This window comes from Cinclus cinclus, chromosome 1, assembly GCF_963662255.1.
Source record: "Cinclus cinclus chromosome 1, bCinCin1.1, whole genome shotgun sequence".
Lineage (NCBI taxonomy): Eukaryota > Metazoa > Chordata > Aves > Passeriformes > Cinclidae > Cinclus > Cinclus cinclus.
The window spans coordinates 49,060,254-49,132,342 of NC_085046.1; the positions used below are offsets into that span (position 1 = coordinate 49,060,254).

General features: G+C 39.9%; 1 protein-coding gene across 3 annotated transcripts; it reads right to left on the reverse strand.

Moving 5' to 3' along the window:
- Positions 1–22,728: 22,728 nt before the first annotated feature.
- On the reverse strand, positions 22,729–53,984 carry PDCD6IP (programmed cell death 6 interacting protein). Of its 3 annotated transcripts, none has more exons than XM_062509850.1 (18): positions 53,710–53,984; positions 47,649–47,703; positions 45,806–45,875; positions 41,833–41,960; positions 41,094–41,247; positions 37,831–37,931; positions 36,004–36,120; positions 34,963–35,185; positions 34,095–34,218; positions 33,260–33,437; positions 32,753–32,864; positions 31,493–31,662; positions 30,473–30,721; positions 29,042–29,176; positions 28,072–28,166; positions 26,655–26,787; positions 26,089–26,294; positions 22,729–25,247 (listed from the first exon to the last, which is right to left on the reverse strand). In XM_062509850.1, exons 1-18 carry the CDS (start codon positions 53,913–53,915, stop codon positions 25,079–25,081), a joined length of 2,625 nt encoding a protein of 874 aa, XP_062365834.1. In that variant the 5' UTR covers positions 53,916–53,984; the 3' UTR covers positions 22,729–25,078. The 3 variants fall into 3 exon arrangements, with proteins under 3 accessions (XP_062365834.1, XP_062365830.1, XP_062365841.1); XM_062509846.1 differs by having other exon boundaries at positions 36,004–36,135; XM_062509857.1 differs by having other exon boundaries at positions 36,004–36,135; positions 41,833–42,018; positions 53,710–53,785.
- Positions 53,985–72,089: the final 18,105 nt, after the last annotated feature.

Genomic DNA, 72,089 nt, shown 5'->3' on the forward strand with positions numbered 1-72,089 from the left:
GGCCCTGCCTCTAGCCAGGGAGAGGCACGGGAAAACCGGGTCTTTTGGACGTTGTGGATCCGATGGCCTGGCACATCAGAGCCACATAAACATAAGGCATTAGTTGACACTGCTTCACAGTGCACCCTAATACCATCAGAACATGTGGGGGAAGAGCCTGTTTCTATTGCTGGGGTGACAGGGGGATCACAGGAATTGACTTTGCTGGAGGCTGAGGTGAGCCTGACTGGGAAGGAGTGGCAGAAGCATCCAATTGTGACTGGCCCAGAGGCACCGTGTATTCTAGGCATAGACTTCCTCAGGAATGGCTATGACAAAGACCCAAAGGGACTCAGGTGGGCTTTTGGAATAGCTGCTGTAGAGGCAGAAAACATTAAGCAATTGAACACCTTGCTTGGACTGTCAGAGAACCCATCTGTAGTGGGACTCCTGAAGGTGAAGGAGCAGCAAGTGCCAATTGCCACCTCCACAGTACACCACCAGCAGTACAGGACAAATCGAGATGCCGTGATCCCCATCCACAAGATGATCCGTGAGCTGGAGGGCCAAGGGGTGGTCAGCAAAACCCACTCACCCTTCAACAGCCCCATCTGGCCTGTGCGCAAGTCTGACAGAGAATGGAGATTGACTGTGGACTATCGTGCATTGAATGAAGTGACTCCACCGCTGAGCACTGCCGTGCGGGACATGCTGGAATTCCAGTACAAGCTGGAGTCCAAGGCAGCAAAGTGGTACGCCACCATTGATATCACCAATGCCTTTTTCTCCATTCCTCTGGCAGCAGAGTGCAGGCCTCAGTTTGCTTTCACCTGGAGGGGCGTGCAATACACCTGGAACCAACTGCACCAAGAGTGAAAACACAGCCCCACCATCTGCCATGGACTAATCCAGGCTGCACTGGAAAAGGGTGAAGCTCCAAAACATCTGCAACACATCAATTACATCATTGTGTGAGGAAACACGGCAATGGAAGTATTTAAGAAAAGAGAGAAGATCATCCAGATTGTGCTGGGAGCTGGTTTTGCCATCAAGAGGAGTAAAGTCAAAAGTCCTGCCCGAGAGATCCAGTTCCTGGGAGTAAAGTAGCAAGACGGGCGGCGCCAAATCCCCACTGAGGTCATCAATAAGATCACCGCAATGTCTCCACAACCAACAAGATGGAAACACAAGCTTTCCTAGGTGCCATAGGCTTTTGGAGAATGTACATTCCGGAGTACAGCCAGATCGTGAGCCCTCTCTACCTGCTCATCCAGAAGAAGAACGAATTCCACTGGGGCCCTGAGCAGCAGCAAGACTTTGCCCAGATCAAGCAGGAGATCACTCATGCTGTAGCCCTTGGTCCAGTCAGGACGGGACCAGAGGTGAAGAATGTGCTCTACTCTGCAGCCGGGAACAAGGGCTTGTCCTGGAGCCTTTGGCAGAAGGTACCTGGTGAGACCCGAGGCCGACCTCTGGGATTCTGGAGCCGAAGTTACAAAGGGTCTGAAGCCACCTACACCCCAAGAGAGAAGGAGATCTTGGCTGCTTATGAAAAAGTTCAAGCTGCCTCAGAGGTGATTGGCACAGAAGCACAGCTCCTCCTGGCACCCCGACTACAAGTGCTGGGGTGGATGTTTAAAGGGAAGGTCCCCTCCACCCACCACACCACTGATGCCACATGGAGCAAGTGGATCCCCCTCATCACACAGCGCGCCCGTATCGGAAACCCAAATTGCCCTGGGATTTTGGAAATAATCACAAACTGGCCAGAAGGTAGAAATTTTGCTCTTGCCGATGAAGAGGGGCAAGAACAAGTGACCCGGGCTGATGAAGCCCCACCATACAACCAACTGCCAGCAGACGAAACTCGCTAAACTCTTTTCACTGATGGTTCCTGTCGCATCGTGGGGATGAACCGGAAGTGGAAAGCAGCCGTTTGGAGCCCCACACGACAGGTTGCACAAGGTACTGAAGGAGAAGGTGGATCAAGTCAACTTGCTGAACTCAAAGCCGTTCAGCTGGCCCTGGACATTGCTGAAAGAGAGAAGTGGCCAAAGCTTTACCTTTACACTGATTCATGGATGGTAGCCAATGCTCTGTGGGGCTGGCTGGAAAGATGGAAAAAAGCTAACTGACAACACAGGGGAAAACCAATCTGGGCTGCTGATGAGTGGAAAAACATTGCCACTTTTGTAGAGAAGCTACCCGTAAAAGTCTGTCATGTAGATGCCCATGTCCCCAAGAGTCGGGCTAATGAGGAGCACCAACACAATGAGCAAGTAGATCAGGCTGCAAGGATAGAGGTGTCACAGATAGACTTAGACTGGCAACACAAGGAAGAATTGCTCCTGGCTTGATGGGCCCATGATGCCTCAAGTCATCAAGGCAGAGATGCTACCTATAAGTGGGCATGAGACCGAGGGGTGGATCTCACCATGGACAGTATTTCCCAGGTTATCCATGACTGTGAGATGTGTGCTGCCATCAAGCAAGCCAAGCGAGTGAAGCCCCTCTGGTATGGGGGGCGGTGGTCCAAATATAAGTATGGGGAGGCCTGGCAGATTGACTACATCACACTGCCTCAGACACGCCAAGGCAAGCACTATGTGCTAACCATGGTAGAAGCCACCACTGGATGGTTGGAAACCTACCCTGTGCCTCACGCCACTGCTCACAACACCATCCTGGGCCTGGAAAAACAAGTCCTTTGGAGACATGGTACCCCTGAGAGAATTGAGTCAGACAATGCGACTCATTTCAAGAGCAGCCTCATAAACACCTGGGCCAGAGAACACGGCATCAAGTGGGTGTACCACATTCCTTATCATGCACCAACGGCTGGGAAAGTGGAATGCTGCAATGGACTGCTTAAAACCACCTTGAAGGCACTGGGTGGGGGGACTTTCAAGAACTGGGAGATTAATCTACCAAAGGCCACATGGTTAGTGAACACCCGAGGTTCCACTAATCAAGCAGGCCCTGCCCAGTCTGAGCCCTTGAGAACACCAGATGGGGACAAGGTTCCAATGGTGCACATGAGAGGTATGCTCGGAAAAACTGTTTGGGTGAACTCTGCCTCCAGCAAAGACAATCCAATTCGTGGGGTGGTTTTCGCTCAAGGGCCAGGTTGTACCTGGTAGGTGATGCAAAGGGATGGAAAGACCCGATGCATACCCCAAGGAGACCTTGTTTTAGGGTCAACTACCTATGATACTGTGCCTGTATCTGTAACTGTATGGATGTCTATAATTTTAAGATTTTAATTTGATGTAGCATGATGGTATGGGAAAATTCAGGGTGCATAATGCTGAAGGTCAGTTCTTTCCCTTTTTCCCTCTGTAGAATTTTCCCCATTGTCATGCTAAAATACCTGTTGACTAGGCCCTGGTGGCAAGGGGGAGGGGAGGGAAGAGGGAACCCCACGAGATTCAAACAGCCAGAAGAGGAAACGGAAGGCTCTGTCTCGGCCCATTTCACCCACGGATTTCAGACGAGAAAAACGATCGCTGCCTCTGCACCAATTCCTACCATCCCAGCGCCAGGAGCCGTCCTCACTGCTGTTGGACCCTGCACTGCTGCCTTTTTGCTTTTACCTGCCATCATCCAGCACTCTGCTAACCACTGTGACTGACACCGTGAGCGGAGGGCTCTCTCCATCTCTCTCTCCCCCTGGGACAGTGCTGCCATCACCCCCAGCCCTCCTGCAGCTCTGCTGGACCTGCCTGTCCCCAGCACTGGGAACTGCAGCTCAGGGAAAAGGTGCCTGCAGCCAAAAAGGACTGGGACTGAGTTACTGTTCTGTTTGTGGCTAATTTCATAGCTGTTGTTGTTCTTGTTTGTCTTGTTAGCTGTATTAGTAAAGAACTGTTATTCCTATCCCCATATCTTTGCCTAAAAGCTCCCTTAATTTCAAAATCATAATTATCTATAGAAAGGAAGGATCTCATTTTTCAGTTCAAAGGGAGGCTTCTGCTTTCCTTAACAAACACCTGTTTTTCAAACAAAGACAGGGTTACAATGTTGCAGAGCTGGCACAAGCAACAGAAAGACAAAACAAATACACTAACTTTCCTTGATTTCATTCACGATTCTAAAGTCTTTGGGAGAATCATTGAAGAAAGAACACCAGCAACTTCTCCATTAAAATCATAACCATATTAAAAAGCTATGAGTTGTATTTGATTTTTAGCCTTCTTTATGGAGAGATTTTTGAAGTAGCACTGTAAAAACATAGTGAGGAATTTTAAAAAGTAGCAATTTGCATTATTAACATGAATGAATTTTAAAACACCGGATTTACTTTTAACTTCCATGCTCTTCCATTATTAACTTTGCTGTACGCTGCACTTGACATAGCCCTATGTAGAAATATGCTGAAATAATGTAATATGAAGATGCAAAAGGCTTGGATGGTTTGGACAAGTTCACATCCATCTGTAGAAATAATCTTCTTGCAATCCTTTTGACCGCTAGGAATGAAAGAATGTCATGGTGTCTGTTCCTATCTGAAGATCTCAGAGCAAGTGAGGATCTAGCAATGTTCAAGAAGGACCACTTAGTCAGAGGAGCTCAGAACAGTATAATCCATCCACTTAGGTGCAGCCAGACCCACCCTTACTCAGAGCAAAGCACACCAGCCAGGTTTGAAAAATGTGTGTCTGTATGTGAAAAATGTTAGATAGGAAAAGCACCATGTCTGGGGTCATCTGGGACCACTCAATAGTTGCCTGCACTTGCTTCCAAATTGGCTCTGATTCCAGGTGCCCTCTGCTAGTAGGAGGTGGCAGTCTGGCACCCTCCAGAAGCTGGCAGATTACATCGCAAGCCCTTCAGCGAATCAGCCTGGGCACTATGCTATCAGAGCCTACTTCTTCCAGCTCAGAAGCTGCCCTCAGCTTTTGGAGCAGGGTCAGCTGCTGGGAGGTTGGAGCTTCCCACATGCATGGTACAGACAGGCACAGAGAGAGAGAGACGGCAGACATCCCACAGGGTGCAAATGAGGGAGACCTTCTGTAACTCAGAAAAATAAAGCTCCACTGCACCATGCTGCTGAGGCTCAGCAGTGGTGAGGCTGCAACAAGCTGTGTGTGTGTCTAGGGATGAAAGGGGTTTTATTTTGTGGTGAAAAAGGGAGGAAATGCTCAATTTACTAAATCTTACTTTTAAAACTACTTCTCATTTAGAAGCAGAATATTTAGTGAGTTAAGATGTGGCTTTGTTGAGACAGCATGGCCAAGAGCAGGCTGAATTTCTCTGCAGCAGACAGGCATTAGGTAAGAAAAGGTTAGAAAAGTTTTCATGTGGACACAGGAAGGTTTTGTTGCATTTAGAGAATTAGCATGGAGGAGAACTCTGTGGTTCGGGATATTTCTAGGACAGACTGCAGCAGAACTGCAGGGAAAAAAAAGAAAAAGGAAAAAACAAAAACATAAAAAATATATGTAGTTAAGCTACCAAAACAGTGAAAAACAAAACTACTCAGAAGGTATGAAGCTCTTCACAATGCAATAGCTTGGAGAAAAAAAAAAAAAAACACACTTTAAAAGAGATTTTATATTGCCATGCCAAAATAGAGCCAATGTTAATTAGTGGCTATTCAAGAAGGGTACTCTAAAAATGTTAATTAAATTAAGAGAATGCAATTTTTAGGGAGATGCCTAGGAAAAAGATTAATCTTCTGCTTTTTGGTTTAACAAAACAACCATGAGGTCTAGTCTGGAATGCCTAATCAGACCTTATTGCTCACTCCTGATCTGCTAGAATTCTTTGGGGGAAAATGGTGAGCCAAGCCTATCAATACTGCAGAGCTTCTGAAGATTTTGGTACCAAGAATAAGACTCTGTTAAGATGAACTTGCGGCCCTGGGTGATTGCCACACAAGTGAGAGATCAGTATTTTCTAGTCTGAACAATTGATCTGAGGCAGAAGTGTCATTTGCTTCATGTTTGCTTTCCAATCTGAAATACAGCCCTCCCATTCTGCAAAACATATTCTTCCTGTTGGTCCTGACACAAGTTTGGCGTGGTGGTAAGGAAAAACTTAGAAAAATACTCTAAATAGCCTTTTAAAACTTTTTAAAATAAGGTATATTTTCAGAGGTATCATTTGAGAAGCTGAATTCTGTTGTATCAAATGCATTAGAGTAAAACACATGGCATAGCTAGGTTTAGGCACCATGGTCATGGTGTAGTTCTAGCAGGAGGTGAAACATGGAAGAGAAAGAGAGCATCTCCTCTCAGGGGAAATGCAGTCTCACTGATGAATGAGACAAGATGACTAATAGCTCTAGGAGAGCAGGTCAAAGGCTGAAAACTAAAATCAAAATACAAATACTAAGCACCCAGGCAGGCGCCACAAGCACAGAGCATGGTACACAGACCAGCGCAGGCAGGAGGAAAAGCAGCAAGCTGGCTTGCTTTCACCTCCATCAGGTAGGAGAAAGAAACCTGAAGGTCAGGCTGCAGCACTAAGGGGTGCAGGAGGAATCACAAGCTACAAAGTCCATCCTGAAAAGGTAGCACACAGGTAGAAGCAAGGGCCCTGTCTTTGCCATCTCACAGCCAAGCCTAATGAGGCCCCAGCTTCACTAGCTAAAGTCATTTCACAATGATTCCTCAGGGCAAAGAACATTTGAGCAAAAGGACAGTGGCACACCCAATTCTGCATGATCTTGTGTCAGAGAGCTGATCATCTCCCAGGGCCAGCTTTGGGAAACCTGAAGACTTAGTGGTGAAAGGCAGAAAGTTTGATTTAAAAGCTAACAGTAGAACTTCCACCAGAGGGTTTGAAGCACATTATCCTTTACACAGTCATCCTGACTTGCACTGGACTGCTAATAACAAATACACACCAGAGACAGAAAATACATTCCTCCTCAACACTGCTAGGGCAAAATGCTCTATGCGTGTTATTGAATGAAATTATGCAGGTTACAAAAATATGTGCACCTCAGCTAAGACAAAGCAGCATCTTCAACAGTGGAAAAACACTGGAAATATAACTCACATAGGTCTTGGTACTGAAGTTTAACAGTACTGTTTGAGCCAGATGCAGCTGCTCACTGGCCTTGAGTTTTGTACAGGGGAGGCACAAAAATTATCTTGCCAGGTAAGCATTCCTGCTAAATAACCCTGATTAATCCATCAAATTATGACAGCGTTCCAAAAGAATGAGAAAAGCTGCGAACTTCACATTTCAAGGATCCACAGTTGTAAGAAATCATCTCTTGTCAGCTTTCTGCAGGTTCAGTCAATCCCACAGTTACTGTATCACCCAAGTTGAAATCCCTTTTCAGTTAAATGGCCATGTTGGCTGGGTCTAGAAGAATGCCTGTGAAAATTTATGAATGAGGTACTGTGTGCAGAACAATGTCCTAGTGCACTGCAGTGACTTTGAGGGATGCATAGACAACATGAGAAGACTATTTTAACTGTTGGAGGTGAAGTTAAAAGGCCATAAATGTGGTCTAAGTCAGAAGTGTATGGAGTGGGAGTCAAAATGGTTGCTCAAGGAAATTTGAGAACCAAGCAACATGGTGCATGAGATACCCTTGCAGGGAAACCACAGAGCATCACCACAGTCTTTCCTGGTTGCTGGATTTCCCCAAAATTGCCAGTACAGCCCAAGCAGCAGAACTGCCACCTGAGTTGGTGATCTGGGACTGGGACTGAATACTCAATGCTGGATACCCACCGCAGATTCAGAAATGTAAGACAGCCAGTGGGTATAAGCAGAGGGAATGTAGCTGGACTATACAAACTACAGAGTTTTGAACATACTGACACAGTCAGAAAAATAGTCTCTCTTGCTTCTCACCTCCCCTGGAGCCTACACAGAGACGTTTTCATTAAGGTGTTCGATACAGCTCATTGTAATGGTGTTAGAATATTTGATTGAGCATCACTGTGTACAGAACAGGAAGAACACTAACAAACAGGAAAATTGGAAGTTCTCTTTGAAAGACACAGTGACTAACAAATTGTTGAAATCTACACTCTGAAAAGAACCCTTTGTTTTTATTAGGGGGAACAACATGACCCCATTCTGACAAATACCTTGGTGTAACAGCCTGGGTATCTTACAGTCCACGGATGCAAAAGCTTCCCAGATTTTTCAGATTCACTGAAGTTCATGCTGAACAACCAATAAACCTTGGAAAAAAGCAAAACTTTTCTTTTTCTCTTTTTTTTTTTTCTTCCTGGCAAAGCAATGAGGCAAGTTCTTGAGCAACATATTGGAAGTAAAGTCACAAAAGAAAAGCATGGCATGAGTAAAGACAGACTTGAGTAGTGCTTTGAATCTAATTTGCTGCCAAGGAATTATTTAAAGTTTCTCAAAAAAACTTTTTAGCAAAGGTACTTCAGATGCTAGAGGCTTAAGATGCACCAAGATAGAGGAAGTTATTCTAATTAGCTGTACCTTTCAGACATCCTTTAATTGCAGGGGATAAGGACTGCCCAGCCTGCAGTCTGCCAAAGAGGACCTTGGTTTAGCTCTCCCTCAAACTGTAATGCCTTAATAATAGTTTCTCAATGTGACATGTTAAAGCCTCAAAGCAGCTCCTGGGTCCCCAGTTTTTCCTCCTTTTTTTGCTACATTTACAGCTCTCATAGTGTCTGTGCATTTGTGAGGGTTCAAATTCAGAGGATATAAGAAAGCGTTTTGGCATTTCAGCATTTCACACCCACTCCAGCTGGAGGACCACTTCTCCACCTCTCAGATATCTTCTTTCTTAGAGCACATGTGTTGCATTAGGGACTCACTCCTGCATCTGTAGCAATTTGTAACTTGCATATAATAAGAGATATCTGCTTGGGGAGCTCTCTCAGATGAAACCTGCTTAAGCCTCCCTGCAGTGGTCCCTCCACAGTGATCATGGGACAAAATGGTCCCAACCCAACACCAGCCCACATGTGTCCCTTTGATGGAACAAAAAGGATGATTCTTCCTCTCTCATCCTATTCTGCTTCCATATCCCCATACTCCTCTCCACTGCAGTCTCACCCACGCAGCCACTACCTCCTTATCCACTCTCAGCCACCTACCTGTGCCAAAGGCCCAGAGGCCTGAGCCTTGGGAGAAACATTTCCACCCCAACTACTCCATGGGAAGCATGCACTAAGGTGAAGGGTCTTATCCTGCAGCCTGGCAGCTACAGATAGTTGGGAAAACCCTCCTATTGTGTTGTAAAGGCCTTTCTGAGAAAGATGAGGTCTAATTGTTGCTCTGGTGCTGAAGTAGCAAAAGCCCCAATAGGGTAACAGGCAAACAGACACTGAAGCACTGGAGAGGATATCCATAGCCTCTCAGAGGTATGTTATGCCAGATTCCTGAGGAGTTGTCTGGAAAGAGGCACATCAACTGAGGAGGATCTCTTAAAAAAAAAAAAAAAAAAAAAGAAAGAAAAAGGGAAAAGAAAGGGGAAAAAATGAAAGAAGAAGGAAGAAGGAAGAAGGAAGAAGGAAGAAGAAGGAAGAAGGAAGAAGGAAGAAGGAAGAAGGAAGAAGGAAGAAGGAAGAAGGAAGAAGGAAGAAGGAAGAAGGAAGAAGGAAGAAGGAAGAAGGAAGAAGGAAGAAGGAAGAAGGAAGAAGGAAGAAGGAAGAAGGAAGAAGGAAGAAGGAAGAAAGAAATGAGGGAACTGTGAAGTATAGAAAAGGAGGTAAAAGTTGAAATCTGTGACTGCTCAGTGAAGGTTGGTTTTCTGATCATACATGAGCCCTGGATGCATGTTTTGTCAGTAGAATCTGTATCATCATCCAGGCACAAAGCAAACTGCCACAACTCATCTGTAGAGCCACCAGGTAAATTGATCTTGGCTTAGAACATGTTTCATAGCAAGAAAGTAAAACACAAGAGAAATACCTTTTTTGGCACAGCACACCAATGCACTTATATGTCTTGCCTGAAGCCAGAATGTCAAGCAAGACTACAATAGTCAACCTACCTCTTAAATAACCTTGTTTTGAAACTTGGTTTCCTGAAAAGGGTAGGTGGTGCTCTGAATGGGACAGAATTTACAAGCAACTTCTCTGCAAAGTTGCTAAAACACATCTCACACAGATCAAAAGGACAAGCAGTCAACTCAGCTGGCTGAGAACTTTACTGACTTTTGCATGGCTTTGTCTGACAGGAAGTAGGACAATCCTTACATTTGGAAGAGGTGAAGGGATTGTTGTGTTTCTTTGTTTCATGTAGAGGAGCCTGAAACATATCCAGTGACGCTGCATTTTGCTTACATCTGTACTCTGAATATACAGCTTGGGACCATGGAGTTCATGCTGAGAAAAGAAAAAGAGCAGAAGAAAGAAGCTTCTAAAGCCACATAAAAATATTTGAAAAATCTGATGGGGAGGGAAAGAGCACAAGAACTCACAGTGCAGCTTTCTTGTCAGGAGGCTTTCAGAAAAAGATCTGGCAAATTTATGTTACTGGGATGATAAAATTCATATCCCACTGTGAAGGAAAGGGAAATAACCCAGTAGCAAAATCTGGGAATAGAAAAAGAAGTTAAGAGTTCTTCACTGCAGCACTTTACCTTCTTGTAATGTTTTGCCCATATCTCTATGTACTAGCATCTTTTGATCTGTGTCCTCTCTAAGTCAGTTCACAGTGGGCTGTAAGGTAACATGCAGAGCAGGGCAAACCATCCAGCTCACATGCAGGCTGGAAGAAGACAAGGATTCGGGCTCCAGGGGTTGACACAGCGAGTGTGAAAGGTGCCTTGGCTTTTACCCACTGGCACCCTGAGGCTGTTTGTAGCTCAAAAATTTTGAACTAAAAGCATTTTCATCTGCATTTCAGGAATGTTTGTGCCATTGATCTGCCCAACTTGAAAGCACCAACTAGACTGCTTAGCTATTCATGCCAGCTACTGAAAGGCATGTTTGCCAAAACAGTGAGGCAGAATCTAAAATCTATCATATTTCAGACGAGAAAGCAACAGCAACAACCCACCAGCACTAAAAGGCAATCCGGAGAGAGACAGTGGTTCTCCAAACCCACCAACCTTTAGCCATCATAGAGTACTTAGACCGTATTTTGCATCCAATTACTGCATCAGGGTTGGAAATATTTTTCTTTCTTCTTTATGTATTTTTTCTTTTTCTCTCCCCCCACCCCCCCCCCAGAATTTTTTTTCCTCTTCCCCCTTCTTGTTTTTTTTTTTTTAATCTTGAACAATAACATGCATAAAAAAGCAATTGCAACTGTACAGCCTCTCTGGACCTGTCTAACCTTTGCCAGCCTGTCAGCCCCAGAGGGCTGCATAGACAGTGAAAAGCAAACCATCCTTCTCTCCACCAGCAACCTGTTTCCTATACTTATATGCACCAGGAAGGTCTGCTGGGACATGTGTTACTTGTGAGTTATAACCAACTAACTACATCATCACCTTGATATTGAACCCAAACTCTTGCCTAACACAGTGCTGGCCTAAATATTTAGTACTTGTTAGCACAGATGGCAACTCCTATCATGCATTTGGGAAGGAGGAAGAAAATCCAAAATAAAGGCTCTTACGTGGGAGAGCCATTTCACATCTGACACAGGGTGAAAAAATATCACAGTTAGCAGAACTTAAAGACCTTAGAAATTATGCAGGTGGCTGGAAAAAACCCACCATCTTCTTGTGCAAGCAGGCTGATGTATCAGTGATCCGATAGGTAATTCAGCAGCAGAATAGAGCACTGCCTGAACCTGTTCTGCCAAGCAACAAGCTTCAGCTGCTTCTCTGCATATTACCTCTCTCTGCAGGTTGTTACAGAATGGTGCCCTAAATTCTGGCAAAGGTGCTATGTCTAAGCGAAGAAAAAACTTCAGATTTTTCTCCAACCCCTAATCCCTCTGTCCTGGTTTGAAGGACAGGTATTTGCCAAGGAAAGCAGAAGCTTCCCCTTGGACTGAAAGAAAATGTGATTCTTCCAATTATTATAATTTTGGAATTAAGAGAGCTCTCAGGCAAAAATATGGGGGTAGGAATAACAGTTCTTTACTAGTATATCTAACAAGACAAACAAGAACAACAACAGCTATGAAATTACCCACAAACAGAACAGTAACTCAGTCCCAGTGTTTTTTGGCTGCAGGCACCTTTTCCCTGAGCTGCAGTTCCCGGTGCTGGGGGCGGGCAGGTCCCGCAGAGCTGCAGGAGGGCTGGGGGTGATGGCAGAGCTGTCCCAGGGGGAGAGAGAGATGGAGAGAGCCCTCCACTCACGGTGTCGGTCCCAGTATTCAGCAGAGTGCTGGATGGTGGTAGTTCACAGCGAGAAGACAACCGGGCAGGGTCCGATAGTGGTTTCCCGACGCTGGGATGGGACAGAGAGGCAGGAGGCGGCGATCGTCCTTCTCGTCCGAACTCCGCGGGGGAAATGGACCGAGGCCCAGCCTTCCGCTTCCTCTTCTGGCTGTTTGAATCTCTCGGGGGGCTTACTTCTTCCCTCCCGTCCCCTCCCCCTTGTCACCAGGGCCCAGTCAACAGGTATCTTAGCATGACAATGGGGAAAATTCCACAGAGGGAAAAAAAAAAAGAGAGAACTAACCCTCAACACCCTCAAACAGGCCACCAGAAGGAATACTGCAGTTTGGCTCTTCAAGAAGTAAAGCAGGCTGTGACATCCACCAAGCACCCCCTACAGCCCAAGCCCTACAGCATTCCTACAAACCCTACCATCTGTTTATTAGGCCTCTTACAACAGTGCTGCAGAAGGATGAAAGACTTTGTCAAAATTTAATTTGCTTTTTCAAGGAATGAGCTAGCTCTGTCCGTCAAGAAATATTGAACAATTTTGATGGTCAGTTACAAAGGCATTTGAAATCTCATTGCAGCTTTAAGTGCTTCAGCATCTGGAAGTTCAGTGTATTCCTCCAAAGGTTTGCAGGTGCAGAATTAACCAAAATACACCATCTCTCTTGCAGATAGTACCGTTTCTGATATCTTCAGAGATAAATGCATGGATCAGGAGGATTATTGTGGCATTAGATGCTCTGATTACATTCCCTATAGTTTAATAACAAAAGCTGTGTGTATAGGTGTATCAACAGTTTTGGATTTCTGAGCAAAGAAAGTTGGGGGTTATTAGTAGAATGTGAGGAAAGAAAAGGTCACACACTCAAATATACCTCTGAGGATACTGCTGACAGTCTGTGGGGCAAGAGAAGTGATTTCTCAATATAGCTTCATGAGTTTTCTGATAAGAAGCAACAGGGACTTTGTTAACAAAACTGTAGATCCATCTTGTCACATCCAGAGGGCTTTGGCTGTGAGCTAAAGCTGTAAAAAAAGGCAACCACATTTTGTAACACCTGCTTTTTAAAGATAGTAGCTACAGTATGTGCACTCTTCAAGTTCCTATTTATCTGCTAGTTTTGGCTGGGGAAGAACTTTTTTTTTTTTTAGAATAACTCCCATGGGAGTAAGTTTTGGATTTTTGCTTTCAAAACCAGCATTGATAGTTCAGCAATGTTTTAGTAACTGCTTAGCAGTGCTTACAGAGGGGTCAAGTCCCCTTCTACTTCTCACCCTGGGGTGAGAAGGCCGGGGTGCTCATGTAGTTGGAAGGGAACCCCAGCTGACCAAGGGAACTTATAATCTACAGCAGCATTCCTGTATATGAAGCTGTGGGGAAGAAGGAGGAAATGGGGACATTCAGAGTGATGGCATTTATCTTTGCAAGTCAGTGTTACTTATGATGCTCTCCTAGGGGTGGCTGAAGACCTGCACCCTGCATGGGAAATGATGAATGGGTTTCTTGATTTGCTTGCATATACATCTTTTACTTCACCCACTGAACTATCTTTATCTCAAACCACAAATTTTCCTAGTTTTTTTGTTTAGGTTTTCTCCCCAGATCCACCATGGTGGGAGTGAGTGGCTGTATGCTGCTTAGCTGTTAGCTAAGGTTAAACCACAGCATAACTGCAGTAGCACCTAGACCTTATAATCATTAATGAGAAGCTTACTTTCATTGGATATAAAAAGCTTGAAATGGTGGTCTCAACAAAATGGTGGCTGTCAATTGCACTGTTGTTCCTTCTGTCTAATGCTTTCCCCAAGGAGGTATCCTGCCCTTTCCACAGAAAGCATTTGGTTGGTATTTCATGTAGGAAAGCAGAGAGGTAGCTAAAGAACTTTATAGCTGACATTACAAGCTACTTAGTGAGATTAAACATATTTTTCCCAGACACATTTACCAAAGATAATACAAAGATAAGTTTACAATTCTATTGTTCTAGCTCGCTGTGCTTGTTAAAGTGCAGAAGACAATTGGCAGATGCTTATTTTGTATCTAAGCAACTGTCAGACTATCTCTACTAATAAGAAAGGATATAATTATACCCTGCTACTTTAATTAGCAGCAGATGCCTATGTTTATGAAATAAAATGTAAGATTTTTCTAAAGAGCAGAGCCTTGCTTATATGCAAGTTGCAAGGGCACTTTTACAGCTTCTGAAGGCTTTGTTTGGCTGTGTCAACTTGCTTGGGACAAAACACAGGGCACTCACACCCAGTTGTGTGCATTAGACAACTGGCTCAGAGCCCAACTGTCCCAAACACACATTTGGGAGAGCTGCAGGGCACGGATAAATCAGTGTCTAATGTGCCATTTTTTACACTCCCAGTGCTGGCATGAAGCAAGTTCTTGTTCCTGATTCAAAGACCAAGAATGCAAGGCTTACTTTGGTCTACCTACTGCAGTGCCCCACAAGCTGCTTTCTGCAGGATGTGGTCGCAGAGCAATCAACACAGGGAAAAATCCTTAATGTGAATTTCTGATCTTAGCGAGGGGCTTCAGCAGCACATAGTGACGCAATGCAGCATTTTTCTTCACAGAAGGAATAACCACAAGGGCTATTGCTGAGGGTCCTTCTTTGCATATAAGAGGAGAAGAGTACCAACAAAACAAAATTCTGAAAACCTATACAAACAAAGAATATAGATGAGAATAACCTTGTCCAGGATAGAAAATACTTGTTAGATGAGTTTCTAATTTCCATTATTCAGTATTTTTATCCTTGTTTCCATGGAAACAGCACTTGTGCAATGATGCTGTCCTGCAAGGGAGTGAGTGGATGCACACATACTTCTGTACCTCTGTGAATTCTTCTCCTGGCCTCCAGCAATTTTGAGCAAACCTGCCAGTAAAGCTGAGGTTCTGAGGACAGATGGAAGGAGTTTTATGAAAGCATTCAGGTAAGGGAAAAGTGATCTTGTAAGTTTTCCAGCCAAACAAATCTCACTAGATAATAGAAGATTTGCACAGGAAGAGAACAAGTCCACCCCTGTAACTGCTACATCTCTAGAAGGTGCTTCAGTAGAAAAGCCCATACTTTCTTGGACATTCAACATTATATCACACTGCCTGCCACAAGGCACAGATCTGTGGGAAATCTGTTCTTGGGTCTGGAACTCAGGGCTCCTGCTTAGAAACTGTCAAAATGCAAGAAAACCCTGCATGAAGGTTTGCCCATCCCTTGAGGTACCATGCCCTGCTACCTGCACCCAAAGAAAATGAAGCAGGCGGCTAAGTTTACCCCATCTTTTTTTCCTCCAAAACAAGCTACCATGCTGCCTCTCACAGTCATGTACACAAGAAGAAGGACAGGTCAGATCTAAGTAAATTTAGGGGAAAAGGTAAGCATCCATCAATACATTCCTCATTCCAGGAAGATATTAAATCCTTTAGCATACCTTTATATTCATAGTTTTTATGCTCCCCTGTCACAGTTGGTAATCCAGTTACAAGAACTAAGTTACACAAGACTGTAACCTAGTAGGTTGCAAGAGCATGCAAGTGTATAACCTGTGCCTTTGATATCTTTTCCTACACTTCCAAATCTCTAATCTGCTCTCCATGAGCATTGCCAGCCATTTCTCTACTCACGGCAGTAGATGCTGTCAGCAGAGACACACACCGGATGTTTTCCCACACAGCCCAGTTTTGCTCTTGATCTTACTGTGTGGCTCTCAACCAGAAGTCAAGGTCATTCCAATTGTAAATTTCTGTTTGTATTTGGTCCTCCCCATACACAGTGTTAACTCACTGAATGCGAAGCAAAGCTGCCCACAACATGTATCACTCAGAGCACATATGGAGGCAGAAGGATCTGCTTGAACGAGATACTTGTAAGCTGGAGCATTTGCATTCATTCTAAAGCTTTAGGGACTAGTTTACCATGTAAGTTATTTGTGACAAAGCTTCATCAGCCTCATCTTGAATGGGCTTTAAGAAATCATCCAAGCTTAAGACTTGCTGTATAAAATCACTGTGACCTGTATTAAACAGCATTCTAGGATAAGAAAACTCTATTTACACCTACAGTCATTTTCCAAGTGACTTGTATGACTGTTGAGCAGTATTTGAGTATTACCCTCTTCTCAACAAAGGCTTTGTAACTTCTGCTATACACAGATAGTTTCAGTAACCTGTGTGCAGGTAACATTCAGTAACGGAAAAATCGGCTGAGTGTGGTCCAAATGCTTGCTCATTTTATGTACCATGTTATATGAATATTATTGCAGCTGTGCAGGGAGCAGATCTCCTCAGACCACCTCAGAAACCAGCAAGCACAGCTCAAGGGAAATACACCACGGCAAAATAAGTTTCCACTTTTATTACTCCAAGCTTCCAGCCCACATCCTTCCACTCCTCACCACAGCATATGAGAGGCCACATGAAACACAGCCATCATGGAGCAACAGGAGGCAAACAGTCCAGGTAAATTCTCCCTGGGCATAAACTCTACCATAACCAGCCTCTTAGAGCTTGTATCATATTCAAGACCCTACTATCATCTCGACATCATGGCAGAAACCAGTACAATTTCAATAATCATATTTAGGACACTTTCCCTTATCCAACAGCATAAACAGATATTCAAAATTGCAGCCCTCATTCAGAAGGGATGAGGAAGACTTCCATGTATGCTATTACATCCTCCTCAGAGATTAGGAAAAGTGTTTTATACTAGCAAGGTTATTAAATTATAGTGCGGGTCATTGCTATCAATGACCCTATTGCCCTTCTGTCCCCTAATTAAAAATAAAGGCCACAGGGTATTATTTTGCAGAAAATTAAGGTGGGCTGGAGGGACTCCGTTGTTAAGCCCCTATGACAACCCTATGATGAAACGCCCCACGCTTAACATTGCCGAAGTGTGTGTGTATGTGGAGAATATGAAAATTCCATAAGCATTCTTCCTCCGGAGACTTACAGGTAACACTCCAATTTCTCTAATATTTTCAGAAAAACCTCTTTCTGTAGCAGAGCAAAATTTTTCCATCAGCTTGCATCAGCTTTGTCTTGACTCTTAACAATGCAGCTCAAAATTTTCCACAAAAAGCTGATGATGCTGGTGAGATGCGGAGATTTAACAGCAGTGCAGTGCATGGTGGATGATGGGGGTTTGTGCTACGCCTTTCCATCTTATGCCATCTAGTGCTAAGGAACTGCCATGCACTCCTGGTTAGGTGTTCCTTCTACATTTGGGCATTGGAAGTGCCCTGCAAAACTTTGTTTACTTCAAAGCAAAATGAAAAAAGGTTTCAATGGAGCCATATAACACTGGAAAACAGCAAGGCACTAGGAAAGTGTTTTTAATCTGGATCTACATCTGTTGCTCTGATAGATCACATACTCCTTTCCTGCTTATGGAAATTAATACTTGATGGAAGCCACTGCCTAATGAAAAATTTACTAATAAAATATGAAATGCTCATTCACTAATGAAATATAACTAGTGACTGCAAGAGGCTAATTAGAGAAGAAATTCAGCTTTCTTAAATAAGCAACTCAATTTGCTTTGAGATACTCCCTTCTACCACCAGGTGTTGGGCTCTTGCACCTTGACCTGCTGTCTCTCATTTGCTTTACAGGCTGCAGTTTTATGCCATCCCTTTTTGACTCCAACATTGGACACTGGCACATAACCACCTACCTTGATTCCTCTACTTAGATTAGTCACTCCATGGATTATCCTACTCATTTCTGAGACGTAAATCCTCATTACAGCAAGCCTGGACTAACATTGTCAAATGCACATGATCTGCTGTATCTTCTGTCTTCGCTTCTCTGCCCATCATCAACCCCCAGCTTTCATCCAGATGTCCAAACTCACTGGAAAAAAAAATAGTTTCCTTCACCTTTAAATTTCTTTACTGAACTCTCTCTCTTTGTACAGCTAAAGCTCCTTTCCCCCCTCCCTTTGCCACCATTGATTTTTCTTCTGTTTCAGTTAATATTTCAGTCCTTTCAGCTTGAATTCTGCTTTCCTTGCACCACCTATAATGTTATGATTCATGTTGTCAAAGTCTTGGGAACTTTCTTCCATGCTTCCTTCTCTTCCTCTAAACTCATTTTTTTTTACTTCCTGTTTCCTCAATCATTAGCTATACCTTCCTCAGCTTTCCTTCCATTTTCTCCTAGCCCCTTCTCCTCTCCCTCCACTTTGACATCTTCCCTCTCTAAGTGTTTTTCATCATCCTGGTGCAACATCTGCTGTTAGCATTATAGCTGCCCCCACGGTGACAGAACTGTTACTGCAAACACACCTTTCTCCTGCCAGCAGCACAGGACCCTTTTTTCTACTCCTCCTCTTAGAATGGGTCATGATGACACCCACCCTCCACTTTGTTCCACAGCCGCCTCATTTCTGCAGCTGTTTAAACCTAATCAGTTAATTTTGCACTGCTCCAGGTAAGCAGATATCTTATCATGCCAGATGAGCTTAAGTCACACTAGATACATGCAGAAAGACACTATCAAAGTACACAAACTGAAAGTAGAAAATTCCCAAAAACTACTTAAGTCCAGAAGGCCAAAAAATTTAGGATTACCTGAAATCTTACCTATCCCTTCACCTTAGCAGCACAGTCCTCCAAGTTTGGTTTGCAGCCGGTCAGGAACGTAGATACGGGCAACTGACATAGTTGTCCCTGCATTTGGCTGGTTTTACAGTTCAGGCTCCAGGTCATTAATGAAGAAGCACTCATGGTATCTACACGTAGTTAAATTTGATGATGCTTAATTAAAAAACAATTTGCCTGTCCTTCCACCAACACAACTTTCATATCTCTTTCCGCATATATTCACACACCAAAAAGATATGTTGGTTACACGGTTACAGTCTGCCCTCTGCTGCAGGCTCAGCAGGCAGCTCTGTGACGCTACTCATCTTCTGAGAATATAAAGAGCACAGGCTGGCTCTGTCTTACAACTCAGATATTGTGTGTGTGTGTGTATGCACAAATGTATATTCAACTCAGAAAAACTAGCAAAAAGTAAGAGGTGCCAGCACGTGAGGGGAGATTTTAAACCCTTTAGTAGGAAATAACACAGAAACAGGAGCTGGGCAGGCCCACCCTCAACCAGACAGTGCTGCAGGGAACTCTGCAAGTGTAAGGTAGTTAGCATTTTCACCTTGGCCTCCCATCTCACACGCCAGGTACACTCTTGCTGACAAACACCGAAAAGCAGGCAGACCAATGGCACATCTCAAATGAAATGACCTGTAAATGTTGTACCTGTTGTACAGAGGGTAGTTATCTACCTCAGGCAGCCTCTCTGTTCCAGTGGAAGCCATCATTAGCAAAACCTGGACACTAACTCACATGCTACAAGCAAGTCTTCCTGTTCTCTGCTTTGGCACCAAGTTTATAGCTCCACAGTGAATCCCACTGCTGACATTGAAGCCAGAAGGTTCTTCCACTGCCAGCAGCATGCCTGAGGTGGGGCAGAAGCTGGAGCTCAGCCATGGCAGAGGAAGCCATTTGCCCTCATATTGCTTGTGTAACAGCCCAGTGCTTTCTACCTGGATCACACAATGCTGCTTGCCCCCAACAATTTCAAAGACATTCTTCCAGAGTGAGCCTAGACCAGGCTGTGTCATGGGACAAAGATTACTTGAGATCAAAGGTTACTTCAGGTCAGAGAACAGAAGTCACTTGATGTCAAAGGTTACTTTCTAAGGCAGATTTCCAGAATGAGACTAGTCCAGCCTCTGCCACAGGACAGCAGTTAATTGAGATCGCAGGACAGGTCGTGCTCAAGGAGAAAGGTTACTGGAGTCCATAGGTCGCATGAGGCCAGAATACAGAGATTATGCTGGGTCAGCAGTTCTTTCAGGACAAAGATACTCAAGGTACAAGGTTCTGCAAGGTCACAGGGCCAAGGTTAATTTATTTCAAATGTTACTTAAGGCCAGGACACAGAGTTTATGTGAGGTTACTTCCAGTAAATGTTAATTAATATAAGTAAATGTTATGTAAAGCTTACTTCCAGTCAAATGTTAATTGAGGTGACAGGTTCCCAAAGGTCAAGGGTTACTTGAGGGCACAAGACAAAGGATCCTCAAGATCAAAGGTTACTTGAGGTCCAAGGACAGATATTCCTCAAGGGCAAAGGTTCCTCATAGTCACACACCAAAAGTTACTCTAGGATAAAGGTAATTTCAGGTCACCCAACAGGTTACTCTGTGTGAAAGGTCACTTGAGGTCAAATCTGGTTTTGATATAAATCTCACCAGTGCCCACAATGATGCCATAGCCAAGTTTTAGCATGTTTTTGTCACCTAGGTGCTGTCAGATGTCACATGCATGTGTCCCAGGAGCACCATGCAAGACCAGCTGGTCTTGCCAGGCCCATACCCATGTGCTTGCTCACAACCTCAGCCTCCAAGGAAAGGGACTGCAGGCAAGCTTGCCCACTGGGAATGGCCCTTCCACTGCTCTGCATTCCCAACAACACACCACGCTTACTGGAAAACATGCTGTTGGGAACAGGCTACCTTCCTATCAGCAAACACTCCACCAGCTTACCAGCACCAAGAACAGCACTCCAGCACCCAGGAGTGCTTTAATTTGGAAGTGCAAATGCAGACAGGTATCGCCATGCAGATATGCTGAATGGATTAAAGGTGAAAGGACTGAAGGACCAAAAGCAGTAATTAGTGGTGAAGCTTGGTGCTGATTTTGCGATGGCAGTGCCTATTCCTTTTCAGGCTTAATAGTAAACAGTTTTTCTTCTCAACCTGTTTGATGAAATTGGTGGCCTAACTCTCACAAGGACTTAGAAACACTTTGAAAAAAAACCCAAAACCCACAAACAGGAAAATAAAAGCACACTATAACAACTGAAATACAGTTGTTGTCACAAGAGACTATAATAGTCAATTAGGGGAATTATATGTAAAGTCATAATTTGAGATAAGCAATAACTTTTATGCTTGCCAGTAAATTACTGGAGTTCCAAATTTGAGTCCAAATCAGAAAAATCTCAATTTGAGTATAAAGTTTTTGACTCTCAGAACACAGAAGTGTAAGGGTAAGTACTTCAAGCAGTGCAATTAAAAAAAACTAATACTTTTTTTTAATCTAGCAGTACTTAGCTATCATGATGAACAAGAAGTCACTTTCAAAAAAAAAACCCAAAAATTCTGGCCATTTCAAATATACCTTTCAAAAGTCATAGTAAACCCAAGAAGTTAGCACATTAAATAATGTTAGTCAAAAGCAGCAAGAACCCCAAATCCTTCCCCATAAACAATACAAAAAAAGCAATTTTGAGTGTTGCTCTGCTGTAATAGCTCATCTTTTCAGGCACTGAAACTTTCCAAATAGTCTCTTTTAAACTGTACATGGTGAAAATTCAGGCAGTTTCACCCAGTATACTACCAAACCTCAAACCCACAATTGCTCAGCTTAGTCTATTTTAATGGTCTGCCAGGAAAAAACACATGCCAGAAAACGGCTTCTGAGATGTAAGTCATTTCAGAACTGAACACATTTTGGTAACAAGCAAGCACCCCTCTCCGGTAATGCAGAGAAAAAAAAAGCTTTCCGAAGGATTTTCTTGTGATTTTCAGCTATCTGACGGGATGGGTGAGGCTGTTACAGTATGTGAAGGTTCAAATATTGCCTCAAGGTACTCTGAAATAGCAAAGGACTCCATTCAGTCTAATTCAAAGTAAATCTCACATATCAGCTCTAAAAGCACTCAAAACAATGGGACAAGAGTAAAACAATCACCGTTAGCTGGTAGTGTCACGTTAGTGGTGAAGAAAGAAGACACTTTTTCCATACTGGCTGAAACCATTTTAATAAAGAAAACAAAAAATTGAGGAACGACCCATTAGCCCTGCAACAGTTTGGTATTGCACTGATGATCTGCTATTAGCTTGCTTCCTAAAACTTGTTTTTCTCACTAATTGCACTGAAAGCTTTCATGCAAGATCAAATAAATACTTGACTTCAAAGACTCTGAAAGGACATGGTTGTAAACTTTTCCCTCCACATGGCAATTGAAACAAGCATGTCATTATAAAGCCTTTTAAAAAAATGTAAAAGAAATTGACTTCTTGGAGTGCCCAAGGGGAGAGTTTACCTGCTGTTATTAGCTGCCCTTATAACCCCTTTTCTTGCTAACTATGCTTTAATACCCATGATGCTGGCAGTCTTGTGTAACCCAGTCTGAACCCGAGTCCACAAAAAAAACACCTTGGAATACAAGTTTCTCAAGGCACATAACCATTAAATGACGCTTAATCATTTTCTCCTCACATAAACAAAGGGAAATACACTCTACCAGCTTTGGAAATAAATACCACTACCAGGATCTGAATGTGACTGTTATTACAGAGCAGCTACAGCTGATAGGCCTTCACCACAGCACAAACATCTTGGGAGCCCATTACCCATTTCCATACTTTCCAAAATAACACTTGTCTGAACCCAAAAGACTCAAGAGAAACACCATGGAATCAGGTTTTCTAGATGTTTTTTTTAATAAACTATAGAAGAACAACGCAACATTTCAACCAAAGTCATGACAACTGCATGCTTAAAAGCAGATACATAATATGTCTCTGGATTTTTCTGTTCTCTTTAGGAAAAAAAAGGAGAAAAACTGAACATGATGCATAGATTTCTACACATATTCAAATAATAGACAAAAGCAAGCAGAAACACAATTGGAAAAAAATGTTTTGACAGTAATTCCAGATCTATGAAATTTTAAAAAGGAAATTTCAGTTCTAAGACTCTTACGCTGGAACAAATGACTTTTTTAATATAGCACGAAAATAAGTTTTATCAATTGAGGCACTAGAAACAACCTTGCACAACAGCTCAAATGCATCTAATGTGTGAACTGAAAAACCTACAGCCCATGGCATACTAAAACTTTAGAATTTAAAAGCTTGCATTAGACTTGTACTTGCTCACATTGACACAGTGAAATTAGTGGAAAACTACTATTTCTCCAGTTAGAATAAAACCAGGTTCTGATTGCTGTCTTCAATTATCTTCGTAGTTTTTTTCCCATTGTCCTCGCTTGTCTCATGTCTTCTCATCAGGGAAAAAAAATGGAGAGGTTTCTGTGCCACCCCATTCAGCAATGTTTACAAAGAAATGCAAAGCACCTGTCTTTGTGCAGTGGTTTAATCTATGGTGCTGTATTCCCTTATTCCACCATGTTCCCCACATCACTGAGCTTCTACAGATTAATAAATTTGTTTAGAATTATGCATTCAGTAAGTTCTATAATGGGTGCTTATTTCTCTTTCATTCCACATTTTCTGTGGGGGTTAGTGATTAGTATTAAAGATAAGGAGTCTCCACAAAGTAATGGGGATGATCACACAGCAAGAGGAACTTGAGACAGAAAGAAAGGAGCTCATATGAATACAATTTTTTTTATGAGGAAGAATATTCATGATCCACTGAGGTTTCCACCCAGATGCTACAATATTTGGCACCCCTAAACACCTACATTAAAACATACCTCGGTATGTTAATCAGGCACTTTAATAGAAAAACGAAGGAGTAACTTTTAGTTATTCTGTAAGGCCAGAACATCTTGATGAAGCATTCAGAAAATTAACTGTCCCACAGAACCAACTCTTTTCAAGGGCTAAATGAGAGTCCCTCATAAGACAAGCCTGTTAGAAAAAGGCTGAAAAAATGGTTAGCAAATATTTGGTAGAAGCCATTAACCCCAAACTTAGATTCTTCACTATCTTATGTAAAATGCAGTGCAAGGTTATTTATCTCTTGAGATGATGGATCCAAAAGTAAACATTCAATGTGCTTTAATTTACAATATTTTCTCCCCACCCAAAAGAAAGTTTTTTCACTGACAGCAAGTTCCCTGAGGGAATACAGAAATTTTTCAAGGGAAAAAAAGCAGTCACTTAAAAAATAAACTGCAAAGTTCCAGCAATCAACAGTTGCCCTATTTTGAGCGTTAACACATTTCCCACCACCACTTCTTTGCAAAACAAAATTAGAACAACTACTCACAGGTCCTGTAAGACCTGAGACCTCCCCTCTTTTACATAGTATCCTGCACACAACAGTAACCATTCTTTAAAAATTGTAATAAATGTATATCAGTCCAATACATTTCAAAGTTATAGGAAAACTCTACCTGTAAGGCTTCATCTACCAACACTTAAAACGGTTATAGATTCTGTCACAAAAATACAGAATCAAGGAAAAGAGGTGGAAATTCACTTGTAAGGCTAAACCCTTGAGAACTTCTTTATGTAATGAAAGGCAAGGGATAAATGAAACAATCTACAGACACACAACGCATATTTTTTTGATAATGAGAATGCCAAGTGTTTAAACTGTTCTTAAGTAATTTATTTCTTTTTACTGATGATTTACAAGGCCTTGATTATTAGACAAAATAGCATATTTTAACTAAACTAAAAAATACAATAGAATATAGAAGGAAATGCTATATGGTTCTGTAGACTATATCACACCCAGTGCACACACTGCGTTTTTTCATCTGAACCTATTTGTTACTCACAGGATTCTTGCACACAAATATTTTGGTCTAACCAAAATGTAGTGTACTGCTTCAGACCACTGAATTAGGCTCAAATTCTGGCATTACTCTATGGTCTAAGCCACTGCAGATAATCTTTCAAAGAGTTTAGTGTCATAAAAACTGATCTAGACATTTTGAAGCAGTTAACAAGATACAGGAATTAGAGCTGCATACAGTTCAGTATGGTATACAGTAATGGAAGCTAGAAGTTTTAGTACACTTATTGCCAACTTCTCCCAAATTTTAACAAGCAGGGCTTCTTTGCAGAGACATTATTGCTGATGGTAATAAGGTTGTTGAGGAAAAGGGTATCCAGGTTGTTGAGGTGGTGGATATGGTGGTTGTCCAGAAGTTTGATACATGGGTGAGGGTGCATATGGCAGATTATACTGACCATACATGTATGGATTGTAGCCCATTGGCATTGGCATCTGGCAATACCTGTGTGGGGGCAAAAAAAGAGCATACTTGAGTTGAAAAACACTGAAGATGGTAATTTGCAAAAACAACTCATTAATAGATCTAAACACACATGGCATCTCCACAAATGCTTTCCTTTAATCTTCCTTCAAGTGTAGCAGGCAATGTGGTAACTTGCAAGGAGCAAACGTGGAAACTATTACAGTGTGTGGAACAGAAATGGAGAGAGAATGTGGAGCAAAGGCAAGTTACTGGAACTAGAACTGATTTAAATTGATTCTCAAATATTTAATAACACTGTGCATATTTCAACATTTGTTGAGCCTGCTACCAAAGAAGAGCACAGTTGCCTTCAATTCCTTATGATGACACCAGGAAGATGGGAAAAAGCATCAGAAGAAAGCACACTACTCAACTGGAATTTTATCTATTTTTTCATTATCTTAGTATCATACTAAAGACTTGAAAAATGAGATATGCCAACAGTTTTGAGATAAACACTACCAAATGATAATGCAAGTGTTGGCAATAATCAACAAACAATGGCTAAGGAAATGCAGTCCTATTTTCCTTCTCCTTTAAAGACGGCAAACTGTAAACACTTAAAATGAACCTTCCCACAAAAGGAACAAACAAATGATTGCTACAAGAGTTACATGATTAAAACTAACAAAAAATCAGAAAAAAAACCCAACTCAAACAAAAAACCCCCAACCAACCACAAAACTAACAAACAATAAAACCCCTTACCTGAAACAGCAAACACATCTTTAACAGTAACTAATGTTAAAATGTCACACAAGAAAAAGTGCTTTTAAGTAACAGGATAACAAAAATCTGCTTAAGTGCGCCTGTAACTTACCCTTGGTAACCGGGATAAGTTGGATAAGGTGGTCCCTGTGCCTGTGAAGATGCAGTGCTTGCTGCAGGTGCACTGGCTCCTGGAGCAGGAGCTGGAGCAGCAGCAGGAGCTGCAGCTGTTCCAGATGGTGCTAATGCAGAAGAGGAACTGCTTGCTGCAGAAATCACCGGTGGTGGTGGACGTGCTGGTGGCTGTGGTTTAGTCCCCTAGCAAGAGAAAGTGAATTAAGTTGGAGCTTCTTTATTGAAATCTTGGAATCAAAAGCTCTGGTTATATGATTGATTTTTACTTTAATTTCAAACATACATTCTATATTTCATCTATACAGACAACAAAAAGCATCTAAAAGGCACTAAGGTTTTAATTTAAAATCTAAAAATTATGAGCATGAATAGTACATAACACACATCTGCAAAGCTTTAAGATTTTGCCCTGTATTTCACTTCAACACATTTCCAACTACATCAGTATATTGAGGAGTGATACACATGGATTACAGATCAGTTTAGAGTTCTCAAGGGCAGATCCAGTATTTTCAACCCACTAATTCAGTAGAATGTATTTACCACCATGGTTCTTGGGGCTGGAGTGGGAACAGGTGATGCTGCTGGCTTACTTCCTGCTGCGGGTGTGGTCTGATAAGTAGGCAGCGGAATGGAGGGAGCGCTGGGCTCCCTAGCAATGCTTTGCTGCAAATCTCTATTAAAAACAAAAGGGCAAATATGCAGCTTAGTTTAAGAATTGTTTGTTATACACTGCAGCAAGTTAAGCCAAAAAGATGCATGATTACTGAGCTAGCTCAAACTAAATTTGGAGTCCAAATCACTTTCATGGAAACCATCCTCTAACCAACCCTCTCATTAACTGTTACATTTATTGTCTAATAATGTTTTTATGTTTTAACTCAGTACTGGGTACAGATCACAACATAGCCAAAACAGTAAAAGAGCACAGTAAGATTTGGCAGAATGTTCTATCAACACTAACCCTACAGCCTTAACACTGAACATAAACATAGTAGAGATGTGAGATATTCAGACCTCTGCTTGGGTTAGGTAGTCATACAGCTTCCAAAGCACATGAATGTAGGAAGCCAAATAAAGGCAGAAGGAGTTGCAACTCCGACTTTGTTTACAAGCACAGAGAACAGACGCAAAGAAGAACACTACGCAGAATTAAGTTAGAAAGGTAAAATTAAGTGTTGAGCAACCTATTTCTAAGATGGCAAGTAGATAGAACAAGTGCATTTTCACCAACCAAAATTCCAGTAACAAGTCCTTTCTTATAAAAGGCTATGTATTTTGCTAAAGAACACTGATTAAATGGCAAACCTTTTCAGTTATGCTTTCCTCTTAGAGAAGAGCCTAAAAATCACATCTGAAACATACTATACTGTGTTTGATCTCATGTAGGGGACAATGACAACATCACTCTTCCTCACATGAAAGACATCTGCTTCTTTCCCCAGCATTGTGAACAATCCATGTATCTAAGCAATGATAAAGTATGAGACTAGAGCAGGCTACAGAGCAGAAGTAGAATACTGATGCTTTTCCTCCATTACACTGAACACATAGAAGAAAATCATATGATAAAGCATCTAATTTCTCAAACTAAACTGACAGCAGGAGCAGGGTGTAGAAATCACAAGGTCCTCAAAGTGAAAAATAAAATAAAATTACTAACAAATGCATGCCAAAAAGAATAGAGACTAAAATCATAACGTGAAACAGATTCAAGATGAACTACACATAGGAACAGTAGAGCAGACTTTAGAGTAGATTTTTCCATTTATTTCTCCTATCACTTTCCTAGGAGAGAGGAGAGTAGGACTAGGTTTAAAGTGCAGAAGTAAAAGGCTTAACACACCTATTCTTCCTTTCTCATTGCATCAAGTGCCATAATAAACATGTCCCCAAAGACAAATTTCTGATAAATACTTGAACATTTCTGCAATGCTTAAATAAAACACTGAAATCTTACTTGAGCAGTTCATCTCTTTCAGTCTTGCGAGCAAAGATAATGTCACTGCACTTGTTCTGGAATTTCAGCAGGATTTCTGTCAGTTCATTGTAAAACTAGTAAAGAAAAGTAAAAATACTATACATCAATCAATACATTCAGTTTCCATGTTTGCATACTTCTAGATATTGATCCAGTTGTAGGTGTCATACTATTACAGTGCCCAGAATCTGCCATTCCAATGAAGTTTACTAGTACATTCTCTTACACTTTTCAAAAGCAAAATTAGTCAGCTGTTGTTCCCCATCCTTTTAATATCATAGAATTTTGTGGGGGTTTGTGCGTGTGTAAATAAAAAAATAGTTTAGGATAGCTAAAAAAATGTATTAAAACCAAAGCAAAACTAGATCATTTCTGGTGATGAGCTTTTTATTTTTGTAAAGGATAATTGTTTATTTTTACTATTATTGCTCTCAGTTCAATGCATTTCATTTGTCTAGGTATCTCAGAGGTTGGGTTTTTTTCACCTAATGAGTTACCAATAAACCAGCAAAAAAAAGCTGTAAGACACTTTCCAGAAACCCAGATAAAAAAAGCAAGCTAAATACAGCTCTCCTTGTTATTTCCCATGTACGCAGTAACAACATTTAAAACACCAATTTTATAAGGTGATCAAATACTATGGGAGAACAGATGAAAGAATTTCTCAGATAAAACAGCTCATCTGGGTGCTTCAGCATTATTTACTCAGCTGTAATTAACAGCTTATCCTATTGCTCAGAAAAGCTTACTTTTCAGATAGGAACAAAGAAGCATTTCACAGGTCTTGAAATAACCAGAATTCAAGCAACTCACTGTCTTTGCTTCAGCAGTAAAATTCTCAAAAATGCACCTGGCAGCTACCAATGTCTCCAAAGTTTATTCTGATTTTTGATTCACATCTCACTGTACACATAAGAAAGTCATTTCAATCCCTTAAGCATTAACATACCTTTGTGCCTTCCTTTAAATTGGCTACAAGTTCAACAAAGTTGTCATTCGCTACAGCTAAGTTCTTCAAGACTTCTTCTCTTAAATTAGATTCATTGTTTGATTGTTTCATCTTTGAAAAATCCTGATGCGCATTCTTGAAAGAAGAGAACAAATGAAAAGTGCAAATAATGCAAGCTAGTTCTATATAAGATTCTGTATATTTTGTTTTCTTTTTCCTCTTACTCATTGCTTCTGTTTTCCCCAAAACCTGCTTCTCCTCACCTCCCATCCACACTGGACTTCAATACTTACTACTTGTCAAGCACAGAAACTACTACAAAGTTTATTTCAGAACTGTACATATGTTAACTCACTGGCAGTAGGTATCACCAGTTAACTACCTGTTCTGTTGTGGGCTGCCTTCAATAATTCTCAAGGCTCATCTTGCAGACGGTCTTTCCAAGTCTATACTAATTATGTTATCTCCTGTACAAACTTCCATTGATATTCATAAAATCATACTGAAAGTCAGTATTTTTAAGAAGCATCACTTTGAATTTGGTTGATATTGGCAAGCTATTAAAAGGACAGGGAAGAGGAAAACTTACAGAAAGATCACCTATTTATATCTCATTTCTTTCAGGAAAATAAACAAGTAAACTTAAAAAGACTGTTTTAATTGCCAGAATCCAGCAAACTACAGGACATTCAAACATTAAAGTAATTACCCAATAAGATTTTTCAATTATGTTGTGCTAAAAAATATCCAAACATAAAATCCTTGCTAAACCTGGTGCATACGGTCATTTAAGAAATTTTTTTTCCCTACTGATAAAAGTCTCCATCATTACTTAAGTCTTTTCTCCAAGCACTAAGACCTCCTCTTTTGCCAGATGTTTCAGGTACCTGCCTCTGACAAATTAAGACTGAATTTATAAATAAGCTTTGGGAAATGCTATTAGGTTTTACTTCAATAAGCTCTGCACATACTGGAAGTCAAGCACACATTGTAAAGAGCAATTAGGAATAAACCAAGCTGTACTTGAGAGATCCAAAATGTCTTCTAGTAGACAGTAAGGACAAGTCTCCTGCTATCCCAGACAAAATTAAAATGGAGTGAGGGGATAAAACAAAACAAACCCAAAAACTTCTTAACACACCACTTAAGCTTATTTCAAGGACAAAATCATCTGCAGAACTGTGCCAAGAAAAGGTCCAAGAGAGTTTACTCTGGAACTGCAGGGAGAGCCTGCTAAACATTCCCATTTCTTTCCAGTGAACACAAAGTTATCTCTGCATTTTTCAGTGATCGAAGCATAAAGGAGCATCAACTGACATGAGAGAAAAAAAGCAAAACACTAGAAAGCGAAGTGAGACTTCTAAAGTATAGACAGGTAGAAGCATCATTGTTCTTAGTTTAGGAGAAAGGAAAACATGCAAAGTGTTGTACCTGAATGTTTTTGAGAAGTTCTTCCTGCTTTTTTATGGACTCCTGCACTTTCTGTGTGTAACTTCCATAAATTCTGTCCAACTCAGTCACAGAGATAGCCTCCTCATTTATAGCACCATCCTGTGCAAGTGCAGTCAGGAATTTGCTTGTCATGTCAAAATTTACAGATTTCAGGTCATTTTCCAGTTGTTCTCTCTCCTTCTTAACTTCATCCAGATTGGCCAGCAAAGTTCTTAAGACATTAACAACCTAGGCAATATAAGTGTACTAAGTCAGCAGGTTTAGAGGAACTATTGGGGAAATATAACCTCTTAATAACTTGTTTCCATCTTGCACGCCTCACAGATGCTGGCAATATTTCTGCATGAGTATTTGTTTAATGTTTAATACTAATGTTTAATATATGTTTAATGTGAGAAACCAGGAAAAATGTGACCAAACAGACAAAAGATTTTCAATTATTTCTCAATCTCTATTCTCTTCTACAGGTTTGCTTTTGCTAATAAGACTGAATTACTGCAAAAAATTTGGGTTTTTTTAGTTGATCAGATACCTTCCAATAGGATATTCTAAGATGGCAGCAAAAACCACTGACTCCAAATCATTACCTTGAGAAAAATAATATTTCTGTAGACGTGCCATTAATTTCTTGGAAAGCAAACTGGCGCAATTGCCTAATACTTTAAAATACTGAACCATGTCTTATGTTGTCCCAAGAACCCAAGCACTACATCCCACTTCCCTATGTAACAAAAATATTCATTGCTCCTTTTATAATAGTCAATGAGTCTTGCTGTCCATGGTGATTGACTTTGTTCACATTAAGTGTAACAAACTATTCTCAAGAAGATTTTAAGTATGAGGACAACTTCTTTTCCAAATGTTAGTTACCTCATGTATCAACTGAGACAGAAACAAGAGCAGCTAGTGATCGGCTTTCTTAACCAATTCATGCAAGTTTACTTTATGTTAGACAAATAGCACTTCTATTCAAAATAGAGACAAATTTCATTGCTTTACCTCATTTCCCTGCAGTGTTTTTGCTGGGTTGGCAGAAGGAATGGCTGCATTGAGTTCTGCCTCTGGCTTACACAGAAGTGCAATTGTATCCCGGTGAGTCTGATAGCGCTCCTTCACCTGCCCATCTGCCTGCACAGCTTTATTCAAAATATTATGGTAATTGGCTCCCTCTGGGGGCAGGAGGAAAAAAGAGAGTTTATATAATTTCAAAATTTGTTTCATCCAATCTTGCACCTGAGCAGTTTTTGTGCTTTTCAGTTTTTGTGCTTTTCAGCAAGTCATCATACATTTTTATAAGCCTGCACAATATGTAAGACTTTTATATAAAACTTAAGCTTTCAAATTATGCTTTAAGAAGTGCATAAACTAGGCATCTCTATTAATTCTCCAGTGAAGTATACAAAGGTACATGAATGAACACTGGTTTGAGCTACTCTCCAGATTTTTAACCTCTGTGACTTTACAAGATCAAGTCAGTGGTATCAGTCCCTTGTTAGCTTCAGAAAATAACACATACTAGGCACACAGAAAACTTGCTAAAGTGATGGTCTTAAGTAGTTTGACCTAATGCTAGGGAAACCAAAACAAAACAAAACAAAACACCAAATTAAAGAGACAACACATTGATGGAAAAAATGTTAAGGAAAAACACACTGAGTATTTAAGAGGCAATTGAAACCAGATCCTTAGGAGGGCAGGCATTTTTCTTTTCATTTGCTTTCTGAAACTTCAGCATGTACATGTATGAAGAAAAGTGACTGAGAGTCCCCATGCAGGTGCAAAGAAGAACCACTTTATTGCAAAAACCAGGCTTTTTTAAGCAGTTACTCCGTTATCAGTTTACATAGTTTTAAGGCACAACAAGCCCAAGTCAATCAACCACCTTACAGCACCGATGGGGACATGTGGCAGTCATGCAGCATGTCACTTTACCCCTATTCCAGCTGAGTGACCCTCCCACAGCTCCCATCTACTTAAGCCTAAGTAGCATGCTTGAGCCATGATTTTACAAGTGTAACAAGGCCCTTATTTTATAAGGCTTTACCTATATGCAACATGCACATACACACCAAGGGTGCAAAAGCAGCAGCAAATTCCCTGCTGTTACATCCTCTTTCAGTTCCAAATAACAGCACAGACTGCAAAGGGTATTTTGGCACAACGTGCCTCAATCTGAAATTTGTGTATTTATAGATACCAGAGCACTGAGAACTACTTTACACTATCTTTAGAATCCAAAGCATAAAACATGGACTTTACCTGCCCTCAGAGGCTTATAGAGTTCATTGGATGGTGTTCTCTGCCAGCGTTCTTTGAATTTTGTTCGCAGGTCATTGTCTGTAGCTTCTTCTTCATCTAATAATCTCAGAGACTGCAAGAATAAAATGCTACATGCATTATGAGCTGTTGTAAACATAAAATAGCTTCAAAATACACAGCTAGGTAGAAAACAAAAACTGCCTATACATTCTTGTAAAATGTAATTTGAGAAAAACAGGCATGAATGGGACAAATCACTCAAATTTCTTTAGAATGCTTTTCCAATGCTTTCCCCTCTCCACCAACTTTTTTAAAAAGAAAGTATTTGTAAGGAAACATCCACATGTTTTTGTATGGGCTGAACACTTTAATAGCATATTTTGAAAGTTACAAGTGAAGTTATTAAAGTTACAAGCATTTTAATAATTGTGCACTGTTTCCATTGTCATTTAAAGCAAAGCATAGAGTGGAGATGTATTTTAGAATGTTTTAGGGTTTTGGTCTTACTTCATCTAGAATTTCTTTGTTCCTTTGCAGCAGTTCAGGCAGCTCTTTGATCAGCTGATCAACAGTCTCAATTCCCCCCTGCTCAATCACAGACTTCGACTTGTTCAAAATAGACTGAGGAACAGTATCACCAGACACATCTTCAATAGCAGCAGGAAGATTGAGGGAAGCCAACACACTGAAAAAGTCAACATGTTAAACAAATAACTTTAATCCTGAAAATAAAACTGCTATCTAAACAAACAACCACACAGTCAGTTATTATGGAAATGGAGTGTAACGTATGCCTAGGCTGAAATTTCAAACACACACCTCACTAAAAATACATTTCAAAGCTCTTAAAAAGCTAAAGAAATCCTAGTCTTTCAGCACTTACAAAACATGGCAAACATTTTAGGTAGTGACTGGTAGACAAAAGAAACAACTGCCTTAAGTTACATTGCTATCTCTCAGCTTGGTACAATTTTTTAATAATTATTTATTTTGAAGAACTTTTTTTTTTTTTAATGGCCATTGAAATGATGCCTTGGGTTTTGAAAATACTTCTCATTCTAGATTAATGGTACTGGAACTTTTTCTGAGCAAGTCCTGCACTCCTAAAAAATGAGGAAAGATGGAAGAAACATAAATACAACTTGTTTTTAATAAACTTTCAGATTTAATATCTACATAAAAGCGGTTCTAAATCCCCCTGTTATGATTTAAGTTTGCCATCCTACTATACAGTAATGAAAAAACACTGCTATAATCTGGACATCCACAGGCTGCAAGGCACCCAGGGCTTACAGGCCATACACAAGCCCTCTTAAATTTCTCAAGAGGAAGTCATATTTACCCATTTGCCAGATTTGTGGCCTCTCTCATCTGTGCTATTGACCTGTTTACCAGATCTGCCTTCCTCTGGTTATAAACGCTCACAGATTGCTGCACTTGCAACGGAACCATCTTCTCAAACAGGTCTGCAATTAAAGTAGTATAAATTACACAAGCTGCATTATGAACATAGAAGCACAAACATCTTGACAATTTTTTTTGTAGAGGTTGTACTACAGAGACTGACTTAAACAGCTTAATATACTCTCCTTCTACTCCCCAAGATATCTTAAAAAACAATAATCTATTCTTAAAGGCCTTTAGATTTCAGTTTTAAGGCTGAATTAAGTTTAAAATAATTTAAAGACAATATCTTTACACAAATTGCAGGGTTACAAATCAGACTTGACTTTAGGCTTCATTTCTAATTTTGTTTCATTAAAGGAAAAATATGAGAAAGATAAGAGAAAATGTTTTCACAACTCATCTGTAGAGCCAACAAAATGAAATTTTTCAACTTTATGGGTGACCTGCAACAAAGTTAGTTGATATTGCACAACTTGGTACTGTCCCCTACAGAACTTTTCCTTCTGAAATTGAAAAGACTGGTTTAATATAGAAATTTTAGATACAGAATTGCTGAGAAAACCGTAGAAAGACTTTAAGAGAACTGAACACTTCAGATAAGAATTTTCAACCTGTGCCTTATTACACTTATCATCAAGAACAATAACAACAAATTGGAGAAGCAGCAGTTTCAAAAACACAGCTGTACACTTCATAGAATGCAAAAATTAAACGTCTATTTTTTCATGGTACAAATGAACTTCATTGACCATGTGTTTCAACAAGGTAACAATTACCCTATGCACACCATACACTTTGCATACCAGTGAATTTCTGACTGAGTGGAACAACAACTGGAGTAGACTTCACAAGACTGGCTTTTCCAATGGACTCCAAATCTTTCAGGTCAGGAACCCGGTCATGGTAAATGAAGTCATTGTCTTTTCTGGCAGCTGCAAGTGCGCGGTTGATTTTGTCAACCAGATCTTTAACATTTATATATTCATCATAGCGAGATGCTACCGTTTTCACCAAATCTGCTGCATGCTAAAAACATTAAAATACAGTTAAAATAATAAATTTTCACTCTCTTTCATATATTCTTAAGAAAACAGATGAGCATACAAAAAGAGGCTTCAAGCTCCATATTTCACAAAGTTGATAAATGCATGACGGTAACTTTCAAGTCGTCAACACAATCACCTTCTATAAGTCTGTCAAATTTTCTGCATATCGGTAGATACACAGCACATGTATCTTCACAATCAGTTGAAGCAGCATTTCACATACCTATTTTCCAAAAGATCTGGGGACCTGGAGGAAGTAGTTCACTTTAGCCATTTTATTTTCTCTACTGTACTTAAAATACAAGACCACCTTATTCCTTTCAACATCTCCAAGTCCCTCTAGAAACCAGCTTTAGGGGGTGAAAAACTATAAAGACTAAAAAGAGAACTGTTTATATGATTTTTAAAAATTACTCAGCTTTAAAGCAGGATATCAGCAAAAATACTAGGTATAGATCAGGTAGACTTTAACCTTTGGGGGATTTTTTACTAACATTATGTAGGAAAATTTATCAACAAATCTGTCATATTAGCTGCACTGAGATATTAAGCCTATGTAAACAGATTTAACATGTCAAGCAGTATCAAGTTGCCCAAAATTCACTAAAACACATCTTTACAAAAGTTAGAGAGGTGCCTTGTCATCTTTGCATCTGGTAATAATTCAATTCATGTGATAAACATGATCAACAATTTCTGAATACGTTTCATTCTTAGTTATTTGGATTTCAGAACTCCAAACAGCTTTTCAGGATTTGAAGTTTTTTTTCATATTTTTCAAAGAAGAAAGTTACTCACCTGTAACCTCCCAATTTCTTCACCAAATTTCTTCTGTTGTTTTGCCAGGATAGATTGATGATATTCTGCATTGGCCTGCATAATGCAGTGCTTTGCAGCCAGAACAGGAAACACCTCCTGGAAATAAAAATACTGACCAGAGGAAAGTCCACCCACATAAACCACCACAGACAACAAGGGATGCAGGAAGAAAAAGGAAGAAGAAAAGGAAATTAGAATCACCCAATTAATGGTTTAGATAGGTTAAAACATTAGAGGTAAATGCCAGAGATCATGTGGCTTTGCATGGATTGAATATTTCTTTTTAAACTGCTGTTGTAAAATTCTTGGTGTCCATTATTTTAGATGAGCCATCATTTAAATTCAAGCCATGAAGTCACAACATTTACTTCAAAGATAAGAAACGCATGCATGTAGTAGAAAGGACAGTTGCAAGAACACTCCCAAACACCCCCAGACAAAGCCAAGACTGAGTTCTTATGAAATGGAGGTGGGTGGAAAGATAGGTCTTCTAGGGGTTTTTTGGTTTGACTGTTTTTTAATTAAAGTAATTACACTTAAAACAGCAGCAGGCCTATCAAGAAAGCAACTATAATTATGAAAGAATAAAGAAAGAAGACCAGTAACCACTGACCTGGAAACCAACTTAAAAGTCATTTTAGACTTTATATAAATGCACTTATCTTTGCAGGAGTACCAACCAAGATATGAAGAAAACATTACGCTACAGCACACAGACATGGTCTTATATTAAGGATTTGGCCTTACTGTTTTATTTCTTAAATCAAGGTGCACTGAAAAACCAGAGTGATGCTTTAAAGACCTCAGTATACAAAGACCTGCTTCTTCACATTTATGCAAATTTGCTGCTCCCCCAGAGATGGAAAAATAACATTTAAAAAGGGTAAATTTGGATGACAAAGCTGTCTGGAAGGCCTTGCAACAGGAGTCCGATGTAGCCAATCAACTTTGATGTCACACTCCTACACATGTAACTGTTCTCAGAGCTGGTGTTAACCAGCAAGTCTCATGCTCTTTCAAATAATCACTTGACAGATTAATTTGCAACCGGAACGAGGAGCAGATCTACAGCTTAGAAAGGTACACAATAATGAAAGAAAAAGTAATGGCTTTATTATATCTCACAGCCTGTCAAAAATCATCATGAACAATGTTAACACCTATATGAGAAACATTCAAGGAACACAAGAAAGATCTTCCTACCTCTTCCAAAACCAACAGCATTCAAATGAACAGTCAAGATTACATTGGGATATTTTACAAGTATCAAGACTCTTTTGGGGTAGTGCAAGAGAAGGCAAGCAGAAGGAGAAAAGACACGCACTGACTTCCAGTCATGTTTTTTGCTAACAGGTGAGTGAATGAGTACAGTAACTCTGTATTCATGCTGTACTCAACATAAGAGCAAATTTCACATGGAAACAGTGAGTCTAAGAAGCCAATTAAACCCAAATAGAAAGTGTTAGCTTGAAAACAGATTTAGCAAGGCATTAAGTTCTAAGAATACATCCCTAAATAACACCACAACCATTTCAAGTTAACTTTAATGAAATGCATTACAAATAAATTCACTTCATGTATTAAGATCTTATTAAAAAAAAAGCCCATACTTTTTTTGCCCCCTCGATTAATCACTGTTTTTCAAATTACAGGTTCATTTCCCTTAAAAGCAGCAATATGTCAGTTTGAGAATATATATTTTAAGTGTCTTTCATTAAGTCCATTGTAAATAGTAAGTTTTTCACAGTAACAACATACCTCTTGTGCTGGTTATGCCACCCCTCATTATTCCCAGGAGTTACTAACCTTGGGCAAAGTATCTTTATATTGACACTGTTTGTAAGCATCACCATAGTAATCTGCAGCTTGATTTGCTAATTTAGCTATAATACCATCTTTCATTTTATCTGTGGGGAGAAGGAGAAAAAACAAAGAACAATTAAGATCATCATCAGTTTTTATAACTGAACAGGTGATGATTTCATCTTCAAACAGCAATAACTGCATTTTAAGTGTACAGCTTTACATTGTAACTCAAAGGTGGGAGCCCATTCTTTCCTCTTGACATGCAGCAGCAGTTTCCAGAATTTCTACTTCAACCATGACACCAAAGGTTCAGTCAGCTGAACAAGGAATCTTCTGGGAGATGCAAGCATTTATGCACGATTAAGAGTGATGCTTTACCTCAAACCAATGGCAAGCTGCCAAAAAAGCCACAACAATCCCACTCAAAAGTCTGACAGCTTGCTCCCAGCCCTTCCTTGTGCCAGCACAAGCACTTATGTAGCCATAGTCAAAGAATTTAGCTGAAGCCTAGTTAGCAAAATAGGTTTTATTTTCAGCAGGATCTGTTCCTAACACAAATCCATGTCAGAACTCTGAAAAACTGCAACAGAGAAGGGACTGGTGCTTTCCATTGCAGTCCATACCACTGTGAACTTACAGCAAATGTAGAAACACCATTCCAAAGCAGAAAAAAACACAGCTCCTCAAAGTCCTATACAGTATTCCTATCAGCACATGTGCCTATCTGCAGTGGTATCACCTGCCGCACATCCTTATCCTGCTCCTAAAGCTAAAACTGCTAGAATAGGAATGTTCTGCAACTATCTCCTTTTATAAAGGAGATAAAGATAACCTCTGGCCTGCACTAGCAATTCAGCCTTCCAAGACAAGGCAGGCAATCAATGCAAACACTGGCTATCCACTCTAAAGAGCTGCCCTTGGAAACAAGCAACCCCTAACTCCAGTGACCCTTAGGTCATACTGATGTCAATACTGTGGACTACGGAGAGATTAGGAATTCTGCAGAGTATGCTTATCTGCCAAAATTCAACCAAAAGAATTCCCAAGTGGTCTGATCATACCTGCATATTCATACATCTATCTACAACATTTCAGACATAAGCTGTTATATATTACATTTCGCGTCTATGAGGTAAACATGTTTAAGGTATGCCAGAAAGATCTTTTCACTGTGGAACAGGATTTAGAGGACAAACTGGGAGAAAATAGCTTATGAAATATACCACCTTTCTTCTTTGCTAGAATGTTCCTGTCTGGTGCAGTACATACTTAATAAAACCAAACCACACAAAAAACCTTAAATAACTTTTCTTTCTAGCTCCACCAATTCTGCAGTAGTTACATCTTCCTTCCTATAGCTGGACCATTAAGAAAGGAAAAAATACAGGCATATTAACTACATTTCCATTAACAAAGAAAATGTTACACTCATTTATCCATGCAGAGAACTCAGAACATATCTTTCACCATCAGAGGCTTTAGTTATTATTCAGGTATCTTTAAAATATTGCAGCTACAATGTAAGCCCTAATTCAGAAGAGCAAACATGTTCAGACTTAAAGACATTTAAAGAAAACATTAGGAAAGGCTCAGAAATTAAAATAACTAGCCTGTAGTTGTGTAATTTATAACCAATTTGGCTTTTGCCAAATAATTCTGCTTTCTTTCAACTTCAAAATAAACTCAGTTCTATCAGAAATACCACTGTAGCTGGTAAGCTGATAAATGGACTATCATGTGAGAGAAAACCCAGAAAATTCCAAGTAAGGTAAAAAGTCAATGCATCAAAAAGCTTAATTTCTGTTCTGAGATCTAACTCTGAAGGATTTGTGTTTGAAAAATACATTTTTCAAGTTAAACATGTATCAAACATGATTCTTCACAAAATGTCTTTCCCCTCAGAAAAAAGAACCAAAATCCAGCATAATCAACAGCCTTCATAATCAGATGATTATTAACCTTACTGTCCTTCAAACACTGTCAGTCTTGTGGTCTTAGGAGTAATCACAAAAATCTTCAGTTCACTGGGCAAATCTGCGGTTTGGATTAGCTTTGCTTTGTCTTTTTTATGTTTTTGAAAAGAAGAAATCAAGATGGTGACAATCAATTTGTCATACAAAATGAGGGAAGCACCTGCTCCATTCCTGAAGAAACATTTCAGGCATTTCTTGTACAAATTTATTTCAAAGCAATGTCCAATCAGCCAGAGACTAAAATACCACTATCAGCATGATAAAGAACAAACATAATTTATCAGCTGGCTGAAGGACGACAGTTTCTTGTCAAGATTCTTCTAAAGGAAGAAAGGCTACAAGAATTTTCAGGGATCTTCCCTGTGAAGACAAGAAATATTGCAGTTAAGATAACCCACATCTTTGTCCAAAGTATTCCAAATTATGTCAGGAGAGAGCCATTTGTGATCAATCACATTTGACATCTATGTCCTTATTTCTACTTTGTAAGTATCTGTAACTTTTAGATAAACAACATTTTCTGAACAAAGAGAGAAGAGCAGAAGAGTAAGAAACTGTATCAAAGATAGTACCATTCCACTGAAAAATTCTTTGAAGCATAAGTTCTTTAACAGCTGTATTAAGATAGCTAGATTGCAAATGTGTATTTCACAATCAACTCTTAACATCTAGGGAACTTATTTTTTGTTCTACCTGCAGAATTCCCTGAGTTCAACTGGGCATTCTAAAAGATTTGGTCAAAGAGCTCCTCTTTAAAAGCAGGACCAACAAAACAGAATTTGTTTCCCTTCAACTCTTAGAAAAACCCCTTTGTTTCTAGCACAGTAATTTCTTTTTAAATTCTCATAAAATAACTCCTTAGACAAAGGAGAAGGGGAGTACTTATAAAATCCCTTATGCACCATTTTTGGTACTCTCAGCTCTTTCAGAGAATGTCTTTTGTTTTCAAAGGGGGAAGGGAAAAAATATAATCCAGTAATATCATTTGTAAAGATGGAGACTAATGGTTTTGGACATAAAAAAGCAGGTAGGAGAACTGCACTGCCAGGTGAACCTTAGACATATTCTTAAGGGACATCTGTATTCTGTGTTTAATGACCTGCAAGGAGCATGGGGAGTATCAGAAAATGCAAACAAAAACTTCTGAAACACCCTTGATGTATTGTAATTTTACTTTTTTTTACTATACTAGTGTCATTAGTGTAGGCTCTTCGTAATTTAAAACACTTCCAATTTTTTGGGGAAGTTGCAACATGTACTTAAATAGACAAGCCAAAAACTAAAATATACCTCTTGTCGCTTTCAAAAAAAAGACTTCTTGGGCTTGAGCCAGCATAATAAGACTGAGAGTCCCAACTGTGTCTGGAGAGATGTCCACTGTAGGTTCTCGATTCAAGGCTGACAAAACTGTGTCTTTAATGTGTTGAAAAGCACCACTAGCAAACTAAGTAAAACAAAGTAACATTATCATCCATTCTTTACATATATATTTTCTCATTAAGAAATATAATACATATAAAAATACAAAAAAAAAAGTTTATTTGGTGTATGATCTCCCATTTATTGTTTAGCCACCAAAAACAACTTCTTGTGACCTCTTGTTCTTGTAGCCACTTACAATGAGACAATCATCATGACAGACTCCAAATAATATTACACTGGTTACACCAAACAGCCTAAGATTTTAACACATTCCAGAAAGAAGTAAGGTTATTACTGTAATACTTGTGAAAACTAGAATTTATACTAGCTAAAATTATTAAAGCTTAAGGTGAAAGTTTAGTTACCAGCTTGCTTGAGGAAGGGGGTATAGGGAACTCTATAGAATTGTATCCTCCAAATCTGATAAACAAATATGTGACAAGACCAGGTACAATCCAGTCAATCCATCTTTGCAGTTAAGAGCATGAAAATATGTACATATATATTTTAGCATATGTTTACATAGTTTTAAAATTGAGATATACTTGTTTAATGTTCTAAGAATACGAATTCTGAATTCCTGAACAGATGCAGGGAGCCTCTGTACCTGATAGTGCTTAGCTGCAACTTTCAGTCCTTCATCATTATCCAGATTCTGTTCTGCTGCAATCTGGCTTGCCAGTGCTCCACAGTTGAACAAAACACAGGTCTTCTCGTATCCCAAACTTGCCAGAGCTGCAGGCAAGACAGACAGCCAGACTTTTAAGAAAATAAACTTCAGTTCTCTAGCATCCTGCAAATGAGGCCAACACTATTATCAGCAAAGGTATCAACAGTTTCAAGTAAAAACAAACAAAACCCCAATCTTATTGAACTTTTCAAGCTGAATTAGTCTTCATTCTGAAGGCTTTAGAAAGTCTAATTTAGTACTGTCACAAAATGTTTCCACGTGAGCAACTACAGAAATTGATATAAAGCATAAAAGCAATAGCATGAAAACATATACAAAAATAGTTTTGAAGTCTTTCTAACTAGAGTGCAGCTTTTTGGCCCTTGAAGCATTACCAAGCAGTCATCTGAAATATGAACTTGCATACATTAATCATTTTGCAATAACTGACCAATTACAAAGACTTTTACATGTTCAGTTTTCTATCTATTGAAATGTAGGGAATTTTTCACCTTTAAAGCTATTGTTTCAGGCTAAAAATGCTGACAAATATATCCTTTATGAATGTACTCAAACAGTTAAGGATTTGCTTCATTAAAATTTGATCTCAGTAGACAGCAGCATAGACTGTCCAGAAACAACTCCTCCCTGGCAGTACTTCATAGGTCCAGAGGATGGAGCCCACACTTCTAGAACTAGAAATACCTGAACAGGAACCATTTTGATTATTAATTGCTTTCAAAAGGTTAGCTGCCCTACGCAAGTGCCTGACAAAAACAAATACTATAGATATTAGTCTCCTACTAGTGTCAAAGTGTCCAAACAGTCCTCTTAGAGGACTCTTAGTCCTCCAAGAAGTGACAACTAGTGAATTTTCAATTTTACAAACCCAGGTACAGTTATCCTTAAAACATGAAGGTACTAAAGGTGTACATTTGTTTCATTTCACTGACATCCAGCTTCTTATACAGCTAAATATTTATCTAACACCTTTTTGAAGCTTCTATGCTAATGCTTACTAACCTGCACTAACTTTTCAACAAGCAAGCCTAAATCTGACATCCTATTTTTCCCGTTTGTTTCCAAGTGAGTTGCACTGTCACTATTTTACCGTGATAATCTCCCTTTATAAATTTATTTTCCAGAATTTTTCTAAGAATAAGGTCTTGAACTCAGACTTTGAAAAGACTAAAACAAAAGACAGGAAAGAAAATAAGGCTTGAAAGTTTGTGAAGTGCAGAATTACTTTGTACTCTGGACTGCACCTCAAGTGTGATTTACTCTAGCAATACAGACTTTCCACAGACTCACATGTTTACGGCACCACCTATTAACTTTGTCAATATAATTCAGATAATATGCCATGCTGTGAACTTGGTCACTTTTCAACTGTGACAGATATTGTGACTTTTCAAGCAGTCACAGTATCTGTCAGCTAACACTGTGACACAGACTTTGGATCCAGGGCAGGTGGGAAGCAAACAGTTCAGCACCACAGCAAGAGCCAGAACTCTTAAGTCACATCCCTGCATCTTGTTGCCACAGAAGTCTCAGGACTTTTACGCTGAATTTCTACCTAGAAACTCCTCTTAGACTTCTAAAGAAATTTTGCTTCCTTGATTACAGATAGCTTTGTTTTACACTGAGAAACCTCACCACCAATTCTGATCTCCTTTTCTTAATTTCTTTCCACCAAGATCTGCTTTAAAGGTTCAAAATGACCCTTATCCCAATATCCCTTAATCTAAGTTAAAAACTTCTTTGGTATTTGACACAGACTGCTGCATAAATATCTGCCCATCTACCTCACAGATTATTTCGACTAGTATATAATTAACCTGCAGACAAGAAAGCTTCCTCAAGCTGCAGTAATAGCACATTTATTCAAAGTCTTATAGTAATCATCATTGTTATGGCTACTGATTCTTTTTTTCTCATTATTACTATAGATCTCTGGTGATTCACAGACTATGTTTACATAATAACTAAATATTCTGAACTTTACAATGAAACAGATTCAATCCTCATTAAATGTTAGGCCCAAAGAAAGAACAAACCAAATTCTGAGGAGAAAAATAAAAACAACAACAACAACAAAAAAAAAAAAAAAAAAAAAAAAAAAAAAAAAAAAAAAAAACCACACCAAAAAAACACATCTTCAGGAAGGTTTCCAATTACCCAGGACTTCTTAGAACTGTTGGGACAGAAAGCAAGGATCACCTGAGTATGTATGCATAGGTATCTGGTACATTGTTACAGATACAATTCACATGAGCACAACTGTTAGCATGTGTATTTAGAACACAGAAAACTGCAAAGACTTCCAGTAGCTGCTAATGGAGAGCTGCTGTCTTGGGGTGACTTCATATTGCTTCTATCCCCAGTTGTCTGTTCTGTTGGTGTTGAATATTGAGTTCTGCAGCTTTAAGACTCGCTCCAGGAGTGAAGGGAGAGAGAAGATGTGCAGAGTTCGTTATCAGAGACTGCACTTGCTCCCCCGCATCCTTCACACAGACTCTGTTCTCTGCAGTGGACAGCAGGAAAGAGCTCTCCTTTGCTTTTGGTTGTTTTTCTTCTGGCTAGCTGAGGCAAAGTTCCCTGGACTGTGGATTTGCTTTCCTTTTTCTTGGAATGTTCAAACCTGCTCTGGACTGAGAACCCCGAAGAGCACCAGAAGCTCACACCTGTGTCACACCAGGCCTGGACTGGGCCGTGGCATTTCCCAGTGCCAGAGGGACTGAGAACAGCCTGAGTGAGCTGGGCTGCAATCCACAGAACGGACTCTTCTGAATTTGTCATCTCTTCAGAGGGGTGAGAGGTTTTGCTGTTTAGTACTGTTCATTTTTGTGCTGGGGAGTGCTTTGCCTGTTAAATAAACAGGTTTTTTTCCGCTTCTCTCTGAGGAAATATTTTTCCCCAAACCCAGCTGGGAGAGGGACTGCTTGAATCTGTTTCCTAGAGGGACTTCATTCAGAGGTCTTCTCCCAAACCTGCCCTAAACCAGGACAGTTGTATAAAGTAGGCAAAAACTTTAGTAAAAATAAAACCAGAGTGAAGTTCAAATACTTTTTCCAGGCTTTGTCTAAAACTTTAAAACTGCAATGGTCATCTTGCAATGCCAATCATGATGAACACTTAGGTATAAAGAGAAATACTAAAGAATGATGACACACAACTGAACCGTTCCTCACTTATTCAAAAAGGAGTCTTACTTCTATACTGGCAAGTGTCCCAAAGCCATTTCATGACCCTGAATTTGTAGTGCAGAATTGTCCCTCTATGACTAAAACAAATCTGACTCAAACTCACTATGTTCATGTGGAAAAAATACAGGGGTTCTTTTTTCCACATGTTCAAATCTGTATGACATAATTCAGAAAGAAGTGATAGAAGAGTAATTTTGGAGCACAGGCAAATAATTTCATTCTCTTGAACAAAATGTGGTATGAAGACTAGGTTACTGAAGCCAGCTACCATCACTCCCCTTCTGGAACAGACTCACTCACTCATAAGCACACTTCATAATGATCTTACTCATTTAGAACAGGAAGAGCTGCATTACCCAAAATCTACTGAACGTGAATGTTAACGTTAACATAAACAATTTTGATTAGTAGCAATTGGAGTTGCTCCCAGAAAACATCTGAGAAGCAGACAGTACAGCTACTCTCAGACCACATATGTAAACGTGCCCCTGGAAATCTAATATAAAATCTCAATTTTGTAAAAATTCTTTGCATGGTGCTTATTTGTTCATTATCAATGTTGAAGTGATGAATTTGTTACCAATATAGTTGAATTCATTTGAAAGATATGTTGAGAACACTAGAAAGACTATTAAATCTACTACATAGAAATATTCTCAAAGTTTATTATCATTAATACTTGATTTTTTGGTACATTCACATACCCAATTTGGCAGATCCTCCAAAAAGTGATCCTTTATCAAAAGCATCTTTCCACGTAAATGTTACACAGACCTGGAAGTTGTGAAAAAGAAAGATCTTCACCTCTAAAACCAAATATAATCTTAAAACACCCCGAATTTATGCATTTAACCCTTATATTCTAATGGTATGAAACCTTTCATTCACCTCTTGGAACACTACAAACATTCTGGAAGTTTCAGGAAATCTTCAAGAAGTACTCAAAACAAAATTATGCTACATCTTCTTCTTCCTGTTAGTTAGTCCAAAACATTTCAAGTAGACAAGACAGAAATTCTCAGAATTATTTTTCAGCTCTGTTCATATTCTGAGCAATAGATAAATTTGTTTCTGAACAAGATACTCCTCTCCCAGTAAGTCTGATGGGTTGGTATAATCACAGTTTAAGGAAACCATCCAATCAGGCAGTTTCCAGCGTGCCAAATTACGTATCTGGATCTGTGTATTTGGATCTGTTGCACAATAGCAAAATCTACTCATTACTATGAGTGAATTCAATAGCAGCTTTATCAAGAGATGCCCTCAGGAAAGAGAACACAGACAGAAACAGTGTGTTTTATTTATACTTCCAGCACATACTTCAGAGGCAATGAAAATACTTAATACAATCTGCTTTCAAAGTTCCACAATTCAATTCCTTATTCACCTGATCAAGTAATTGTAGGCAACTGGTATCAAACCAGAAAAGATGGTGAACTTCCTCAGTTTAAAGTGCTTTGGGAGAATTATTTCAGAAAGAGCAACAGCTTTTCTTGATAGTATATTTTCATCTAGCAGCAGTGCTAGCGCAGGATATTCTGGTCCCCAGCTGCATTGCTGCTTCCACTGACTATTTCTCCCCTTAGGTGGAACAGTTTACAGACATGCAGATCTTGCTGTCTAAGTTTTCCAGTTTTCCTTGTCTCAGGGTTTGTAGATTACTATAGCAAAGGATTTGCTCACTTAAAACCAATGTGTAGCTCTTGGCTGCAAGCAAATGCAGCTACATGGAAAACTCACATAGAAGAAAGATTCAAATTACTTTTAACCTGTAATACTGAAAGGAAATTTTCCTTTTAATAATAATATCACCATTTAAGTATGATTTGTTGATTTGATAAAGAAATAAATTCTGTCATATTTATAAACACATTGAAAGAAAACCCACACCTTATTCCAACAAAATACAGGAGCCTACAGATCTACTCCAGCCTCCACCTGAAGAAGCCTTCAATAGGAAAAAGTTAAGCTGAATTTCTCTCTAGAGACATGATTCTAAAGAAATATGGTAGGAAAAAAAACCCAAACCATAATGAACACTATACCTATATAAAAAATACGTCATGCAGAGGCAGGAATAAAGTGATAAGCTCTTAAATGGATTATTCTATTAACTGTTGTGAAGGAAACATCTGTTCTGCTTCAAAAAACAAAGACCATATTACATCCATTTCCACAAGTTTTCCCACAGAAATTACGAATTTAAGATCCTTTAGAACATAGTATGAAATAGACTTCTTGGAAAGCAGAGTTGAAGAGGAATCAGCACAGCCCAACTCTTTCTGCCCTAGAAGACAAGCAATAAGCAGCCAAAGCCAAAATGTTTCTCAATCTGTAAAACAAAAGCAATTATGGCCACTAGAGGTGAAGTTTCAGCATAGACTGTATGCGAACACTGACTATAAAATAAACAGAGATTACGAAAAAGTAAGGCTCAGAGAGATCAGATATCTTGTTCAATAAAACTACTCGCTAGAGAATCAGGTACAGGCTTGGAAGTCATACATCATAGGTGCCAGAATTCAGTAACTGATTTGGCAGTCTTACCTGATTTTCAGAGAATGGAAACTTTGGTTCAATTGAACACAGCTGATCATAGTATCTACAAAAAAAAAACCACAAAACAAAACAAAAAACGGAACACACAGCTATTAGATAAATGAAATTAATAGTTTTGGCTTATCAAACTAGCATATATGCTAGGGAGAAAGGCACAAAAATCCTACACACAAGTTAAGAAACTCATTTGTAGCAATGGAGAATTTGCAGGATGGACAATTTCTGTCTAAAGGGATTTTTTTCAGTAGAGGAACAAGTTCAGCAGGAGGTAGTTTTTCACAGATAACATGGGAACCCTGTCTCAGTCAGAAGTAAAACAGTATCACAGACAAAATTGATCCAGATATCACTACCAGATGGATGGTGGATTAGAAAAGACTATCATGCAAAGGGGTCCCTGTATACATACAGGCAGAAAATGAGTACATTAAGTCATGGTGCAAAAGTAAATTAAATACAGCATTAAACATAATATTGACATGCTACAACACTGTACTGTCCTGATCTGAACATTAGAACCCAATTTCAATGTCTTTTAAATAGATGCCATTTGTCCGGCACAGTATCAACAGGAAAGACTAATCATTGATAAAATTCTTTAGTTGTAAACTTAATTTTCATTGGGATATATTCCAGCAGTCACAGTGAATTAAACCCACAATTTCTCTGTATCATTATTTTGTCTAGTCACAGTGGAAGATCTTTAGGGAATTATACCAGAAAGATAATATACTGAGTATAGATAGCACAATCCCTCACACAATCTATCCAGGCAACAGTAAGGAATACAAAGTTTTCACCTGTGGTGCCCTACACTGGCACCATTTGTTAAACATGACAGGCTGGATGCAGAAAGTGAAATCTTAAGACTGCTGAGAACACATAACATGTGAAACCTGCTTCCTATACTCTACGCTTCCTGTAGCACTGGCCACACAGGTATATGCTCAACATTATATTGGTCAAATTGTTTTATAAAGAATTTATATTCCCAATATACAAAACACCTTGGAGTAATGGCTTTCAGTCTGTGAAACAGGACAAACATACCTCCCAGCTCCTTACACTGTTAAATACTGACCACAACAGATACAGGCATGAGATGCATGTACAAGACCTGTGTTATACAGACAATAAATGTTCGTTTAAAAATTCAGTAAAAATTTTTGAAACTCATATACAGTAAAAATAGTGTTAGTGTATTTTTCAGTTAATTGTGTCTGCCAACGTGTATCAGACTACAGGTTAATGAGTTCAACTGAACCACTGCAATTTAAGATACAATATACCAAGCCATATCAAAAACTACAATAATCTGCAACAGCAACAGGACTTCCACAAATAACTGAACTGAAAGAAATTGCTTGCAAAGCTAAAAAAACAGTAGGCAAATATTTACCATGAAGGCAATTTAATCAAGATTAAATGACTTACCAACTTTGTGAAAGGTATAGTTAAAAAATAACTAGCCCTGAAGACCACTGCAACTTATATATTTAAATATACTTCCTCCTTTGCCTTTGAATGGTCTCAACACACTTGTTCTCACATAGCATCACAAAAGGAGACTTTGCATGCTGTCTCCTCTGGACTCAATTTGTTAACCAAAAGCCGCCACTAAAGCCAAGCTGTCTTCCCACATTCCACGATTACACTGTCCTCATCTGCCGTGAGGATGGAGCAAATGAGCAAATCTTGTCAAATGTCCCTGTGAAGCTGGGTGCGCCCAAGCCTTGTCTCCCTGCAAACAGACTATTCTTTGTGTCAACATAACAAAAAATAAACCAGAGAGGTGTATACTCCTCTAAATAGGGTTTTTTGTTTGGTTAGTTTTAAACAAGTTCAGAATTTATATTACTGTTTTCTTTACTATTTTAAGCATATGATATTTCTTCTTATTGGAGAACTTTAAATTCTACTCAAGATTTAAGAGCTCTTCAAAACTCTGCAGACAAAAAAAAAAGTCCCAGAACATAACCATGTCAAATTTTTTAGTTCTTTAAAAATAAATGGTATAAATATAACAGTATGCATAAAACTAAACATGTAAAAATGGTAAATGAAGATGTTAACCACAGAACAGCATAAAACTGTAAGTAATACAGAAGGAGAAGCCACAAAGGATGCACAAGTCAGTTATATACAGAAGACGACAGTAAATACAAAGGTGTGATTTAAAACTAAATTTTCAGTAATTTAAACTATCAAGATACAGAGAACACAGGGCACAACATAGAGGAGTGCTATGTTTGGCTGTGCCAGTGAGGAACTACAACTGCAGCAGTGAACGGGGGGGGGGGGGGGGCACATGTCAGCAACATAGATCTAGAGCTCAAAATACAGCAATCTCTCATCAAAACTAGTATTATACACTCCTAAACGCTAGTAAAAAAACAGCCATCAAATGAATGGAAAGTCAAGGTTTAAATTAGAATTTAACTAAAATACATGTACTGCATTAAACTCAAATACTGTGCCTCCTCCAAAGAATCAAAAAGAAAGATCTCCTTCAAAAAAGAACAAAAATACCAAAGCTCTGGCTTTGCTCTTCAAGATAAGAACCGGAGTCCTGAACTCACAACTGGAAACCACAACTGCAACTTTCAGCTCTAAGAGAATTTGAGCAGTCAAAATAAAACCACGCACTCTCCCACCCCTGTTCTTTTTCAAGATTTTCTTTTTTAAAAACAACTGAAGGAGTTGTTAGCAAAATTAAAACAAGTAAACTTGCACCAATATTCCATGTCTCCAGAAAAAGGAAATTAAGTCCAGGCTATCTTTAATATTGGAGGAAACAAGGAATCCCTTGAAGTTATAATTATACTCAGAGAAAAAAAAAAAAAAAAAAAAAAAACAGAAAACCACCACTAAATCAAATCTGCTATGACAGAATTTAAGGAGAAACATCTGTACCAAGCTCACCTGCATCACCATCAGAACACTCATTCTCACAAAACAAAGAAAGCTTGGAAGCAGGCTGAGGTCTTTCCCAGCTACCCAGTGAAAAGGGGCACTGTCAATCTCAAATGCTTCTCCAAGAGAAGCATTTGCATTCAGCAGTTGAACAACAGTACACCACACCCTTTCAAGCTTTAATGGTCAATGCTCGTCTAGGAAATGTGGCTGCAACAGAGTTCATTTCTTCCATAAAAGAAAAAAAAATCTGTAGTGATTACACAGCAAAACAAGGCTTCCAGAAATTACAAAACCATGGGCAAATCCTAGATTAGCTGGCATAAGACTAATCCCTCATTTCCTAACAGTTAAATGGTCTACAATGCTCTACTAGGTATTATGGTCTATAAAAAGCCACAAGGAAGTAGAACTATGCAAGCGATAGCCATGTTCTAATAAGTTCTTCTAACCTTACTTCACCAACAAAGTTTTCAACTCCAATGAAATTAAACATTAAGACTGAGTAGTGCTCTTAAATACCAAAAGGAAAACACTGGAAGTTGTTGGAAGGCAAGGAGAATTTCAGAGGAAACACAAGGCATTTAGACACTTGTGTACCTCAGCTGGATACTTCAAACTTCTGGATATGCAGACAATTTACAATAACTGTGCCTTACAGAATAATTAAGAAAATATACTACAAAAATATTCTTACAGAGTAAGAGCAAACTTATTTTCTAGCAACTGTAATGAATTTAAATGGTCAGTCATGGACCAAACATTCATAACTTGTCAGAAATAAGGGAAAACATACATCTGATTGTTTTATCTTCTCTAACTTACAGTTAATTCAGACCTTCATCTTATCTCACTTCCACTATAAAAGGAACAAATATTCTCAAGCAACACAATTAAAAATGCAGGTATTTTAAGATAGGAACTTTTCATGGGCAGGATATCACTTCATCTTTACATCAGTCCAGAGTCACATTCAACAGCTCCAGTCTACTGCAACAGCATCTGGGCCAACTATTAGTCTGCTGATCACCAATCACCAGCAGAAAGAACATATCACTGCCTATGAAATTGACTCAAAGCTGGCAGTTATGCAATTGTAAGTGGTTTCCCTTGATAATTCAGAGGGAAAACCTGAGGTGAAATTTCATACTATGGATAAATTCATTTAATAATCTTGCTGGCTCTGAAACAGGGAGGTCCTGCTCAGCCTCTTGGTTTTCCACAACACTATTTTATTTATATTTGCACCATCTCTGATGTTCATCTTACCCTCCACTGAACTCATTTGAGTTGTTCAGAATACCATGCATACATCCTGCCTTCCAGAAAAAGTGTAAGGATCTGAATTGAAAAGTGGGCTGCCTTCTTTTGGTGCTGTAGAGCAACAAAGTGAAGTCACACAATGTGGCTGGGGCAGACAGGGATTTCAGACAGAAACTAACAACAAATATGATTGGTACCTTCAGAAAAGGAAGCTCAACTCCAGCACACAAGGGAACATAATAGTATGCTTTTCAATTTGGCTAGCAAAGTCCCTCTTTCAGTTCACAGATGCTCACAATCTTCCCTAACTTCAAAGGCATAAACACAAGTACCTTCAAAAGCATACACATAGACAGAAATAGAACAGGGAACTACAAAGCTACTGTAAAACACAGTCAATAGAATCAGAGCTTTTACAGCCCAAAGACACAGTGATAGGTTGATAATCACCAGTAACTTATTTCACAAAACTTGCCTTCTTTTCAAGAAGGCATTTGTTTAGGTGGGTTTTGAACATGTCCAAAGATGGAGAATCCATATCCTCCCTGGACAACCTGTTCCCATGCTCTGTCACCTTCAACATAAACAATTTCTTCCTCATGTTGAGGTACAACTTCTTGTGTTTTAACTTATGGCCATTGCTCCTCATCCTGTCACTGGGCACCACTGAGAAGGGACCAGCACCATTCTCTTAAAACTCGCCTTTGAGGTATTTATCTGCACTAACACAATCCTTTCCAGTCTCCTCCAGGTTAAACAGGTACAGCTCCTCAGAAGAGAGATACTCCAGACCCCTAATCATCTTTGTGGCCCTCCTCTGGACCCTCTCCAGTAGCTCTTTCTTCTCAATACTGCAAATCATAAGTGTTTTAGAGAGACAGGACAATGGAACTATTAGTCCTAATGCAGGCTTTATGAACTTCACCAAGCAGAAGGCACAGATGAATACTTTGCTCATCTAACCTATGGTAACTCCAGCACCACAGAGACCCCATTAAACTTCCGGACAGCAAACTGTGTTAAGCAGAAAAAAAGAAAGGGTGTGACTTTGCAAATACATTATGAAGCTGCTAAATATAGAAAACAAAAGGAAATCGTGTCAGTAACAAAATACGAAACCAAATACACACACAGAACTGAAAGGAAGTTAAAAAAAAAGCTGTAATAGCAAAAGGTAACACTGAAAAGAAAGAAACACCGATCCTCTATGGAAAACAGAATAGTCTGTCAGGGGTACAAATTAGAAAAAGCAAAACTTATATTCGAAGAAACTTCTTACTGTGAGGGAGGTGAGGGGCTGGCAGAGAGACTTGCCCAAGGAGGCTGAGGATGTCCCAACCCTGACATTATTCGAGGCCATGCTAGACAGGGCCTTGAGCAACCTGGTCTAGGGGAAGGTAAGTGTCCCTGCCCGTGGCAGAAGAGGGGGAGGGGGGCTAGGTGATGTTAAAGCTCTCTTCCAAACCTTTAACGTTCTGTGGTTTTACAATTTATACCTACATGTAAGAGCTACTAGCACGACACAAACACTGGGAAGGGGATGTCGATGGGGATAAGGCCTCCCCATCCATGCTGCCATCATGTGACACCTCCACGACACCTGAGCGGCGCGGCGAGGGCCGGGGACCCTGGGATGCAGCAGGACACCCGAGAGCCGGGGCGCCTGTAACGACAGGCCGCCGGAGCCGGCCCGGCAGCCTCGGCCGCTTCCTCCCGGCAGGAGAGACCGCCCACACCTGGGCCCGCCCGCACCTGGCTCCGACTCCGCTACGCCCAGGCCCCGGAGCTGCCGCTGGGACCTCGCGGGGAATCAAGGCTCGGAGAGACGAAGGGGGGGGAAGGAGGAAGATGGGGGGGTGGGGGGAGGCGCTACCTGAGGAGGGTTTCCAGGGCGCTCTCGTGTTTGTCGAGCGGGCGGCCGAGCGCGCTCTTGCGGAGCCTGCTGAGCTCCTCGGCGGCGCGGCAGTGCTCGGCCTGCGCCTCGGCGCCCGAGTAGCTCTGCTGAATGAACTTGCACAGTGGCTTGGCCAGATCCACCTCCGAGGCCTTCTTCAGCTGCACCGAGATGAAGTTCGTCATGGCCGCCACCGGGCGGGCAAAGCCGCCGCCACCACCGCTGCCGCTCTTCGCTGCCGCCTTAGGCTCCCCTTCCCCGTCCGCCGCCGCGCTTCCGGGAGCGCCGCGCACGCACCGCGCCCTGCTCCGCCTCCCGCGCCGCACTCCCGGCGTCACTCCCGGGAGCGAGGGGCTGTGGGAGCGGCTCGTGAGGGGAGTGGCTTCTAAGGGGAGCGCCCAGCCGTGACGTTCACTAGGCGGAGAGTCGGTCGTGACTCACGAGAGGCGAGTTCACCGATCGTCAAAGCTTTACGCTGTTTACACGTATTAACAAACGAAGGCATCCGCGTTTACTGGCTCTAATAACTATCTTTATAATTAGTGCTCAAATTCCTATTTTCTAGTTATATCTGTCTCTTGTGCTGCTAATTAATCTGCAGGCGCAGTTCTCTCCATTTGAGTCTGGGTACTGCTGGGTTCTGCCAGGTTCTGCCGTCCTCACTCTTGGTGGCTCTTGTCCAGACAGACCGTTTTGCGATTATCTTCTCTTATTCTCCAAACAAAAAGGTTAGCCAAGTGTGCAAACAGATAGAATGCCAGGATCGTTAGTGTTGGAAGGGAAATCCTCTAGTCCAACAGGCCTGCCAAGGCAGGGTCACCTTGAGTAGGTGACACAGGAACGTGTCCAGGTGGGTTTGAAGTGTCTCTAGAGGGGAGACTCTATGAGTGCCCTGGGCAGCCTGTTCCAGTGCTCTGCCACCCTGAATTGTAAAGTTCTTCCTTCTGCTGTGATGTGAAATTTCTTGTGTTGTAGTTTATAGCAATTGCTCCTCACCCTGTTGCTGGATACCATCAGTAAGAGTTTGGCACCATATAGTGCTCACAATGCAATTACTTAATCATACCTGTCTAGCTACTGATTAACAATTTCAGAAAAGGTACAAAATTTAATTCAATCCCCTATTCAAATCTCGAGGGGCTCAAATCTTGATGGGTTTGGTATTATCCCCCTCTATGACTATGAGATTCAGGGTTCAGTATCAGAGTGGTCCCCAGATAAACCCTGTCTGTCAGAGGTCAGCACATTGAGTGGGTCCCCAGGAGGGCAGTGACCTTGAGTACTCGAGATGTGACTGCAGAGCTTGGCTGTGGCAAGGGAAAACCTCACTGACTGGGAACACAAGCTGTGATGTGGCAGTGAGAGCGGTGGCCTTGAGAAAGGTAGTGCACCAGTCAGGCATATAATGCCTCTCAGGGTCCTGTTCTCAACCCACCCTAAGGGTTGCTGCACTAAATTAAAATGAAACGTGTCTTCTCTGTAGCAAAAGTTGAAATGTCTCTATTGGCAGCAAAATGAATGGATTCTCATGTTGTGTAATCATGGATCAGTTGTTCGTATCATGCCTGCTTTGTGCTGACTCACCCCAGCATGGCTCAGAGAAGTGAAACAGGCACTCAGCCTGCCTGGCTGACTGGTCTGGGGACCAAATGCAGATATTCAGCTCTTGTGCTCATCTCCCCCTTTCTCCTGCCCCTTATTCCAGACAGCTAAATCTCCAAGCCTGATATTTTCATAAGCTGCCACATGATGACACCATAAAAGGAATGGTAAAAGTGCTTTTAAAATTACATATTTGTTCTCATGTTGTAGCAGACCATGAGTTTTTCTGTGAAACAGGAGATCACTCCATACTGAAAGCATTCTATACTAAGCAGAGGTGTCTAAAGTGGTGTGGCATAAAAGGAAAAGGGTAGAACATGGAAAATCAGTCTTAACCACTCCTGTCGCCAGTGGGATGGGCAGCTTGTCCAGTATTAAATGGTCCTGTATGCAATCCAAAGATGCTGTGGCAATGGTAGCCAGGCCTTCTCAGGCACAGGCATAGGAAAGGGGGTGATGGAGTTGTCCTCATTATGCTGCATCCAGTCACCTTCAGTGGGGCCCAAGTGGGTATCCTTTGGAGCTCTGCCAGAATGCTTCTGCTACAAACTTTGCTGTAGTCCCAAAATACGACTATATGTTATATAGTCTACAGTTATACAACTATAAGTTAACAGTTCCTGAATGTGTGCCTGCACCCCTGCACCAAGTAAACCCCCAGTCAAAACCAAGTTGTAATTGATTTAATTTTACATGAGAAGGGTATTTTTGTCCTACAATGAATACAAAAGGTAGGCAGTCATTCCATACTCATATCTGGTGCATGAGCTCCTCAGTGCTTGTTTTCCCTCAAGGCTTTATTGCCTACATACACTTGCAAGTATTTCGGTCTCTTAGCTTGAGTGGAGCTTGGCCTGGGCACACTTTCCTGTTCAGGGAAAACCTCCTCCCTCATCAACTCGCATTCTGATCAATATTAAGATATACTCTTAAGTCTGAGCAGTTTCCAATATCAAGACCTGGAGCGTGGTTAGCCTACACATGTGGCTGCCTATATGGAAGATGCAAGCCCTCAATACCTTCCAGCGTAACACTTACAAACACAGAAAGGGTGTGAACAGGGAAGGGCAAAAACTGCAGCTATGAGATCATAGTTCTACTTTAGAGCACCAGTGACCTTTAAATGGCTGTTGCTTCATGAAGGCAATGACTGATACTTTGCATTCCTGAAAGTCCATCAACACAGCAGAGAAATTTTTCACTTTGTCTTAGAACAAGTTTCCAGAACTTCAAACAAGTGATTTGCTTGTTTCCCACAGATCTCTTAATAAATCAGTACTCCTGAAGGCTTTATTCTGATTATTACAATTACAGTGTTACAAGTAGTAATGGCTTGTCTCCTTGTTATCCATTTCTAGTTAAGTATTATTTCCCAATTTAAAGATGAGGAAGCCACAGTCAGTAGTTATCACTACAGGGGGCATAATCTACATACTCTGACTCAGAGTCCCATGCTTAAAAGAACAAACCATACTTCCTTCTTCAACAGATTTATGATAGTATCTAAGGGAACCACTTTAAGACAGGTTCCCTTAAAATGTTTAAAGTCATGCAGCATAAACACATTATAGCCACATTTAAGCCTTACCATGGTCACTGAGGCATTTGATTTTAGTGTGGATATTAGATGTCCCCAGCTTTCCTCTTTTTCCTAAATAACTCTTTTTTTTTCTGTAGAGTTTAATCATGCTGTTTTATTCATAGCGTAATAATTGCCCTGTAGCAATTGCACTAATTGGCAGAGATGCTATAGCAAACAAATCAAAAATCAGAAAAAGAAGTGATAAGACAGCTAGTTGTTCATTTCATTAAATCTGATGGTGCTCTTTCCTGAAGTTTTATTTTATCACTCAGTTCCAATCCAATTTTGATACTCCTAACATAATTTTTTTGTAAGATAGGGTAAGGACTAAGAATTTTATCACCATTATCTTTTGACCATGAGTTTCAGGAGTGGTTATCATCACTTACCAAAATAAGGGAATGCAGAAAAAGGGTATCTGTCTGATTTGATCTGAATAACCCATATAGTTCTACTATCCATTTGGAAGAAATTGTAAAATTCTTACAACTTATGAATGAATTTTATCCTAGCATCCCATAATCAAAAGCACAAGGAAAAATTCCTACCATTTCCTTCAAATTTGACACTCCTTTACTTTTTGTTTCAAAATTCAGAGGCATTATTAATCCTAATTCCCTCAATTTTAATTTGTACTCATGAAAGTTTAATATTTCTGTTACATAAGGACAGACCTGCATCAGGAGATACATTGGTAGCTAGCTCAGCTGAGCAGAGGCCATGCTTATCTTTGTGCTTGTAGAGCTGCAATAACAAGAATGCTTAGTATGTCATCCTATCCCTGTTCCAATGCTAAATAACAAAAACACATCTTCATAAGTACATCTTCAGTCTACATTTCAGATGTGATACAGGTCCGGATGGAGAGAGGCTGGAGAAGTGGGAAAACGTGTAAATCAATACTCTTAGTACACTTAGAATATAGTGGCAAATACAACCAAGTTGCCTTTCAGCCAGAAGCTAAAGATAGTGACTATGTCTGATTTTTGCTTGAGGAGAGGGTGCTGGGTGGATGGTCTAGAATGAAAAGAGCATCACATGCTTAGTGCCTCAGAAAAGAATGTTGTAGATGTTTGTAGAAAGATATTATGCCAGACCTGAAAACTGTTGGCCTAGGTAAATAATTTTACCTGCTGCGTTGCTCAACATGAGCTGGCAATGTGCACTTGCAGCACAAAAACCAAACCTCATCTCAGGCTGCATCAAAACCAGCCTTAAGGCCAACAGGACAAGGGAGGGAATTCTGCCCCTCTACTCTTCTCTGGTGAGACCCCACTTGGAGTGCTGCATCTAGCTCTGGGGCTCCCAAAATAAGGAAATCATGGACCTGTTGGAGCAAGTCCAGAGGAGGCCACAAAGATGATGAGAGGGCTGGAGCACCTCTCCTATGAAGACAGGCTGAGAGAGTTGGTTTATTCATCCTAGCGAAGAAAAGACTTAATGGAGACCTTAGAGCACTTTCATTACCTAAAGGGGGCTGCAAGAGAGATGGAGAAGCACAAAGGCATACAGCAACAGTACAAGGGGCAATGGCTTTAAACTGATAGAGAGTAGGTTTAGATTAAATATTAGGAAAAATTCTTTACTCCATGGGTGGTGAGACACTAGAACAGGTTGCCCAAAGAAGCTGTGGATGCCTCATCTCTGGCAGTGTTAAAGGTCAGGTTCAACAGAACTTTGAACAGCCTGGTCCAATGAAACGTGTCCTGGCCCATGACAGCGGGCTAGAACTAGATCAGTTTTAAGGTTCCTTCCAACCCAAACTGTTCTATGATTCCATGATAATTTAGATGAACTAGAGCCAAGCAAACAGGGAATTCAACCAACATTAGTGCAATATTTTCCATAAATGCTTATGTATTGGTTTGAAAAGCAAAACCAGTGGCATTTCAACTTAGTAATAAAATTTTTAATAGGGAAAAGAAAAAGGAAAAATAAAATACATGCAATAATAAAAAACAAAACTATTGACAGAATACAACCTGATAGCTTGTTAGTCAGGGTGTTGGTGCAGTCCAATTAAGTGGTGGTTATAGTCTTTTTGGATTATAGATGTGGTTTAGTTGAAGCAGTGGTATTGTAGAAGGTGCAGGTTTTTTTCGAAGGGTCTAGCAATGATGTGGGAAAAAAGCCTGGTTCTTTCTTTGGAATTCAGTGGAAAAAGGTTGTTTTGGTGTTTTAAACTTTAGTTTTTATTTAGGTAGGAAAGGCTTGGCTTTTCCTTTTGGTTGGAGCATTTTTTAATGGGATGATGTAATTTTATTAGTTATACAGTAGGACTTAATGGCCCATTAATAGAAGATACTTTTTACAGAGATAAGGATGATTACTTTTTTTAGATGTTAATAGAATATATATCTTTTATTGTAAACTAGGACATAATTTACTTTTTATTCTATTACCATCTACATTATACTCAAACTAATACATTTTTACAGATATATATAAAATACAGAATGAAACTTTACACATAGTTTTTTTTAAATAAGGTTTTTTTGCGGTACATAATGGGTTTTTCTATTTTTTTGTATTATTTATTAAGTGTAACCAGGTTCTTGAGCAAAAACAATCGTACGGATTGCTTTGCCTTTGCCTGCGGTGGGATTAATTTAAACAGTCTTTCTTAAAATATCTTTTATGTGTACCATAGGGACTTTGTTTTTATTTACTGTATACAGGGGTTTAGATTGGGCAGGACTGGCCTGACTGATGGATTTTTGGATGTTGACTATTTAGGTGGCTTTTGTCAAGTTTGTTTTTTTCTTTTTTGAAGGTTTTTTCACCAAGCGACTTCAGGGTAGTTTTAAGGAGTTTATTGCACTGTTTAACTTTTTTAGCAGTTGGTGCGTGGTAAGGGATATGATCTATTTATTCAATATCATGTTTTTTGGCTTAGGTGTTGATAAGGCCGTTCTTGAAATGGGTTTCGTTGTTTGACTTAATTTTTTTAGGGGTACCATGCTTTTAAAGGACATGTTTTTCTAGGCCTAAGATGGTGGTTTGGGCAGTAGCATGAGGCACAGGGTAGATTAATTATTTTGTGGTTGCTTTTACCATAGTTAGTACGTAGCGCTTGCCTTGGCAGGTTTGGGGAAGGGCGATGTAGTTAATTTGCTAGGCTTTCTTTTACTTGTACTTTGACTATTGTTTACCATATCACAGAGGTTTTACTTGCTGTTGGGGGTTGGTTATTTCCCTTTTCCCTCTGTGGAATTTTCCCCATTGTCATGCTAAGATACCTATTGACTGGGCCCTGGTGGCAAGGGGGAGGGGAGAGAAGAGGGAAACCCCGCGATATCCAAACATCCAGAAGAGCAGACAGAAGGCTCTGGCTCGGCTCATTTCCCTGCAGAGTTCGGACAAGAAGGACGATCGCCGCCTGAGCCCCATGCCTGCCATCCCAGCATCGGGAGACATCCTCACTGCTGTCGGACCCTGCACTGCTGCCTTCTCGCTTTAACCTGCCATCATCCAGCACTCTGCTGAGCACTGGGATCGACACCATGAGTGGAGGGCTCTCTCCATCTCTCTCTCCCACGTGGGACAACGCTGCCTTCACCCCCAGCCCTCCTGCAGCTCTGCAGGACCCGCCCGCCCCCAGCACCGGGAACTGCAGCTCAGGGAAAAGGTGCCTGCAGCCAAAAAACACTGGGACTGAGTTACTGTTCTGTTGGTGGCTAATTTCATAGCTGTTGTTGTTCTTGTTTGTCTTGTTAGTTATACTAGTAAAGAACTGTTATTCCTACCCCAGTATCTTTGCCTGAGAGCTTCCTTAATTTCAAAATCATAATAATCTGTAGGAAGGAAGGATCACATTTTTCAGTTCAAAGGGAGGCTTCTGCTTTCCTTAGCAAACACCTGTCTTTCAAACCAGGACACTTGCTTGTTTGATTGTGGCACAGGTCTTACAGTTTTGGATGACTTGTGAGATGCTGTTCATAGTAAGGTTTACTTTATGGTTACGGGTTTGTTTCTATGTTGCATTTTTTTATTTTTTTTTATGACCAGCGGCATCATGGGCTCAACGAGCTAGGAATGGTTATTTTTGTGCTGCTACTTTAAATTTACTTGTGATATTTTTACCTTGGCAGCTTGGTTTACTTGCTTGTTGTTGTGATGCTTTTTATTAGCTTGACTTTTTGGGTACATGTGCATTTACATGTTGAACTTTTACGGTTAGCTTTTTTACTTGGGTGACAATGTTTTGCTAAATTTTAGTGGCCCAGATGGGTTTTCTTTTGCGTTGCCAGTTGGCTTTTTTTTAGCGATTTAACTATTTTTACAGAGCATTAATTATTATTCATGAGTCGGTGTAGAGATAGAGCTTTGGCCATTTTTTCGTTTAGCAATATTTAAAGCCAGTGGGATGGCTTTTAGCTCTGTGACTTGACTCACCTTGTCCCTTGGTAGCTTGTGCAACTTCTCGTGTAGGGCTTCATACTGTAGCTTTTTATTTTTGGGTAGTGCCTACAATTTGGTAGGAACTATTAGTGAAGAGGGTATATAGTTTTTTAGTTTTTGGTAGCTTATTATATGGTGGGGTTTTTTTTGGCATGTGCTATTTGCTTTTTTTTTTTTTTTTTTTTTTTTTTTTTTAAGAAGACAACTTACAAGTTTTACTTTTAGGTTCGTTTGTAATTATTTCCAGAATTTCAGGGTGATTTGGATTTTTAATACGGGCGTGTTGAGTGATGAGGGCGGTTCACTTGCTTCATGTGGTGTCAGTGGCATGATGTGTGGGAGGAACTTTTTTTTTAACATTTAGACCAGTACTAGTAGTTGAGGTGCCAGAAGCAGCTGTGTTTTGGTGCCAATTACTTTAGAGGCTGCTTGAACTTTTTTATAGGCAGCTAAGATTTTTTTTTTTTGGTGGGAGTGTAGTTGTTTTTAGATTTTTTGTAGCTTCTGCTCTAGAATCTCAGTGGTTGACCTTGAGTCTCACCAGGCACCTTCTGCCAAAGGTTCCAGGATAGACCTTGGTTTTCAGCTGCAGAGTAGAGCACGTTCTTTATTTTTGGTTCTGTTCTGACTGCACTAAGGGCTACCACATGAGTAATTTTTTGCTTAATCTGGGCAAAGGCTTGCTGTTGTTCAGGGCCCTAGTGGAAATCATTATTTTTGCAGGTAACCGGGTAGAGAGGGCTCACAATCTGGCTGTAGTCAGGAATGTGCATTTTTTAAAAGCTTATTGCATTTAGGAAAGCTTGTATTTCTTTTTTGTTGGTAGGTGGAGACATCGCGGTGATTTTGTTAATTACTTTTGCTGGGATCTGACGACATTCATCTTGCTATTTGACTTTTAGAAACTGAATTTTTTGAGCTGGTCCTTTAACCTTATTTTGCTTAATGGCAAAACTAGCTTTTAGCAGAATTTGGATAATCTTTTCTTTTTCAAAGACTTGTTTTGCTGTGCTTCTTTGTATAATGATGTTATCAATATACTGTAGATGTTCAGGAGCTTTACCTTTTTCCAGTGCAGCTTGGATCAGTCCATGGCAGATGGTGGGACTGTGCTTCCACCCCTGGGGCAGTCGGTTCCAGGTGCACTGCACGCCCCTCCCGGTGAAAGCAAACTGAGGCTTGCACTCGGCTGCCAGAGGAATGGAGAAAAATGCATTGGCGATATTGATAGTGGTGTACCACTTTGCTGCTTTGGACTTTAGCTTATATTGCAGTTTTAGCATGTCTGGTACAGCAGCGCTCAGCAGTGGAGTCACTTTATTCAATGCACAATAGTCCACAGTCAATTGTCATTTTTCATTAGACTTGTGCACAGGCCAGATGGGGCTGTTGAAGGGTGAGTGGGTTTTCCTGACCGCTTTTTGGCTTTTTAGTTTACGAATTATTTCATGGATGGGAGTCACAGAGTCTCTGTCGGTACGGTATTGCCGACGGTGTACTGTGGTTGTGGCGATTGGTACCTGTTGCTTTTTAACTTTTAGTAGTCTCACAGCAGAGGGGTTATTTGAGAGACTAGGCAAGGTATTCAGTTTTTTGATGTCTTTTGTTTTTACAGTAGCTATTTCGAAAGCCCAATGATATTTCTTTGGGTCTTTGAAATACCCATTTCGAAGATAGTCTATGCTGAGGATGCATGGGGCCTCTGGGCCAGTCACGATGGTGTGTTTCTGCCACCTTTTCCCAGTTAAACTCACTTCAGTCTTTACTACAGTCAGCTGCTGGGACCTTCTTGTTACTTTAGAAATAGATTGACTCTTCTTTTACATACTTTATGGCATTAGGGTACTTTGGCCGCCGGTGTCAATTAAAACCTTATGTTTTTGTGGGTCAGATGTGCTAGGCCATTGGATCCACACAGCTTAATAGATCTGATTGTCCCTTTCCTCTACCTGGCTAGAGGCAGGGCTTCTTTATTTCTGGTTTTGGTTCACGTTGCTTTCTTTCTGTAAATAGGTTTTTGAGGTTTTTTTAAGAGGATCAGTTATATCATTATTTTGATACTGTTTGGAGTTCTGTGCATGAGAGACTGGAGCAGCGTTGACTCTAGATGAGCTTGTCGTGTTAGGTGTCTTTCTTTTTAGTTTACGTACCTGGGCTGCTAAGGAGGAGGTGGGTTTTCCATTTCACTTTCTCATGTCTTTTTTATGCTCTTGAAGGAAAAACCAGAGGTTATCTTGTGGAGTGTGTTTTCTTCCTGTCTGGGAAACCCTGGTTCTTAATGGCAGAGACTCTTGTTGGTTCTAGTGAGATCTGGTAGTTTTTTTTCTTAAGGTTTTTTTTTAGATTTTGATGGCCTTTTTCAATCAAGCTCCGGACTTGATTAACAAGCCTTGTTTTTATGGATGAGACATGGGTATGAAATGGGGTGGTGACAATATCCTCATAAATTCTTAGTTTATTCGCCAAGACATCTACTATGTCTTCACTTTTTCTTCATTGCAGCGTTGCTAGGTAACGGGAGTACATTTCTGGTCCAAGATGTGCAAATCTCAACCACATCTGTGATGTGCACCGGACACAGTCTGGGCTCTTAGGAAATCTTTTATTTTCTGAGAAAATGATTTCCAGCACAGCCAATTCCCTCAGGCATTGGATACCTTGATTTATTGTGGTCTCTTTTCTTTGGTGCACCTGTAGATCTTTTTTACAAAGGTATTTGTCTTTTACATTTGTCAGCAGTCGCCACCAGAGGCTGAGCATTTCTTGGATTTTTCCAATCCCCTGGTTAATGACTACATCTTGGGACAGAGATCTTAGTTGCCTAGCTTTGCTTTCATTTAGAAGGGTATCATTGGCTGCAGTGTCCCAGATGCAGAGCAGCCAGGTCAGGATGGACTCATTTGTTTGGCGGGTGAATTCCCTTCGCAGGTCACGCAGTTCACCTAGGGATAGAGAACAAGTGATGATTTCTGGCTTTGTCTCTTCTGTTGGGTGCAAAGATCTTGCCACGTCTTTGTCAGTGACTATGCAAACTGATTTGCTCTTTGATTTCTTTTTCTGAACAGGGGCAACTGCTACTGGTCTGGCCTGTTTTGGGTTGGTGACGGTTTGTGAGGAGATGCTGATGGCGATTTTGGTTCCTTTCTCCTGGGTCACAGTCTGTGTAGAGACAGACACTGTTGTTTTGCTCTTGGCTTTTTTTTCCTCTGTGACAGTCTGCATAGATACGGACATTGTTGCTTTGTGTTTGGTTCTTTTTTTCTTTGTGACACTGTGCAGACATGGACACAGTTGATTTGGTTTTTTTTTTCCTCTTCTTCAAGAATATGCTGCACTACACTATGTAGTTTTTTGTTTTTAAGCATGTTGCAGGCTGTGTAGAGGAGACAAAGCAGAACTAACAACAACATTATGCTGTCCGTGGTATTCAGAGAGAACTCAACATTTTCAAAAACTTCTGTGCCATGCCTGAAAGATTGGAAAAAATTATTCTTTTCCTCTCCCCCCAGGGGCTGGGTGCAATTTTTGAGACCTTACATGTAGCAACTTAGACTAGGACAAACAAAGTTGAGTATATATTTTGAATGATGTTCATTGCCTTAGAGGTTATTATGTAATAGACATAATAGACTAATAAAGCAATTTTTATACCATACCTTGGTCTACACAGGAGCATTACAACCGACAGATAGTTCCCCATGTGTGGAAAAATATAGAGAGTAAGATATAAAACCCACGTAAGCATGTTGAGAATCATGGCGAATAGGTGGCTTCCACAATTCAAAATTGTAATGCTGACTTTTCTTAGTACCTTCATGCCCCATGTTGGGCACCAATAAATGTACTGCTTTGAAAAGCAAAACCAGTGAGATTTCAAGTCAGTAATACAAGTTTTAATAGGGAAAAGAAAAAGGAAAAATAAAATACGTGCAATAATAAAAAAGCAAAAACACTGACAGAGTCAGAATACAACCTGATACTATGTCAGTCAGGGTGTTGGTGCAGCCTGAATAAATGGTGGCTACAGTCCTCCTGGATTACAGATGTGGTTCAGCTGAAGCAGTGGTATTGTAGAAGGTGCAGTTTTCCTCCAAAGGGTCTAGCGATTATGTGGACAAAAAGGCTGGTTCTTCCTCTGGAATCCAGTGGAAAAAGGCTGCTTTGGCGTTATAAACCTCCGTTTTTATTTAGGTAGGAAAGGCTTGGTTCCTCCTCCTGGCTGGAGCATCACCCAATGGGATGATGTAATCTTACCAGTTATACAGTAGGACTCAATGGCCCATTAACAGAAGATACTTCCCACAGAGATAAGGATGATCACCCTTCTCAGTTATACAGTAGGACTCAATGGGCCATCAACAGAAGACATTTCCCACAGAGATAAGGATGATCACTCTTCTCAGATGGTAGTAGAATATATATCTTGTAATGTAAACCAGGACACCTTACAAGAATATTAGCTATTACAGCACAGCCTAGAATTTTCCTCAAGTCTCAGCAGATTTCAGAAATATACCATATTACTGATCACATAATGATAGAACCTGTGCTTGTTAATCTTATACCACAGAAACATGAACAAACAGCTCTTCACTGTCTCACATAATGATTTGTAGTACTGGATCTTTATATTAAGCACCATGGCATTGCTAGAGTGCTTTCATATATCCTATTAAAAATGTTATTATTTTTACTGCTTAGACTATCCATGTCACTGTAGTTCTAGAAGATTCACAAAGTTGAAGAGCTTGTGGAGACAGCAGGAGCTTGTAGTTCAGTAGGAAATACGCTATTAAAAATATGTTTCCCAAAAGCTGAAGATCAGAATTAGTTCAAGATCTGTGAATACAAATATGAAATGTTTTTTCACCATGTATTGCATAAAACTGCTTTTAATTAGCTATATTACCATAGTACTGTATGTTAGGGTGTGGCCATGCTCTACCTCCTGATACACAAGAAACAATTATTACAGATGTAATTGTCCTGAAAGAAAGCAAACCATAGATGTGCAGTGCTATAGGTTTACTGATACAAGTCAGGTGAGTAGGCCCCAAAATGGGCACTTCTACTCTGAATGAGAGGATTTGTGAGGATGTAAGTTTATACCCTGTTTCCCCTCTATTGGCAATGGGGCAACTATGCATAAGAAGAGGATGTAATACAGAATATAATTGTAATTTAATCCTGGGCAGATTGTACTGATTACAGCTATGTGCTGAACCTGACATTGCATATAATTTTCTGAAAAATCCAAAGTCATGCATGAGTGTTTGACTTAGATTAAGGCATGAAAAATCTGAAATCAACAGATTTAATTGCCAGGTTTATGGTGGGCTGTTAAAAAAAGTTTAGAGCCTTCCAGGCTGGATGGGGCTTTGAACAACCAGTTCTAGTGGTGTCCTTGCCCATGGCAGGAGGGTTGGAGCAAGATGATCTTTAAAGTCCCTTCCAATCCAAACCATTCTAGGATTCTATAGTTCTGAGCTTTTTGAAATGAAATAAGGTTTACTCTGATTTCATTCAGCGTTGAACCACTGATAATACTTATTAAATCATTAGTTCTACTTTACATATATAAATTATGGAGTTTTAAATAATTTTGACCCTTAGAAATGCAAAACAAAGGACCTGCCATATTGCATTAAAACCATATTCAAAAATCAAACGTCTGCTTTTTGTGGTAATGGACTAGATTTTCCCTTACTCTGCACTTACTCTTGCTAGAACATTTCTTTGAAGTGTTGTATGATTTCAGAAGTCCCAATAGGAGATGGGTGGTGTTCTAATGTTATCACATCTTTAATTATATGTTAAAAGAAGAAATGATTCATGACCTTGAAACAGAAGAGTTTTGCAGTATAGCTTTCGCCTAACTAGGCTGTGTTTTTATTTCTTCTATTTTTAAAATAATAAATAACTGAACCTAAGTATATGATTCCTTATTCATTCTGGAAGAGAAAATTATTTTCTTTTACAAATTGCTCTAACAAGCTTTGATTAAGCTAACCCTTAAGATCTGAAAGTCACAAAGGTTTCACTTAAAGTCTGTATTAGTAAGTAATGCAAATATCAATTGTGGAAAATAACAAATTAGATAAAAGATACTTGGGTAACTTAGAATCTCTTAATTATCGCATATTAGGGTATGCCTAAAACAGCTGCTTCAGTTTATTCACTTTAAAACATTGCTTGCTTTATTTAAAGCATTGTATTTCATATTTTATAAAGAATTTTGTTTGACTATGTCATCAATTCAATCCAGATACTTTTTGAACCAGAAGACAGAGTAGCCTTCAAAGAGACAGAAATTATTATTTGTCCTTTGTTGGTATTTTGTGATATGTAATTAAATTTTTATTAGTTTTGTCTATATATTCAGTGCAAGAAAATCAACTTTTTCTGTTTATTACACTACAATTAAAAGACTTGGCTTGAAAACTGCTTGTATAATTTAAAGACTGCTAAGTATATTAATTACATTGAAGATGTGGAAGAAATTAAATTTGGTTTAATTTTGGAAGATTCTAAGTCATCTTTGACGTAGCCGGTACTTCAATTGTATTATCTACTCTGAAATCACTCATAAAGTATTCAAATAGAAAGAATTTTACATAGTTTGCAATACATCTGGATGGAGGTAGGTAATTAGGTAGTCAATCATTATGCAGAATAATGCTTGCTAGTACAAAGACATCACTTCTTGCTACATGGAACAAACAGAAATAAAAAAGATCCCAACAGAAATACCTCTACTTGGTAAATTTCTCTAAAAAACACTGCTGAAATTAATTTGTCATTTAACTGATGCTTTATATAGCAACTGAGGGTTCACAGGATTACCACTAAGTAATCCTCTCTATTGGCAGTGAAGTTTTTCTTTCAACATTTCAGATGGGGAAGAGCCTGTAATTTTCTGTTCAATTATCTAGAACTCCTTTACTGTACAAAACAGCGTTTTTTTGAGAAGACGGCAAAATAAATTTTGTCCCTCTTGTGGGCTGTGTGCTTGTGCACTAGCAGAGAAAAGCATGTTTAAAAGGTGCTCATCTGTGGAGTGGGAAGCATCTGCCCTTTGGCTGGAGGCATGTGCCTCTACTCCTATGCCTGTAGCAATGGCTGCCAAAGAAGCAGCTCAGCTCTTTGCTCGCTCAACAGGTTATTTGCCACCTGCTCACTAATCCAGGTAAGGAATGTGCTCTTCCCACTCATTAAAGGGTGTGACGGGTTTTAAACCAAGGTGAATGGAAAGCCAGACATACTTTTGACTATGCTCATGCAGCCGATCCTCTGTATATCTGCATCTTTGCATATTGCCACTGTTACTGCACACATGGAATCTATTCTGTGAAAGCACCTTGTAGTCAGGAGAAGGAATTTGTCATTCTGCTCTGAACAGAGTAGAATCACTCTGCTGGAAGATACTAGGAGATGACAACAGGAATCAAGGCCTAATTTTAGGTTCAAAAGGGATAACAAGCATGTAAGGAGGAAAGCAAGGATGTGATTTAAAAGCTATCAATTCAAAGTTCCTCCTTATAATGTGAGAATTGAAGGAATGAATGAATCATTCCCCAGGAACAAGGTTCGGGAAGCACAGCTGTAGTCCTTATTCACTGGAAACAATACACTCCAGTGCAAAACACTCTGAGACCTTACAAAAAATGAGAAGATAAACAAAAGATGGAAGATGCTGAGCTGTTGTTCCATGGTCCATACAGGGAGGAGTTTATGACTTTTCCCATTTTAAAACACGTCCTTAACACACATGCTGATGGGTTTACAAAGAGCCACCTCTAATAACTTCTGAAAGCTGAAAGTCCTCACGTCCTGCTGTTAAACCTGTCCATAATATGCGGTTTTTATCTTACACTTTCCTAATACAATGAATAGGAACAAGGCTTCTCTGTTAAATAGTGTAACAAATGCCAGGCAGCTCTTTTGAAAAGTTGGATTTGACTACAAAAATCTGGAGATAAAGAAATGGCAACAGGATTTCCTGACTATACTGTCAGAGGATTCCTCCTAAAGATGTTTGCTTGGCAATGTTCAAAGGAGAAATTACAGACAAACTTGTGCTAGTGTAATCTGAAAATAAATAAAATGCAAAAAAATGTTCAGTCTTCTATTTCATTGTTCTCCTGGCTGTATTAAAATGTGTGTGGCACAAGCAGGCAACAAAATGAAGCATTAATAGTGTGCTTTTGAATAAAGAAAATTGAAAGAATGACTTGATGAAGGGCATTTTTTTTACAATACTTGCCTTTTTCTATTTATTTTTTTTCCATCAGGGGAGATAACTGTGGCTTACACTGTTTCTCATTGTAGGACGTTCACAGGACCTCCCATTGTCTGACTCAGACATTAAAGAGAAATGTTTGAGAGACACTGGATGAGTCAGTTTGTGGTATGACACTGCACTTCAGTCAACACCTTTGCAAAAGTTACATAAATTAGGGTAGATTTCAATGTACCATTTGTCATATATGATTAATCCTGGCATAAAGTAGCTGGACAGCACTTGACTAATGCTACTATGTAAACCTTACAGTAAGAAATTTATCATGCAAATTATATTTTACAGGCTCATTAGTTTATCCCTAATACTTACTTCATGGATTTCCTCTGCAGGTCCAGAAAGTTCTTGGTGTCATATACACAAGACTGAAATTTTTGTAATGAGTCCCTTAAGTAGTATTTCCTTCTGTAGAGTACAGCATTCAGCTGACTTGTACATGCAATTTCCCTTCAGGCTGATGTATAAACTACAGTGTTGCATTCCTTTCAAACTAGTAATTTGGTAGACCTAGGTACTTAACACTGTTTCCTTTCCTTTCCTTTCAGATACAGAGCTGGTGGCATACACAAATAAGATAATTCAAGGAATTCATGAGGTAGGTAACTCTTACTTCCATTATTATGTTTAAATTCGTGCTTTAGTACTACCCACTCTCTTGCAAACATTGACAGGCTTATCAGCAATCAGCTGGCATTACCACTGTTGGGAATTAGTTTTCCCTTTTCTCTCTATGGAATTTTCCCCATTGTCATGCTAAGATACCTGTTCACTAGGCCCTAGTAACAGGGAGAAGGGGGGGGGAGGAGGTGGGGGGGGGGGGAAGAGGCAAACCCTGCAATATCCAAAAAGCCAGAACATGAGACGGAAGGCACTGGTTTGTCCCATTTTGCCCACGGAGTTGGAGAAGGAAAACCGCCACCACTGCCCCATGCCTGCCATTCCAGCACCGGGAGCCATCCTCACTGCTGTCGGACTCTGCACTGATGCCTTATCGCTTTATCCTGCCATCATCCAGTACTCTGCTGAGCATCGGAACCGACACCATGAGCAGAGGGCTCTCTCCATCCCTTTCCCACCTGGGACGCTGCCATCACCCCCAGTCCTGCAGCTCTGCGGGAGCTGCCCCCACCACTGGTAACTACCGCACAGGGAGAGGGTGCCTGCAGCCGAAAGGACTGAGTTATTGTTCTGTTTCTTGTTAATTTCACAGCTGGTTTTGTTTTGTGTTTGTCTTGTTAGATATATTAGTAAATAACTGTTATTCCTATTGTGATAACTGATAAAAGATTCGTATTAATCATAAAAGTATTGGTGTTTGTATAAACCAGAATACTAAGGTTTGAAATTAAGCATGGACATTAGATAGAGAAAAATATATATGATTAAATCATTCTGTTTAAATCCCTCTGTTATGAATATTGTGTGCTTTTAGTAAATTATATTTGATACCAGTTTGTAATACGGGGGTTTCCCACGACCTGAAAGATATTGCAAAGTCAGATTTCCTGCTTTTGTATAATCAATTGCAACCTGAAAGATTTTGCAATACCAGATTTCCTGCTTTGGTGCAATCAATTGCAACCTATCTGTTAAGACCAGACCCCCCATGTCTACTGTTCCTTATCTACCAAGACCATGTGGCTACTTGACAAACTGTCCAGAGACTACAAGGAAAACCATACTATAAAAAGGAGCTGCAAACCAAGATTTGACGGAGTGTGGAGTGGGCAGTGACCACTCAGGGTCCCCAGTGCTGCTTGCTCCGTCTATATCAAATAAAGCAATCTAAATTTTGCTAAATATCGAGACTTTTTGTTTCTCATTTATAACACTATCCCTATATCTTTGGCTGAGAACCCCCTTAATTCCAAAATTATAATAATTTGTAGGGAGGGGTAATTACACTCTCCATTTCAAAGACTTCTGCCTTTCTTAGCAAGTACCTGTCTTTCAAACCAAGACAACCTCCAACCTACTTAGCCAGAAATTTGACTATGACTAGGCAGAAGTGACATTAAATTGCCCTTGGAATCACTCTAGGATAGCAAGTGAATTTCACAAAGTTAAAATCAAAGGCTAACCACTTCTCTACTGGTAAAATCCTTCGTTCTTCTGTAACTCTGATAACACCAGATGTACATGTGTCTGTCTGCTTTCAGGCTTCTGGTCCTGTGTATCCTTTCTGTACCTTTGTGACTACATGCACTCACATTATCTGCTTCCTCCACTTTTCACGGGATTCAGAGAATGTACTTTGGATAGATTAACTAAATTTGTGCCATCATAGCAGGTCAATTCATTTTCCTATGGTGTGTTTTGTTCCACCTCATGCATGTCACTTTTTCCATTTCGGTCTTACCAGTATTATCTGCTTGGCATAGTAATACTTTATCAGTGCCTGTTTGCAGGGATGAAGCAGCTAAAAAATTTTTTCTCTACTATGCAGATAATTCAATATGACCTTTCATTCAATGT

Bases quoted from the DNA above. Each gene is read 5' to 3' on its own strand.
- PDCD6IP (XM_062509846.1), bottom strand. From the start codon at position 53,915: ATGACGAACTTCATCTCGGTGCAGCTGAAGAAGGCCTCGGAGGTGGAT. The intron at 41,248-41,832 runs GTACAGAGGCTC...TGTTTTACTTAG, and splicing joins TTGCAGCTAAGCACTATCAG to TTTGCTAGTGGTGCTTTTCA. The intron at 26,788-28,071 runs GTAAGATTTCAG...TGTTTTTAATAG, and splicing joins GAAAGAGATGAACTGCTCAA to AGATTTGCAGCAAAGCATTG.